Source organism: Mustela lutreola, chromosome 16 (assembly GCF_030435805.1).
Source record: "Mustela lutreola isolate mMusLut2 chromosome 16, mMusLut2.pri, whole genome shotgun sequence".
Classification (NCBI taxonomy): Eukaryota; Metazoa; Chordata; class Mammalia; order Carnivora; family Mustelidae; genus Mustela; species Mustela lutreola.
Window position 1 is genome coordinate 54,293,567 of NC_081305.1, and position 69,126 is coordinate 54,362,692.

General features: G+C 46.6%; 5 protein-coding genes and 1 non-coding gene across 10 annotated transcripts in view; 1 reads left to right on the forward strand and 5 right to left on the reverse strand.

The window, feature by feature from the left end:
• Positions 1 to 1,399: 1,399 nt before the first annotated feature.
• On the reverse strand, positions 1,400 to 1,502 carry LOC131819010 (U6 spliceosomal RNA). The gene has a single exon (XR_009349015.1). It is a non-coding gene; the product is annotated as a U6 spliceosomal RNA (small nuclear RNA).
• A 978-nt stretch (positions 1,503 to 2,480) lies between these two features.
• LOC131817555 (sialic acid-binding Ig-like lectin 13) lies at positions 2,481 to 10,624 on the reverse strand. Its single transcript, XM_059151056.1, has 9 exons — positions 10,502 to 10,624; positions 10,056 to 10,436; positions 9,594 to 9,872; positions 9,356 to 9,403; positions 5,845 to 6,066; positions 5,479 to 5,763; positions 5,069 to 5,168; positions 4,651 to 4,732; positions 2,481 to 3,096 (listed from the first exon to the last, which is right to left on the reverse strand). The coding sequence occupies exons 1-9, from the start codon at positions 10,551 to 10,553 to the stop codon at positions 2,914 to 2,916; spliced, it is 1,632 nt and encodes a 543-aa protein (XP_059007039.1). The 5' UTR covers positions 10,554 to 10,624; the 3' UTR covers positions 2,481 to 2,913.
• Positions 10,625 to 18,769: 8,145 nt separating this feature from the next.
• On the reverse strand, positions 18,770 to 28,719 carry LOC131817567 (myeloid cell surface antigen CD33-like). Of its 3 annotated transcripts, none has more exons than XM_059151096.1 (7): positions 27,785 to 28,719; positions 27,338 to 27,718; positions 26,858 to 27,136; positions 26,580 to 26,627; positions 26,331 to 26,409; positions 25,267 to 25,363; positions 18,770 to 19,729 (listed from the first exon to the last, which is right to left on the reverse strand). In XM_059151096.1, exons 1-7 carry the CDS (start codon positions 27,825 to 27,827, stop codon positions 19,565 to 19,567), a joined length of 1,092 nt encoding a protein of 363 aa, XP_059007079.1. In that variant the 5' UTR covers positions 27,828 to 28,719; the 3' UTR covers positions 18,770 to 19,564. The 3 variants fall into 3 exon arrangements, with proteins under 3 accessions (XP_059007079.1, XP_059007077.1, XP_059007076.1); XM_059151094.1 differs by lacking the exon at positions 26,331 to 26,409 and adding an exon at positions 24,952 to 25,033 and having other exon boundaries at positions 27,785 to 27,958; XM_059151093.1 differs by lacking the exon at positions 26,331 to 26,409 and having other exon boundaries at positions 27,785 to 27,958.
• A 6,521-nt stretch (positions 28,720 to 35,240) lies between these two features.
• LOC131817577 (myeloid cell surface antigen CD33-like) lies at positions 35,241 to 40,016 on the reverse strand. 2 transcript variants are annotated; one of them, XM_059151112.1, is made up of 7 exons: positions 39,882 to 40,016; positions 39,433 to 39,816; positions 38,953 to 39,231; positions 38,675 to 38,722; positions 36,474 to 36,567; positions 36,107 to 36,187; positions 35,241 to 35,695 (listed from the first exon to the last, which is right to left on the reverse strand). In XM_059151112.1, exons 1-6 carry the CDS (start codon positions 39,922 to 39,924, stop codon positions 36,115 to 36,117), a joined length of 921 nt encoding a protein of 306 aa, XP_059007095.1. In that variant the 5' UTR covers positions 39,925 to 40,016; the 3' UTR covers positions 35,241 to 35,695; positions 36,107 to 36,114. The 2 variants fall into 2 exon arrangements, with proteins under 2 accessions (XP_059007095.1, XP_059007096.1); XM_059151113.1 differs by lacking the exons at positions 35,241 to 35,695; positions 36,107 to 36,187; positions 36,474 to 36,567 and adding an exon at positions 36,574 to 36,818.
• A 16,235-nt stretch (positions 40,017 to 56,251) lies between these two features.
• On the forward strand, positions 56,252 to 65,643 carry CEACAM18 (CEA cell adhesion molecule 18). Of its 2 annotated transcripts, XM_059151091.1 has the most exons (7): positions 56,252 to 56,391; positions 57,825 to 58,181; positions 59,438 to 59,710; positions 61,018 to 61,293; positions 62,765 to 62,903; positions 65,120 to 65,180; positions 65,507 to 65,643. In XM_059151091.1, the coding sequence occupies exons 1-6, from the start codon at positions 56,340 to 56,342 to the stop codon at positions 65,154 to 65,156; spliced, it is 1,134 nt and encodes a 377-aa protein (XP_059007074.1). In that variant the 5' UTR covers positions 56,252 to 56,339; the 3' UTR covers positions 65,157 to 65,180; positions 65,507 to 65,643. The 2 variants fall into 2 exon arrangements, with proteins under 2 accessions (XP_059007074.1, XP_059007075.1); XM_059151092.1 differs by lacking the exon at positions 65,507 to 65,643 and having other exon boundaries at positions 65,120 to 65,181.
• Positions 65,644 to 65,968: 325 nt separating this feature from the next.
• LOC131817557 (sialic acid-binding Ig-like lectin 8) overlaps positions 65,969 to 69,126 on the reverse strand; it is a 13,517-nt gene continuing 10,359 nt past the window's right edge. The window contains exons 7-8 of the mRNA XM_059151060.1: positions 66,879 to 69,126; positions 65,969 to 66,668 (exon numbers count right to left, since the gene is read on the reverse strand). The exon at positions 66,879 to 69,126 is cut by the window's right edge and continues 765 nt beyond it. The gene's annotated coding sequence lies outside the window, so the exon portion shown is untranslated. The remainder of the gene's footprint in view (positions 66,669 to 66,878) is intronic.

Below are 69,126 nucleotides of genomic sequence, written 5' to 3' on the forward strand. Positions count from 1 at the left end.
GTCTGGGATGCATTGAAAGTGAGGAGCCTGTGGTCCTTCAGTGAGACATGTCCAAGAAAACATGCAGGTTTAGAGTCCAGGAGAGAGCTCTGGGGTAGAAATACAAGCTGGAGGCCCCAGCAGAGCCCAGGCATGTTGTCCCCTTGCACCTGAGTGGTAGGCATTTCAGAGGTTTCCTGAGCCCACTTCATGGGTTGTGTCCAAGGCTGAGTTCTAAAAGCACAGGGCCAGACATAGTCCCTGCCCTGGGGGAGCTTAGAGTTGGTGGAAATCAGAGTTAGATAATTACAAGGATAATATTTTTAAAATCTTTTTAAATTTTTGTTTATTTATTTGAGAGAGAACATGTATGAGTTGAGGTGGGCAGAAGGAGAAAGAAAGAAAGAGAAGCAGACTCCCCTGAGCCTGGTACTAGGCTTGGTCCAGACCATGAGTTCATGACCTGAGTGGAAACCCCATCTTTTAAAAAAAATCTTAATGTAAATTCTGTTAAAGAGTACTATTCAAACAGAAAAGGGCACAAACCACAAATGTTTTACTCAAAAATGTTTCAGAGAGTGACCACATCTGAGCAGTTAGGACCCAGATCAAGATACAAATCATTACTGGAAGACCTCAGGAGGGCCCCACTGGACCCTTCCTGTCACTACCCCCCAATGGCAACCAGTATCTACACTTCCAATGGCAAAGATTAGTTTTGTCTGTTTCTTTTTTAAAAATTATTTTTATTAACATATATTGTATTATTTGCCCCAGGGGTACAGGTCTGTGAATCATCAGGCTTACACACTTCACAGCACTCAGCATAGCACATACCCTCCCCAGTGTCCATAACCCCACCACCGTCTCCCTCCTCCACTCCCCCCAACAACTCTGTTTGTTTTGTGAGATTAAGTGTCTCTTATGGTTTCTCTCCCTCCTGATCCCATCTTGTTTTATTTTTTCCTTCCCTACCCCACAAACCCCCCACCCTACCTCTCAAACTCCTCGTATCAGAGAGATCATATGATAATCATCTTGGTTTTGTCCGTTTCGAAACCTCACATCAAAGATGTCACATAGTGAAGACTCTTGCGTCTGGATTATTTCACATTATGTCTCTAAGCTTCTCACGTGTTGTACAGAGCTGTTATTTTCTTTTTCCATTGTGTGAATACGCTGCAGTCTATCTACCTTACTGTTGATGGGCATTTGGGTGGGTTCAATTTTTTCCTGGCAGCCACAGCTGCCATGAACGTTCTCGTACACATTCGGTGAATGCTTCTTTGAACTTGTGCTGGACACACACCTTGGAATGAAATTGCTGGCTCCATTCTCAGTGTCAGTCGAGAGTGACCAGCATTCTCCCAAGGGTCTTGTACCAGTTCTCACTCCCCTCCCCCTTGACAATGTAGGAGAGTTCCAGTTGCTCCTCATCTTCACCAACACTGACATTTTTACACAAGGGCCATGCTAACCTTCTCGGGTTCTTTCCAATTTTAGGATAGGTGCTGCTGAAGCATACTTGATATTCTTTAAGAAAAAAATGTCATTGTGGCAATGTAGACACAACTTACAATCTACTGTTTCAAGTGCACATTTAGTGGCATGAACTGCATTTACATTGAGCAATTGTCGTTATCATCTGTCCCTAGAATGGGTAAAATTCTATACCCATTAACCATTAATTGTCCATCCACATCCCCAACCCCTTTTTAAATAATGGGTTTTTTTTTTAAAGATTTATTTATTTATTTGACAGAGAGAGAGATCACAAGTAGGCAGAGAGGCAGGCAGAGAGAGATGAAGGGAAGCAGGCTCCCTGCTGAGCAGAGAGCCCAATGTGGGACTCGATCCCAGGACCCTGAGATCATGACCTGAGCCGAAGGCAGCGGCTTAACCCACTGAGCCACCCAGGCGCCCAATAATGGGTTTTTAAAGTACTCCATTTTATTGTAGTTTAAAAAAACATAAATTTTATCATCTTAAATATTTCTAAGTGCGTGGTACAGTAGCATTAACTACATGTACATCATTAAGCTCTAGGAAGTGTTCATCTTGCAGAACTGAATCCCTACCTACTGAAAGCTGTTTCTTGTTTCCCCTCCCATAATCCCCCTTTACCTTCTGTTTCTAAGAATTTGGTTACTTTAGATACTTCGTATAACTCGTCTCATGCTGTGTTTGTCTTTTGGTGATGGCTTATTTCACTTGGTGTAGTGTCTTCAATACTTGATGTTCTTGATACCATTTTTACTATTTTAATCATAGTGGTGGCTGTGCAGTGACCTAGCACTGGGGTCTTTACTTGCATTTTCTTGAAAGCTACTGACATTAAACACCTTTCTATATGCCTATGGGCCCTTTGAATATCTCGCTTTTTTATTAGGTTGTGTGCCTTTTTCTTACTGATTTTTGGAAGATTCTTATATATTCTTTTTATACTGTGAATGAATCCTTCGTTAGACACTTGTATTGGGAAATATCTACTCCTGCCAGAGTTACATTCAGAAATATTTTTACTTTTAAAAATAATACAAAGAAAAACAAAACAAAAGACAAAATAATACATGTTCAAAAGCTGATCTCTCCCTCCATCCTGAGGTAAACTTAACACATAAGGATTTGCTTAACAATGCCAATGGTGCATTTTTTCCCCACTGAACAATGTACCTGATGAATATTATTCCCCATTTCACAGAGAAGGGAACACAGGGAGACATGGGGAGGTAAAGTGCCTCGCCTGATGTTTGAAATCAGGAATCTGTTATTTTCTGCCACTCTAAAAAGTGTCACATTCCAATTTATAAACTTTGGTTCTGAAGGCTGTCAACTCCTAAGGAATCAGTATCTGCTATATGTTTCTTCAGAGATGTCCTGTCCAGGCTCCAGTCAGAGCTGGCTCTCCTGGAGGCAGGGATCAGGTTGGGGTTATCATTTCTGGATCTTGATCTCTGCATACTCAGTGGTCTCCTGTTTCTGAAAGTTGTGCGAGTTCAGCCCGTGGAAGCTGAGGCTGGCGTAGTAGAGCTCCTGCTCCTTCTCTGAGGGGGAGGTGGCGGCAGCTGGGGGCAGGTGGTCTGAGGGGCTGGCTGAGCAGCGTTTGCTCAGGTGATCCTGAGTGGAATGAATGAAAGTCATTGGAGCTGCCCTTTGGGTCTGGAGAAGGGAAGAATGGGCTGGGGTGCACTTACTCATTTATCCACTTCCTGCCCATTTCCTGAGCATTCATCCATCCATTCATTCATTCACTCATTCATTCATTTGTATCTTTAACAAATTTTTATCATGATGACATTGAATCCTTACAACTCCCCCCACTCCCCTGTGGATGGTATAACTGTTGTCCTCATTTTATAGATATTAAAACAGAGTAAGCAAGGTCAAGAAACTCTTCAGCACACATAATCTCTGATCTCAAACAGCCTATCAGGACAAGGAGACAGTACCAAATTGTCACACGCACGCGCACACACACACACACACACACACTAAAATTGTAACTTATGATCTGGTACACAGGAGCAGCATCGACCCAGGGGCTCACACGATGCTGGGAACGTGCCTGTGATTATTACAGGGAGGCATGGTGACGGTCTGCCTGCATAGGGCAGAGGGATATTCAAACTGGAGCGTGAAAGGTGAATTAGGGATCTGGCTAGTGCAAATGAGGAAGGTCAAAGGAAATCATGTGTGCAAAGGCACAAAGTTACAGAAAACGAGCCCTGCCTGGGGTTAAGGAGCTACTTTTGTGGGCAGGGGAAGGAAGTGGGCTGGAGAGCTCAGCAGAGGACAGGTCATGGGACACCAGACCAAGGAAACTGTACTACATGTCCCATACGGTAGCTCCTAGCCACATGCGGTTACTGAACACATAAAACATGGAGATTCTGAGCGGAGGTGTGCCATGAGTGTGAAACATACCCTGGATTTCAAAGACTTAGTATGAAAAGAAGAAGAAGGAGTGGGGTAAGAGGAAGAGGAAGAAGGGGAAGAAGAAGGAGAAAAAGAAGAAGGAGAGGAAGAGAAGAAGGAGAAGGAGGGGAAGGAGGGGAAGGAATAATTCAGACTATCTCATTAATAATCTGTACATTGATTCTGATGATATGATGGTAAAATAATATTTTGAATGTATTGGGTTAAATAATATATTACATTAAAACTGATCTCATATTTCTTTCTATTTTTTAAATGTGGCCATTAGTAAATTTTAGCCATGTACATGGTTCATATTATCTTGTTGAACCATGCTGATTCAGACAGTGGGGTCACAGGTGTTTGGGTAATTTCTTGCCCAAAGCTTGGGAGGTAAGGTGGAGAGGTGGCGTCGTGGAGGTAAAGCACAGAAAGTGGCCTAGGAGGGAGACAGCGAGGGCTCAGCAGGGAAGGGGCTAAATGAAAAAAAAAAAACAAAAACAAACAAAAAAAAACTTTGCTAAAAGGGAAATGGGTGGAACTTACTGGGTCTTGCTGATGGACGGGAGGGGAGAAGAAAAGGGGGCTCTCGGGTCTCTGAGTTGAGCCCAGCCGGAAATCCCGAGGGAGGACCAAATTTGGAGGGTCCATGATGGACTCACCTTTTAGCATGCTGAGTGAGCCACGCCATGGTCCATCCCAGGAGAGGTGTGTCCAGGAGGGACACCAGATAGAAAGAGATGCCCAGCCACTCACCTGGGAGACCATTTTTGAGGCTGGATGGAGGCCATCCCTGCACACTGCTTTCCTGGTTGACTTCTGCCTGTAGGTCTTCACTCTGAGGGGAGAGATCAGAGCCTTTCAGCCTGGCTGCTCACAGCTGGGAGCCTGGAAGGATGACTGACTGAGGCAGGGCAGGAAGGCTGCCATCTGGCTACAGAAACTAGGAGGAGAATGCATGTTCTCTTCTCCCTGACAGTGGGAACCCCGTGTGGGAACAAATCACTCCCAGCCTCTATGTCAGGGGCTAGATTCCTGATGCACTTGGACAAATTGTGTCCCCTCTGGCTGCATCACTTCCCCAGGTTTCTTCAGCTCTGGGCTTCGAGTTTGGGAGATTCTTTGGGTCACCCAACCTCAGGAGGCCTTCACTCAAAGCAGAGCCCGCACTCACATGAAGAAGATGATGAGGTAGAGACAGAGAGCAAGCAGGGTTGTGACACCAGCTCCCCAGATGGCCCCCTGAATCACACCTGTCCTGGCCCCGGGTCTCCCTGCAGATAAGAGACCTGGGGTAAACTCCAGTCCTGCTAAGGCACTTGAGCACCCAGCCTTCTGGAATCCATGACCCAGGGGTGTGCCTATAGCTACCCAGGACTGGATCCTTTGTCCCCACCCCTCTATGTGACCCCAGCCCCCTGTTCCCCTAGCCCTTCCCTCAATCCCTCTCCTCTTCAACCTATGGATGACTCTGACCTCTAGTGCCCCTTTGCCCAAGTCAGAACCACTTGTCTCTTCAATGTCTTCATGCGCCCTGATTCATGCGCCCCCTTCCCCGGGCATTGCTCGTCATAACTCCCTGACCTGGCAGTAGCAGGATAGCCATGCTCTGTTTCCCGTGGGCATTCCAGGCCTCACAGCTGAGTCTGAGGCTGGAGCCCAGTGGCCCGCTGAGGCTCAGGGAGCTGTTGGCCCAGGATCCCACAGAGCTGGAGGTGAGGGTCCAGGAGGTATTGCTGTGGTTCCCCTCCAGCAGCTCCTCCCCCAGCCGCCAGTGCACAGAAGGGGGCAGCTGGGATTGAGCTGAGCAGTGGCAGTGCATGTCCTCGCCCTCCCAGGAGCAGGAGGGACCAAACAGCTTCAGGGGGGCTGTGGGCAGACAGCAGAGAGATCAGAGGAGGCCAACCTCCCCAGCGCCCAGGCATCCTTCCCAGATATGTCCCAACTCACTCTTCACAAGGAGGCTCACGGATGCTTCCAGGGAGCCCAACAGGTGCTGAGCTTGGCAGATGTATCTCCCATGGTTCACCAGTTCCACCCGGGGAAACTCCAAGATCCCAGGATTTGAGGGTTGTGAGGGCTGCAGAGTCAGGCTATCCCGGGTCCAGCTCACCCTGGCAGGAGGGTTGCTGTCATCGATGCAGACCAGGCGCAGGGGCTGGCCCTCCTGGACTGGGAGAGACGAGCCATTGCTCAGAGCCTCAGGTCCTGGCAAGACAGAGAGAAAGCTAAGCCCTGGTCCTCACTGGGGGTATTGCCTCTCTCTCAATCTCTCTCTCTCTCTCTGTCTCTTTTCCTCACATCATGTATATCTGTTTCTTCTCTTCCAGCACGTGATTGAACCATGATCATGAGGTCAGCTGAAGGGGACAGGACTGAGAGCAAGCACCCATGTACAGAGGCCCATGTACATTCTGTCTTTCTCTAAGTTCACTAAGATTTGTCTAATTTAGTTGTGTCTGAGAGTTCACAGTCTTGCGAGAGAGATACCCAGAATCAGGTGTCATAGAGCAGTGTGATGTGTTTTGTGATGGGGGTACATTGTGCTCAGGGGAACCCTGAAGATGGGAATTCAGTGAGACTGTCAGGGCATGGAGGGCTTCCTGGAGGAGAAGAGGCTAAAGTAAAGCATGAGAGGGGCCAGGAGCTAGCATGGAAGGACATTGCTGGAGGCTGGCACAGAAAGTGTAGCCGCAGCTAAGGTGTGAAATGGCTCTGCATGCTCAGGGAAAAGCGGGCAGTCTGTAAGGCTTGAATGAGTGTTGACATATGACATTGCTGAGGATTCAAAAATAATAATAGATTAGGGAAATAATAGATTAGGGAAATAATAATAGATTAGGGAAACCACAGTAACAGTGGTTTATTGGTATGTGTTTAACAACCAGCTCATTGGGGAGGAGGAGGGGAGAAAAAAAAAGTCTTGATTTGCCAATTTCCTTGGTGTAAATACTTCCCTGTTGGCTGATTTCAAGCACCCGACTAAATGTCACTGAACTCAGAATTGGGAAAACATGGACACAATTGGCTCTTGCCTGCCAGTGAGAACCAACTCCAGTATGTCACTGAAAGCAACGCCTCCCTCAAAAAACCATGTTTTTGTCTAACAAAGTCACCATATGCTAAGTCAAAGGGCCACTATTAGGCTGGAAATAAACCCTTTCAAGTAACACACAGCTGATCTCCTTCATGGAAAAAGAGCTTCTTCAGATCATTAAGAAAAAGTCCACAAAGAAATACAAATGACTCTTAAGCATAATGAAAGCTACACAACCTATTTACAAAATGATTATTCAACTTAAAATAACAGTGAATTCACTTAAGATATCAGCAAGGATGAAAATGTTCAGCAGGTTGAGATTATAAAAACAACGGCTTCTATGCAGTATGATTCAGCAGTAACTGTAGAAATTGCAAACATACCCATTGATTTGGGACTTTTCTAGGAAATTATCTTACAGACACATGTATACATATGGAAGATGTTTATACAAGTTATTTGTTTCTGTATTATTTGCCTTAACAAAAGTCTGGAAACACCATGGCTTTCCACCAGTGGGGACTCATTAAGTAGTTCGCAGTATAATATACTTCTAATTGGAAGACCATGGAATCCTCAGTAAGAATGAAGAAGCTTTCCTATGAATGCATAGAGAAAGTAATGTACCAATGTCACTTACTTAGTTGGGACAAATGCATCATGGTGGTGTTAATACTTTCAAAGACAAGGGAAGATAGATGAGGGCTTTATAGAAACTCTGTACAATGTAAACTTAAAATTACTCCACCATGAAAAGTTTATTAAAAAATAATAGCTAAGTGAGAGGCACCTGGGTGGCTTAGCCAGTTAAGCGACCAAATCTTGATTTAGCCTCAGGTCTTGATTTCAGGGTCCTGGCACTAAGCCCAGCCCTGAATGGTTGGGATCTGGGCTCAGTGGGGTTTCTGCCTGAAGATTCTCTCTCTCTCCCTCTTCCTCTGCCTCTCCCCCAGCTCAAATGCATGTGTGCATGTTCTCACTCTAAAATAAATAAATAACTCTTTAAAAAAATAATAGCTAAGTGAAATAAGTCAGCTGGAAGAAAGACAAACACCAGGTGATCTCACACATATGTGGAATTTAAGAAACAAAACAAAAGAGCAAAGGCAAAAAGAGAGAGAGAGAAATCAAGAAACAGACTCTTAACTATACAGAGCAAACTGATCATTTCCTGGAGACGAGGAAGAGGGGTGAGGGGGAAATAAGGAGATTGAGAAGGGCACTTGTGATGAGCCCCAGGTGAGGTATGGAAGTGATAAATCACTATATTATACACTTGAAACTAATGTTGCATTATATGTTGACTAAATGGAATTTGAATGAAAACTTAAAAAATAATAGAGATGCAAAGGAGTTATATAGCATGGTGTGTACGTATGTGTGTGTTTTTTTAAATGTAGATGTATAGATTGTATTTGGAAAAATAACCAAGAGGGGAGGTACACAGGTGCCAAAGACTATTTTATTCTTACTCCATTTTGCTGGGGACTGGATCATGTTCTCTTTAAGCTCATGTGTCTAAGCCCTACCATCCAATATGGTGGTATTTGGAGGTATTTGGATGAGTCTTTGAGGGTGATTAGGGTTAGGTGAGGTCATGAGAGTAGGGGCCTTGGAAGGTATCAGGGCTCTTTTTCTTTTTTAAAAAGATTTTATCTATTTATTTGTCAGAGAGAGAGAGAGCACAAGCAGAGGAAGCAGCAGAGGGAGAGGGAGAGGGAGAAGCAGGCCCATCGCTGAGCAAGGAGCCCAAGGCAGGACTTGATCTCAGGACCGTGGGATCACGACCTGAACCGAAGGCAGACACTTAACAAACTGAGCCACCCAGGTGCCCCTGGATTAGTGCTCTTATAAGAGGAGACACCAAAGAACTCACTTTCTTTTAGTTGTGTGAGAGAAAACAGTGCCAGAAAGCAGCTGTTTAAAAAGAAGTGAGCTCTCATTGGGAACCAAACTGGCTGGCACCTTGACCTTGGACCTGCCTCCGGAAATGTGAGGAATGAGTGTCTGAGGCTTAAGCCCCTCTGTCTGTGGTATTTCGTTATGGCAGCCCAAGCAGACCAAAACGCATTTTGTGTTTACTGTTTTAAACAATAATACTATGATGTGGAAGGGAATTGCAGGAGTAGGTGGGATCCAGATCCTAAGGGGAATGAAGGGAGATTTGCAGGAGAACGTAGCTGGGACACTGGGGATGGCCACCCCCATCAGGCACAGAGATCATGCAGTGCCCTTGAGAGCCGGGTCAGCGGTGGGGAGAAACCAGTTTCTACCTTGAGGAGCCAGTGGGCTGCTCCCCACCTCTGCTGCCCCCACACCTGAACCTTTCTCCCACCTGAGTTCTGAAACCCCAGCTCTGCTCTGAAGGATGGAGACAGATGCCATTTGCATCACAGCCCAAGATGAGAGATTGTACCCTACCTGTACCTTCTCTTCGGAACACACTGATGGTCAGGTTCTGGGGTGCATCTGAACAGATAGATAGACACAATTGTTTTCAGAGGCAGAAGGTCGGTGTTGGCCCTTTTCCCCCAGAAACTTCAGAAATGAGAAAGGGATGGAGTCTGGTGTTTTCTTTCCTTCCTCCCCAGGATTCAAGAACCTGCCCACCCAACACCCCCAGCCCTCAGGGACCCTGGCACCCTGGCCTGGCACTCACAGGACACGTTGAGCTGGACAGTCCTCTCTGTGCTCACACCAGCTCCAGGGAAGTTCACTCGACAGGTGAGGTTGGTGCCGTGGTCTTGGGGCCTCGGGGTGAGAGTGAGCTCGGGGGAGTGGGGAGCCTTGGAGCCCCAGGAGGGGAGGGCGACTCCGATCCAGGAGAAGGTGGGGGGTGTCCCCCTCTCACAGGCCCATGGCACGCTACAGGTAATGTTCTTGGGGTGGCCAGATTCTAGGGGCCCCTGGATGTGGATGTCAGGTGTCTGTGTCAGAGCTGAGGAGGAGAGAGAGATCCTGTGGTGGGACCCTGAGTGTGCCCTTAGAAGCAGCCTCCACCCCAGGCCAGCTGTCTCCTCCCCAGCCAGGATGGAGATCAGGGGGTCCTTCCCAGCCCTGCCCCAGGAGCCCTCGAGATCCATGCATGGGAATGTGTCCTCTCTTGAAGCCCATTCCTTACCCGTCACAAACACGGAGAGCTGATTCTGCAGGTAATTATATCTCACCGAAGACCCTCTCTCCACCCTAAAGAAGTATGTCCCCGAGTCCCTTCTCTGTGCATCTCTGATGTCCAGGGAGCACTCGCAGGCCTGGAGGTTTCCAAGGAGGCGGAATCGGCCCTGGGTCTCCTCCTGCACTTTACGACTTGGGTTGTTTGTGGCCACTGGAGCATCGTGGTGTGAATTGGCTCCTTTCCGGAACCAGTAGCCATAAGCTGGTTCATTATTAGTGTATTCATGGGGGTGGGAGCAGCGGCAGGGTACAGAGGTGCACAGGCCCTCCTGCACCATCAGGGATTCCTGCACCTGCATCTGGTATCTTGTATACTGATCCAGGGACCCTGTGGAGAATCGAGGGTGAGTGGCAGCTCCAGCCCACTGGGCCCCCTCCCCTCGGCCCACTCACCTGCCCATAGCAGAGACAGCAGCAGCGGCAGCATCTTTGGGGTGAGAGTCATGGAGCTGCCACAGGACAGAGAGGAAGCCCCAATACGAAGGCCAAGGCTAATGTCTGAAAAGTGACTGACCACAGAAGAGGAAGTTGGTGCTAGAACACTGGCGATGACAGCATGGACCTTGAAGACTAACAACTTCTACTTTCCAGATGGGGTCCCAGCCACCCACCCCCCAGTCCCTATCTGCGGCCTCAGGAAGTCCCAGGAAGGCAGGGACTACCTGGCCAATTACAGCTTCTAGAAACCCCAGATGGTCAGTCCTGCCAGTTGTGGGATGCAGGAAGGGTGAGCAGGAGAACCTTGAGGCATGAAAGGTGGGGCTACCTCCCCACTGTGGAAGAGGGAAGTGATTGATGTGTAATTAATGAGTGAGCACGACACCCACATCATGAACACCTCCTTTCAGGGCTGTGGAGTCCAAGTAGAGAAGGACAGACTCCATCTCTGTTCTTAAAAACTTCCCTAACACCCAAGGGGACAGAGAAACTCCAGGCTGTAGCAGCTCCTGTTGGTACAGTGTGAGCTGGCGGATGCATGGGCAGGTCCTTGTAGGAAACACCATTGCTCTGGGCAGCTAGGAGGTGAGTTCCCAGGCATGAATGGCCAGAGTGGACAAGGACCAGGACTCCCTGGTATTCCAGGGCTTGCTGGCCGGCTCACAGCCCTCTGCTCCAGGCACCCCAGGTGTCACCCACATCAGGCCACACTTGAGAGCTGGGCATTTGCAGCAAGATGATAGCACTGCATGACGTTGAGGGAGAATGCCCAGGCGTGCCTGTCCCTTCTCCCCTCCAAGGCTCATTTTCCCCAGCGGTCACAGGAGGGATCGCAGTGCCCAGCTCTTGTCTGTGGGAGAATATGAGGACAGTGGTGGGCATTTTCCAGGGACTTGGGTGTGGCCATCTTACACGTCAAATGTCTGGCCCTGCCCATTCCTCAGTGGTACTTCATATTCCTGCTTTTGGTAAGAAGGTCCTGCTGGCCAGCTGTGTCTTAGGGTTCCTTCGTCTGTGGCCTCCCATGAAGAGATCATGTGTACCAGATGCTCACTGTGCTGCCTTGGGAAGGGGTCTAATTCTGTGCATAGCTGGAGGTCTATATTCACAGGTTGTTATGGGCTGAGTTGTGTCACCCTAAATTTCATGTGTTCATCTCCAAACTTCAGTACCTCCAAATATGACTATCTTTGGACATAGGGTCTTAAAGAGATCATTAAGGTAAAATGAGGCCATTGGGGTGAGCTCCACTCCAGCAAGAATGGTGCCTTTATAAGAACAGGGGATTAGGAGGGGCCCCTATGTGGTTCAGTCAGTTAAATGTCCTGGAATCGAGCCCCACATTGGGCTCCCTGCTCAGTGGGAGTCTACTTCTCCCTCTGCCTGCTGCTCCCCCTGCATGTGCTCTCTCTCTCACTCTCAGAATAAATAAATAAAATCCCAGAAGAAGAAGAAGAAGAAGAAGAAGAAGGGGGGGGGCGGAATTAGGACAGAGACATGCACAAGCAGAAGACCACATGAGCACAAGGGGGAACCAGGGGAACCTACAAACCAAGGAGAGAGACTTGTGAAGGAGCCTGTTCCGCCCACAATGTCTAGCTTCTAGAGTTCTGAGAAATGAACTTCTGTTAACTAAGCCTCGGGGTTAGTGTACTTTGTTATGTTAACCCCAATAAACCAATGCATGGGATTTTCAAGAAGGCGGATGTGTTCACACAGGTCTAGTGCTCTGTGCAGGCTGGTCTGGCCCATGCTGGTCACAGTCCACACAGTGGCCAGTGGCCAGTCTGTAGGGTGGGGCCACTCCAAGGGTGGAGGAGAAAGGAAGGGGCAGGTTTGGTAATTGGAGGAAACACCTGCTGCTCTTCTGTGCTCTAATCTCTGCCTTGCTCTTACTTAGATGAACATACCTCCCCTTCTCTCCCCAGGTCAGGATAGCCTCCATGGGCCTCTGCTCAAGCTGGCCCCTCTGCTGGCTGAGCCCGTCCTCCTGCACCCTGAGCACCTGTCTCCCATCTGTTGAGTGGTGGGTCCTGGGAGCTGAAGTAAGACTAACCTTAGTCTATTCGTCTGTTTGGCCAGAGAACCAGGGACCCAGTCTTCCCAGGGCAAAGCTCCCAGTGTGAGGAGCCAATGGCTAACACCTCACCTTGTGTGGCTGTGGTGGAAGTTATATATGAGTGTGTCTGTTGTGTTTGTGTGTCTGTGGCCTGTGTGTCTGTGTAGGTGCATGTGTGTTCGTGTCTGCAGTCTCTCTGTGTGTCTGTGGTATGTGTGTTTTTCTTTGGTCTGGGTACATATGTGTGTGTGTTCTGGGTTTGTGGTCTGTTGTGTGCATGCCTGAGGTATGTCTGTGTATATGTGTGTGTGTGATTTCTCAGTGTGTATTTGGAGGTGTGTCTGTCTCTGTGTGTGTGTCTGTGTGTCTGTTTGAAGTTTACGTGTGTCTGTAGGTCTGTGTCCTCTGTGTGTGCATATCTGAGTTACTTGTGCATGTCTGCTTAAAGTGCCTGTGGCATGTGCGTGTGCATATGTGTGCACACTCAAATGTCATTTTCCCAATGACAACATCCGTGGACAACATACTGAAAACTATAATCCATTTCATATTCTCTCTGTATCTTTTTCTTTCATTTTTCTTCAAACTCCTTATCACAAATCAGCCTAAAATATAATCTGCTCAATTATTCTTTGTCTCTCCTGCTGAATCCACCCTGGCTAGAAAAATGCTTGGCATACACTAGGTGATCAATGAATATGTACTTTAAGAATTGTAAGGATAGGGGTGCCTGGGTGGCTCAGTTGGTTAAGCAGCTGCCTTCAGCTCAGGTCATGATCCCAGGGTCCTGGGATCGAGACCCACATCGGGCTCCCTGCTCAGCAGGGACTCTGTTTCTCCCTCTCCCTCTGCCTGTTGCTCCCCCTGTTTGTGCTCTCTCACTCTTTGTCAAATAAATAAATAAATAAAATCTTTTTAAAAAGAAGAGTTGTAAGGATATTGGGATGCCTGGCTGGCTTGGTCGCTGCAGCATGTGACTCTTAATCTTGGAGTGGGTGTTTGAGTGTCATGTTGGGTGCACATATTACTTAATAATGAAATCTTTATTTAAAAAAAGAATTATAAGGATATTTAGGATAATAAAAATAAGATTTCTGGTTGTCCACAGTGAAAAAGTATATATTCTTCAGAACATACCCATCTGGGATTATCTGAGTTTAGCATTTTATTACCTTTGAACCAATTTAAATGCTATAATTTATAGATAATTAGCAATGCAAATAATTCTTGTCCAAAGACATACACATACATTCTGTCTCCTTGGGGAGGGGACCTAAATCCCCCTACCAAGCCACTTTTACATGCATCCACAAATTCATTTCAATATTCCCTTATTCCACATAAATTTGGGCATCTTTAATTTCTGTCTCTTTCCCTTGTTTGTAATGAGTTAAATAAATAAAATGGGGAGTTGCTACTCAGTGGATATGAAGTTTCAGTCCTGCAGGTTGAAAAAGTTCTAGAGATCCTTTGTACAACACAGTACTTACAGTTAACACTGGTGTACACTTAAAAATTTGTTAAGAGGATAGATCTGATGGTATGTGTTTTTGCCACAATGAAAAATCTTTAACACATGTTTATTTTATATCTATAAGGGTCATGATATTGCCTTCAGAAAAAAATCTTCCTTTAACAGAATAAACAAACAAATTCATTTGCACCTCTGTGCATGTGTTGACTTTTTGTCTTGTGGTGTGTTCTAGGCATTAGGACCTGGTCCCTGCCCCCTTAGCCAAATAAGATGGTTCATGTTACAGCTTGAGTTCATGTTAAAGGATTTTGCTATTTCTGCTTGAACAACTGGGAACTACTGGAGGGTTAGAAGCTGAAAATGACTCTTGGGTTTTTAGAATTCCCTCTGGCTTCTCTATGGAAAACAGATTGGGGATGGGAAGAGAGAGGGTGAGAAGATGAATTTCCTTTACTGTGTATTTATGTTTCCAAGATAGAAAGTGAGTTCTTGGAGGCAAGAATATGCATTTCTTACAAACAGTGCAGACTTGCTTTGTACACAATAATGACAAATTTCAGAGTAGGTGATAAATACATGTCAAGTGGCAGTAAAGGTAAACACACAAATAGCAGAATCTTGCATAAAGTACTGTTTTAATTCTGGTAAAAAAAAAAAAAAGGTTACATATAGATGACTTTTCTCTCCTTGCATCTACTTACTTACAACCAGAAGAAATAGTTTGGAAGACCAGAAGTGACAGGTAAACAAAAATTTGTTTATCTATTTTTCTGTGTAGGGGCTGGGGGAAATCAGCAAAGTGCTTTCTTACTGTGTGGAGGTGGGTTAGGGATGGGGAGAGAATTTGGGAGACAATGGGCACAGTGCTCTCATGCCTGGCCCCTCCCTTTGAGCTCCCGTATCCAAGACTTTCCCTTATCCTAAGAGACAAAGCAGCTCAAAAAATTATTTATTTGAGAGAAAGAGAGCATGGGAGAGGTCTGAGGAAAAAGCAGACTCCCTGCTGAGCAGGAAGCCTGATGTGGGACTTGATTTGGGGATTCCAGGATCATGACCTGAGCCAAGGGCAGTTGCTTAACTAACTAAGCCACCCAGGTACCCCAAAGCAGCTCAAGTTTTTCTCATCCTTCCTTTTCTAGAGGTTTTCAACCTCATCAGGGAAAAGACAAATGAAGTCAGCGTCCTGCAGAATATTGGCTCTGGGGGTGATCAATGGTGAACCCTGTTTTTGTGCTGGGGGAACTCAGATAAAGGGTTCTCTGGGAGGAATCTGATCACTTGGTGTAGTAGATCCTGGAGGGACCATAGGGGAGGGGGCTGGTGGAAGTCAGCCCCCATGCAGGCGATCCTGAGCAGGGAAGGACCAGAAAAGGAGGAACAGAAATGGAGGGATGTTGGATGGCCATGAAGTTCCTGTTTCCAGTCCTATTAACAGGACCCAGTCTTCCTTCCACTTACCAGCTCTGGGGCTAAGGACAGCATGGGCTAGTAACTGCAAGAATCACCTGGGCAGAGGTGGGACCCTTGGAGTGGTTGAGACCACCTATCGGGGGACAGGAAGGGTCTAGACAGAAATGTGAGAAAACATGGAAAGAGGAAAAACCCATCCCAGACTGAAAAAGTGAAAATCAATTCAAATGCAGAAAGAAAAAAAAATCTTGAAGTTATTCAGGCTTGGTAGGAAGACAGTTACAAAGTGGAATGGAAACGTTATTTCTCCCAAGGTCTTACAAAAGCTCTAAATGCCATAAGGACCCCCTCTTTGAGTGATCACTACTTTCTTGCCAACAATGTCCCAAGACTGGCCTTGTTATTCCATCTAATTACTGGGGCCACCTATGCCTAAACCTCACCTCAGGACAACACCCAATCCCTGGTTAACAATCCCTCCTTTGTTCAGGGAACAAAGAGCCCAAGTCTGAGGAGGGAAGCACATCCTATGAGGTCCCAGACACCCCTGACCAGCATCACTGACTTAGGATATCACCAGACCCTTTTGTAGGCTCCTCTCACTCTGCACTGGCGGCTGATAAATTGTTGGCATTCTGGGGGCTCTCCATCCACTGACTCTCCAGGAGACATTGACCCCTGGAGAGTCTCAGGGGGGAGGGGGGGTGGTCCCGAGAGGGGATTGGTGCTGTCCGTGGTGCTGAAACAGGGTCATGCTTTGAGCTCAGGTACCTCCCAGCTCAGCAGCAGGGAGGACCCAGATGCTTATGACTGGATTTGGGGCCAGGAGGGGAAAAGGGTGGGGATGGATGGAGCCAGAGAAACAATCAGGAGTGGGCAGTGCTGGCCTCCTCTCTCTTCACCTGCCACCCTTCCTGTTCATTCTCAGGCATTGTTCCTCCTGTGGATGAAGGGACTGCCTGTCCCTTCTGTGTGAGCCTTCTTGCTAAGGTCCTCGGCTTACTGGCCTCTTGTACTGCTCCTTTCTTTTTTTTAAAGATTTTATTTATTTTTTTGAAGGACAGAGATCACAAGTGGGCAGAGAGGCAGGCAGAGAGAGAGGGGGAAGAAGGCTCCCTTCTCAACAGAGACCCTGATGCAGGGCTCAATCCCAGGACCCTGGGACCATGACCTGAAAGGGAGGCAGAGGCTTTAACCCACTGAGCCTTCCAGGCGCCCCTGTACTCCTCCTTTAAATAGCTTACTTCATCACACACACACACACACACACACACTTCTGAAAGTGAGGAGGCTAGTCTTCACATTTGACAAAAGAGAAAATTTAAGATCAGGGTCAGGAATATTAGACAGTATGCCTGGATCCCGTTCTCCCGCTCCAGTGCCTCTGGGCAGGAGAAGATATCTCAAGTCTGATGGAGAAGGTGTTTCTTGGACATGCATTTCTGGCTGCAATTGATCCCCCTTGCTGGGGGCACTGGGCCTGCCTGATTGTTAAAAGGGCTCCCTTCCAACCAGGAGAAAAATGGCCCTACCTAGCTGTCTTCTGTCTCTCAGGATTTGGGAAATGATGGGTCTGAGTGTCTTTCCTCTGTTGGATGGGAGGACTGAGATGCTCTCCTTCTGTGTTAGTACTCTAGCTCTAGGGGCCTAAACCAACTCACTTTCTTCTTACTGCATTCCAGAGTTCTCCTTTGTTTCTTGCACCATTTACAGGGTTTCTAGTTGCAAGTAGAGGGAGGAGCAGGGAACAATGTGTTGATGACAACTTGTTTCGATTCAAAGTCTAACCATCAAATTTTTTTCCTTTAAAAAAGAGTTTTATTTATTTACTTATTTTTTAAAGTTTATTATTTTTTATTTTTTATTTTTTAAATTTTATTTTATTTTTTCGGTGTTCCAAGATTCATTGTTTATGCACCACACCCAGTGCTCCAAGCAATACATGCCCTCCTTAATACCCACTATAGGCTGACCTAACCCCCAATCCCCTCCCCTCCAAAATCCTCAGTTTGTTTCTCAGAGCCCACAGTCTCTCATGGTCCATCTAACAATCAACTTTTTATGTTTTCAACAGATGGTTGGCTCATGTTACCCAGCCTGACATTATCATAAACAGAAGTCTGACAGCTGTCCCTCTTGGATGTAGGGAAGGGAGAGTTAGGTCCCAAACATTTTTTTACACCACACCAGCATCTCCCATTTGTTTTTAGGAGTCATTTTATGACTTTATGGCCTTATACTTTATCCCTGTCATGCTTTTGGTGCTACTGGTGGAGGTAGGGCTGTTTTTATTTAAGTTGATTTTTAAATAAAATATTGGGCTTTTGAGGAGGACGATTAAAACTTCCTGCATGCCTCCACCAACCATCTCAAACCTGACATCTATTTTCAAGTTTATTTTGAAGGATAAGAGGGTGCCAGACAGATGAAGATCTGGTGATGGGTCTTCCTGGAAAAAGGATGTGGATGCACAAAGATGGTGAGGAATTCACAAGCAGGGGAGCACTTAGAGAATGGCATGAGGGACTGATGGGTCAGGATATGGAGATGCAGAAGTAGACTGGGTAAAGTTGAAAACAGCCTGGAATAGAGGTTAGACAACCGTGGGTTGTCTGCTTTTGCAAATAAAATTTTGTTGGAACACAGCCACATTAGTTCATTTGTGGAATGGCTATGGCTACATTTGCACTACAAACACAGAGTTGAATAGTTACTAGGGTCCTTACAAACCCTAAAATACTTGCTATCTGGCTCTCTAAAAAAAAAAAAAAAATTCTGACCCTTGACCTGGAATGTCAAATTAGAAGCTTGTAAATTAGTCTTTGGGGCTGAGGAGATGGAGAGGTTTTTTTTTTTTTTTTTGACAGAGAGAGAGAGAGAGAGAGAGAGCGATCACAAGTAGGCAGAGAGGCAGGCAGAGAGAGAGGGGGAAGCAGGCTCCCTTCTGGGCAGAGAGCCCGATGTGGGGCTCGATCCCAGGACTCTGGGATCATGACCTGAGCCGAAGGCAGAGGCTTAACCCACTGAGCCACCCAGGCGCCCCGATGGAGAGGTATTTTGACTGGTCAGCCCTGAGTTTTAGGAAATTCTTTAAATGTTAATATGTGATTTTGCTTCTAACAAGACTAGTAGGAGGCAGGCAGGATGGAAAGGGAAGATTCAGGAAGGGAGAGGGGTGATGCTGGAGGCAAAGTCAGGAAAGAGACCCATGGGGAGGGTTTTGTTTTTCTGATAAATATTCAATAATATTTATCATTAAATAATACATCTGGATCTATAGTTTATTTTTTCCAGCTTTATTGAGATATAGTTGACACATAACATTGTATGGGTTAAATTATACAATGTAATGATTTGATATATGTATACATTACAAAATGATTACAACATGGGAGGGTTTTGAAAGTGAGACTGACACATTGCTGGTGTCCCAACAGAACACACCCAGCCTAGGTGAGATGCCACCAACACCTTTCTGTTCAAGGGGGAAGGAACTAGTGTGCACTAAACTCTCACAGTGCATCAGGGCCTCTGCTGGGTCTTTTCTTTTCTTTTCTTTTAAGATTTTATTTATTTATTTGACAGAGAGAGGTCACAAGTAGGCAGAGAGGCAGGCAGAGAGAGAGAGAGAGGAGGAAGCAGGCTCCCCGTCGAGCAGAGAGCCCGATGCGGGACTCAATCCCAGGACCCTGAGATCATGACCTGAGCCGAAGGCAAGGGCCCAACCCACTGAGCCACCCAGGCGTCCTGCTGGGTTTTTTCTATATGCACTTTTATTTACTCCTTGTGGCAGCCCTGTGAGGTGGGACATCTTATACCCATTTTGCAAAGCAGGAAATCAAGTCATGAAGCGGTAAAATGGTTTGCCTGATGTCATACTGTTGATAAATGAGAGCATGGATTCCACCCCAGGCCTCTCTGGTTGTAAAGCCTTAGTTTTATAGCAGGAAACTCACATTCAGGAGTTTGTAAACCCATTGCCTATGGGGTTGTTAACTCTCCAAGAATCAGCCTTTGGTTCCCCTTCCTGGAGGGTATGGATGCTCTCTCCAAGACTGATGCACCAGATGGTTCCTCATTGGGTCCTGATCTCTGAGTATTCTGCATAGGTGCCCTTCTCCATTCTGTGAAAGCTAATGGAGGCATAATGCAGGTCTTGCTCCATTTCTGAGGTGGGGGGCACTCCTGCAGAGATTGTGGGGTCAGCAGGGAGGTCTGACTTGGACTCCTGCTGGTAATCCTGTTTAGAGAACAAAGAAGGGGTCAGAGGAAGGTGGGGGTGGGGGGGGGTCTGAGGTAGGGTGAGGAGAAGGCAGAGAGGGTCCATGAAGTGAATTTGATTCTGACTGGACATTGTTCTTTGTTCCAATCTTTTATCGAACATTTTTTATATGACAAATCTAACACTATTGGTTGTTTTCAAATTTTACTAAACAGTCACTCAGACCTGTGTGGAAAAGACTATTATTTTACAGAAAGAGAAACCAGTTCTCAGAGAGGTTACACATCTGTGATCATGAACTCAACCCCAGTCTCTCCAGCACAGGATACATGGGAGGGTGTTTACGAAAAGCTCACTTTTCTTCTGGGTGTGTCTTCTTCATTCTCACACTGCTACCACATTCACAACACCTCTGACACCAGATGTGTGGGGTTTTCACCACAAAAAACAATTCTCCAACACTAGCTGGGTGGCCTACAGTTCAACTCAATTCTGATGCTCTCTACCCAAAGATAACACCAAATCCAGAGATTAAAGGCTCAGATTTACAAGGAGCCCCACCCCCACTTCACCTGCTTAGAGGTCCAGGTTGTCACCTGTGTTTGTTACCTGACAGCTCTGACCAACTGGTTATAAATTAGCAATTGTCATGAGCCCCACCTCAGGTTCCATTAATTTTCTAGAGTGGCTCACAGAACTCAGGAAAGCAGTTTACTTACTGTTTATCAGCTTATTATAAAAGAATGTGATAAAAGACACAACACAGATGAACAACCAAATGAAAACGTGCCCAGGGTGAGGTGTGGGGAGAGAGTGGAGGCTTCCACACCCTCTCCAAATACATTCCCGTCATCTCCATGTGTTCACCAACTTGGGAGTTCCTTGAACCCCATACTTTGGGATTTGTATGGAGACTTCATCATGTAGACATGATCAATCACTAATTCCATTTCCAGCCTCTCTCCCCTCTTTGGAGAATGGGGGAGGGGCAGGGATGAAAATTACAAGCCTCTAACCATGGGGTGGTCTTTCTGGTGACCAGTCCAAACAGGAGCCCACCCAGAGTCACCTTGTTAGTACAAAAGACGCTCCTATCAGGGCGCCTGGGTGGCTCAGTGGGTTAAAGCCTCTGCCTTCGTCATGATCCCAGGGTTCTGGGATGGAACCCGGCATCGGGCTCTCTGCTCAGCAGGGAGTCTGCTTCCTCCTCTCTCTCTCTGCCTGCTTCTCAGCCTACTTGTAATCTCTATCAAATAAATAAATAAAATCTTAAAAAAAAAAGATGCTCCTATCACACAGAAAGTTCCAGGGGATTTTAAAGTATGACCATTTTCTGCTACAGACTAGTTTCTCTCTAGATTTATGGTAATATTTTTCAAAAGTATTTCCATTTTCCATCTTCCCATTTTCTCTTGAACTCAAACCAGTCAAGTAAAATTCCTCTCCCAGGAATCCAGATCTGCTTTTGACAAGAAACAGCTGTGACACACACCATTTGCTAAATTTAAGGTTCATTTCTGAGAACCTATCTTGCTGGACTTATTAGCATTTGAAACAAATAAGCATTCTCTTCTCTCTGAAGCTTCATCTCCCTTTGGCTATCAAAACCCAACCCTACACTCTCCTGGTCATTTCTTTTTTCTCAGTGGTTTTCTTGTAATCTCCACCCTGTATCTCTGTCTCTCGCACTTACTTATACTACTCAGGGTAATCACACTGGAGTCCTCTTTGGGATTTATGAACGTGTATGGACATCCATAACATCTATGACATCTGTAGAGTTATCACTGGCATCTATCACACCCATTAAGTAGAGGCAGTGAACTATCTTTGCTCATATCCCACATACACTCTCTCAATCCATTAGCAAATCCTGATTCATCATTGTTACACACAACTAAGTCCATCTTATGGACTGAACTGTGTCCATATATTGAATTTGTAAGTTGAAGCTCTAACACCTCATGTGACTATTTGGAGATGAGGTCTTTAAAGAGGTAATTAAGTTTTAACAAGGACATTAGGGTAGGACTCAAAATGACTCATGTCCTTATAAGAAGAACAGACAGTGGAGATGTGTGTACACAGAGAAGAGGTCAGGTGAGGATATAGAGAGGAAGCAGACCATCTGCAAGCCAAGGGGAGAGTTTTAGAAGACACCCTGCAGGTACCTTCATCTCAGACCTCCAGCCTTCACAACTGCTTCTGAAAATGTTTCTGTAGTTTAATCCACTCCATCTATAGTATCTTGTTATGGGAACCCTAGCAAACTGACGCAGTCTGCTTTCTCTCTCACCTGGATTATTGGAGTGTCTTCCTTATCTGGTCTCCTCTTTTCTGCCCTAGCCTGCTATAGGCACTCTCAGCAAAGCAGCCAGAGTGATTCCATTAAAATGAACATCAGTTTGGGGAACCCAGCTGACTCAGTTGATAGAACACACAACTCTTGATCCCGGGGTTGTGAGTTCAAGCCCCACATTAGGCATGGAGCTTATTTAAATTAAAAAAAAATAGCATCAGTTCATGTCTGTGAAATAACAGAAATATAGATAGATAGATAGATAGATAGATATAGATATAAATATAAATATAAATATAGATATAGATTCCTGCACAGATTTCCTAAAACCATTATAATTTACTAAGTGAGAAGAGTGCTAGGAGCATCTTCTGTTCTAATGTTCAGAAACAGAGCTCCTAAATCCTTTGGAATTTCTTGGATGACAGCGGCATCTTTTGTCTGAATGACATAAATCTGGGTGGGCTCCTGGATGGGGGCTGGTCACAGAAAGGCCAAGCTGTGGTTAGAAGCTTGGAAGTTTCAGCCCCATGTCCTCATCTTCCAGGAAGGGGAGAAAAGCTGAAAATGGAGGTAATGATCTATCATGTCTATGTGAGGAAGCCTCCATAAAAATCCCCATAGTACAGGGTAGGGGGTGAAGGTTGGGGAGCTTCTGGGTTGGTGAACACATGATGGGGCTAGGAGGGTGGACACACCTGCAAAGGGGATGGAAGCTCCATGCATCTCTTCCATTTGGGTGTTGATCTCTAGCCTTCATCACATCCTTTTATAATAGACCGGCACCCAGTAAGTAAACTACACTCCTGGGTTCTATGGACGGCTGTGACTAATTAAAACTGAGGAAGGGGCTTGTGGGAATTGCTGATTTACAGTCGGTCAGAAGCACAGGTGACAGCCTGGGCTTGGGACTGGCATCTGAAAGGGGGTGGGGCAGCCTTGTGGGGCTGAGCCCGTGAGCTGTGGGATCCAACCTGGCTCCAGATAGATAGTGTCAGAATTGAGTTGAATTGTAGGACACCCAGCTGGTGTCAAAGAGCATTATTTGGTGTGGGGATAACCCACACACATTTAGTGACAGTAAGTGTTGGAAATAGTTCTCTGTGGTTTTCCTTTATATAGTCACCCTTCTCAAAATACATAGGAAATTGTGGAGCATTGCAGCCTCCATGCCTCTCCATCTTCATTTCCTCCTACCCACCATTACCTCTGCCCACCCCCACACAGCTCTCCTTAACACACACTGTCCAACTTGCAGTTTCTCCCACACATCAGGCATGCTCCAACCTCAGAACCCTCCAAACCTTGCTTAGATAGAGCCTTGGTGATGGTCTCGGAGCTCACACTACACTCCTTCACTTTGGCTGTGGTGGGTGTTTTCTCAAAGATTCCCTCATTCTGCCATCCCTCATTCTGCCATCAAACTCCCCTCCAAAGCATCATGTCCTATCAATTGCTTGCATATTTTTTTGCTCATCTGTTCACTGTTTTCATCACCCCACCCACCCAGTAAATATAAGTCCTTGGCCGCAGGGACATTTTCTATTTGTAACATATACATTTATAAAAATATAGATATTACCCAAGCACCAGAACAATCGGCAAGTGGAAGATATATGCGAAAGGAATGAATGCGTGTATGGTTACTGCAGATCATGTGTTCAGAAGCTTCAGTGGTATCCACCTTAATCAGAGATTCATTGACTGATTGATTGATTACTTTTTAAAGGAGGCTCCACACCCAGCATGGAGCCCAGCATGGGGCTTGAACTCATGACCCTGAGATCAAGGCCTGAGCCAAGATCAAGAGTCTGATGTATAACTGACTGAGCCACCAGGCTCCCCCTTAGTCAGAGTTTTAAATAAATAAATGTCCGTCAGAGCTCGGAGATGAGCAGAACCAGGGCAGGATGACACAGACACATGAGAAGGAGCGCACAGCCCAGCAATGATTCTGAGATGCATAGAGATCACTCCGCTTGAAGAGAGTGAGCAGGCCAGTGTCAGGGGTTGAAGCATTGACGGTGACTCTGGTGACTGGGTTTCCTGCCCCAAATGCCAGACCTGTTGTGGAGGAGCTGTGCTTTTCAGACCTGGGCCTGTGGGACAAGGATCTTCACAGAGGAAAGGTGGGAGGGCTGCAGCAGGGTAAGGACTAAGAGGGGAGCCCAGCCCGAAGGGAATGGTTGCATTACTCTGTAATGAGAAGAGCACGGACGTGCTCTGCTGCATTCTTGGTGCATGGAGAGCAAGGCTGGGGCAGCACAGGGTTGGGTCTCTGGCGGGGTGTCAGGGACACAAGTGCCATCAGGGAGGCAGACAGCCAGCAGGAAGAACATGTTTAGGAGTGCATTCACGACGTGTTTCTGAGGCTTTAGCATCTGGGACCTTGTTGACCTTGGGAGAACTGTCCTTGCCAGAACCAGCCAGCCTCTAGAGATGGAGAAGGACTGCTGGCAAGCCTGCCTTTCATGTGCAAACCAATCCGTCCAAAGCTGACATTCTGGGCCCCTCTTCCTTAGCCTAATCACCCCCGGCCAGGCACCAAACAACTCATAACCTGCTGAAATGATTCAAACTAACCAATCCTGAATCTGCTTACCCTGTCTCACCATGCCTTTCCTTTGCAAACCACAATAAAGGCCCTACCCCTGACTCCCTTTGCCCCCTCTGCCTCCTGACCCACCCTAGCCCTGCCCCATGTGGTCCTGTGTGGAGGGGTGTGCCTCTCTTCCTGAGAACTGTGGGTAACAGAGTGCCTTTTCAGTGGCAGTCAGCTCCTGATCTGTTGGCCTCAGATGCCTGAAGGATAAAACCTACATTTTCAAACAAGCAGGAAGGTGATGAGCTCATTTCTGGGCACGCTAAATGGAGCATGGCTGTGGGCCACCCCGGGAGATGGGGAAGAGAGTCTGCACGCTAGGATGTCCACATCACTCACCAGGGGAGCTGGCTCTACAACCGGGGGGCTGCCATCCATGCCCACTGCTCTCTGGGATGCTGTCTTCCTGCAGCTCTTCACTCTGATGGAGACACCAGTGTCTCTGACATGGGGTCCCTCTTCTGAGGCAGGTGGAGGGTAGGGCAAGCCTAGGAGCCTTCATATCAAGGCTTTGTAACAAGGTCCCCATGTTCCTAGACTGCTGGGACCGAGCTGGGAACACACTCGTACCTGGCACTCTTTGCCTTTGTTCCAGGACCTCACAACCCCTGCAAGTCCCACTTCTCCCCCCTCCCCCATACCCACCCAGCTCACCCAAAGAAGATAAGGCAGAGGCAGAGAGCAAGCAGCATGGTGATACCAGCTCCCGAAACAGCACCTAGAATCACTCCTGACCAGATCCCCAGTTTCCCTGTAGACAGAGACACCTGGGGTGAAATCCAGTCTTGAGCATGGGCACTCCAGAGAGAGGGAGATAGACGTATGCACAGAGCTCCATGGGATGGAGAAAGTCCCTCCTTCCTTCCAGGGAGGGTGTCTCCACTGGCCCTATCACTCAGGGTCAAAGGTGGTCTTCCGTGCTTCCAGAAGCAGGGGGAGGCAGAGGAGTTCTCAGACCTTCGGGTCTCCTCGTCCTTCCTGGCTGTGCCTCCTGGGAGCCCGACACCCAGAGTGAGGGATGTGTCTCTGGGCATCACCTATCAGCCATTTGGTGGGCACCAAAAGAGTCCTAATGAGGCTCACTGTCCTGGTGAGGGCCAGATGTCATTACCATACCAGTGGGGATAAGGCTGGGCTCAGAGGGCTGAGGAATGACAGTCAGGCAGTAAAACTATTCTGCATGACACTAGATGGATATTATAGTGACTAGATGTCATTATAAATTATCCAATCCATAGAAGGTACAACACCAGGAATGAACCCTGATGTCAACTATGGATTGTTAGTGATAAACGCATGCTCATGTAGGTTTTATTGTAACAAAAATACCCTCTGGTGGGAGTTGACAGTGAAGACGCTATGCATTGGCTTTGGGGAAAAACTCTCTATCTTCAGCTCAATTTCTCCAAGAACCTAAAACTTCCCTTCTAAAAATAAAGCTTACTGATACTTGTGATTTATCTCTGTCAAATAAATAAATAAAATTTAAAAAAAAAAAAAAAAGGGCGCCTGGGTGGCTCAGTGGGTTGAGCCGCTGCCTTTGGCTCAGGTCATGATCTCAGAGTCCTGGGATCGAGTCCCACATCGGGCTCTCTGCTCAGCGGAGAGCCTGCTTCCCTCTCTCTCTCTCTGCCTGCCTCTCCATCTACTTGTGTTTTCTCTCTGTCAAATAAATAAATAAAATCTTAAAAAAAAATAAAAATAAAAATAAAGCTTACTGAAAATGCTTCAGTCCTTCAAAGACCAGAGGAAGATAAAGACCATATTCAGGGTGGTAGGGAGAAAACTGCAGGTCACCTAGCAAGACCAGAGTGAGAGGGTATGAAAGAGAGTGCTGAGGGGGTTTCTCATGTCTAACTACAGCCCCCCCTCACCCCCCCACCTGTTGAGTCTCAAGTCCCACTCTGACTTAACCAGACAGAGACCCTGGACAGTCAATGCCTCATGGATGGGAGGCTCCTTCCTACCTGGGCTGTGTCCCAGGAAGACACCAGTTGTTGGGTTCTGTGTGGCACCTGGGATGGGAAGAACGGATTTCCTCCTTCAGTGAGGTGGGGGCATGTGAGATACGTGTAGGTATCTTCTCCTCACCCACAGAAACCACAGAAACACAGGAGGGACAGGGCTTGAATCCTTCTAGGTCTCACACTCAGACAGACCTCCCAGTAAAACTCTGAGACTCCCCAAACTGATCTTCCTGCCTCTCACCCCTTCAGGGAATCGGGCATTCTTGCCCCACACTCACAGGTGACATTGAGCTGGATGGTCCTTTCCACCATCACACCAGCTGCAGGAAAGTACACTTGGCAGGTGAGGTTGGTACCGTGGTCCTGGGGCCGTGGGGTGAGAGTGAGCACGGAGGAGAGGTGAGTCCTGGGACCCAGGGAGGTGAGGGCAGCTGACGTCCAGGAGAAGATGGGCGGCGTGCTCCTCTCACAGGCCCAGGGCACAGAGCAGGTCAGGTTCCTGGGGTGTCCAGACTCCAGGGTCCCCAGGATGAGGATGTCAGGTGTGTGGCTCAGAGCTGTGAGGAGATGGGGAGACATGGGAATCAGGAGGGTCCGAGTGAGACCCTGAGAGAAGCCTCAGGCTTTGGTCCAGCTCCTGCTTCTGAACCTTGACATGTGTTACCTCTAACCCCTCCCAGGAAGGGGGTGTCCCATCCCAGCTCTGACCCAGGACCCCCATCCTTCCTCTGCAGCCTCTCCTGGAGTCTCCTCCTTACCTGTCACTTGCACGGAAAGCAGGTTCTCTCTATAACTGTAGCTCGGAGAAGACTGTCTCTCCACCCTGAAGAAGTATGTCCCCGAGTCCCTTCTCTGTGCATCTCTGATGTCCAGGGAGCAATTGTTGGCTCGGGGGTCCCCAAGGAGGCGGAATCGGCCCTGGGTCTCCTCCTGCACTTTACGATCTGGGTTGTTTGTGGCCACTGGAGCACCGTGGTGTGCACTGGGCCCTTCCCGGAACCAGTAGCCATGAATAGGGGAAGACTGGGGCCAGTAGTGCCTGGGGTAGAAGCGGCAGAGCACGAAGAGACACAGGCCCTCCTGCACCGTCAGGGATTCCTGCACCTGCAGCTGGTATCTTGAGTACTGAGCCAGGGACCCTGTGGAGAATCGAGGGTCAGCAGCAGCCGCCACCCACCTGGCCCCCTCCCCTCGGCCCACTTTACCTGTCCAGAGCAGGGGTAGAAGCAACAGCAGCGGCAGCAGCATCTTTGAGATGGAGGGTGTGTGGGCCTCCTGTGGGTGAGGGAGAAGAGAAAGACAGCGGGAGGGAGGCTGAGGGGGACCCACGGGAAGCTGGGGAGGAGCACAGGGCCTCGTGGTTCACAGAAGAGGAACTACAGCTCAGAGCTCTCTCTGCTTTCTACCCAGAGCCGGCCACACCCTTGGCTGGACACAAGGGAGACCCACGCGGGGAGGAGAGAGCAGGAGCAGGCCCATGTCCTGCCCCTCATCTCAGCACTTTCTTCTGGCACCAGAACCTGGCCAGGACCTCTGAGGACACATGAAGCCTGGGACACAGTGAGTCTCCTAAGGTCTCTTCCACCTGAGGGGCTTGTCTGAGAAGCACCGTGTACACCGGGGAGCTAGTCAATTCCTGGCTAGACCTGGAGGGTCACAGTCTCATCTTGATCCTTGGGTGTTCTGTCTGCAAGGTGGAGGATTCTATAGGTCTGTGTGAGCCATTGGGGCAGAAGAGAAGAGATCCTGGGTGAAGAGAAGACAGCGGCCACTCATACATTCATTCATTCATTCTCCATGAGCTTAGTGAACATCTGTGTTGGGGAACTGGAGACGAGACTGCTGGACCTGGCCTGGTCCATCCTGTAATGCAGTCCCTACCCAGGGAGCCACTTCCTCCGTAGACACACTGGACTTTGTCTTTGTCCCTGTGAGGTTCACAGCTGGTCGTTTTTTAAATGTGTCTGCTAATGAACCATGGAACACTACCTCAAAAATTAATGAAGTCCTGTATGGTGACTAACATCACATAATATAAATAAAAAAACAAACAAATAAATAAATATGTCTGCTGATCCACTGGATATTTTCTAAATATACAGTATTGGGTCCTTTTTTCTTTCCCTTCTACTATGCTGATTCATGAAGTTTCAATGGCACCTCCAAAATGAGAACTATGTGGGATCTTCATGTAAATGAGAAGGGAGAACAGTGTTCATGAGTCATGGGAAAAATCTTTTCTATGAATGCTGTCTATACAGTGGTGCGTGGACTGAAGCAGGTTTTTTAGTTCCTCATCATCTCCTGTGATGTAAAAAATCAGCTTCTCAAGGTGAAATGTGGCTCAAAGCACATATTACAGCAGAAAACATAAGTGGAACAAATATACAACTGCAATTAAAATCATAGGTGCTGGGGCGCCTGGGTGGCTCAGTGGGTTGAGCCTCTGCCTTCAGCTCAGGTCATGATCTCAGGGTGCTGGGATCGAGCCCCACATCGGGCTCTCTGCTCAGCAGGGAGCTTGCTTCCTCCCCCTTCTCTCCCTCTGCCTGCTTCTCTGCCTACTTGCGATCTCTGTGTGTCAAATAAATAAGTAAAATTTAAAAAAAAAATCACAGGTGCTACCTATGTTATTTTCTATCTCTGTGGAGTACGCATTGGGCATATCATTGATGTCTATCTACACAATATAACATGATATATAATTCATTTGTATCATAGAGTTGTAAAATGTTGCAAACGCAGTGGTATGTAAAGTATGTTCTTTAAACATTACTCACATGGAGCTATTTTGCACCTCATCTGATAAATGAGGAATTGAGTCTCCAATAAGTGAAATCACACCTTATTCTAGGTTATCAAAATGTACAGTTGTGGCACATAACAGAAAACCCAAAGTGATTGCTTTACAGTTAACAGAGGTATACCATTTTCATGGACTGGAAGGTTCTGTGAGTTCTCATGGTGTTTCCTCAATGTACTTTGTACTTTTTACAAGATAAAATGTACCCTCCTAAAATGTGCATCTCTAGGACTTATGAAAAATGTATACCTCCACAATGGAGAATTAGAACAAAAATACCATTCCCCATGGGATTCCTGGAACCTCAGCCCCAGGTAAACACGGATATAGTCTCTGTCATGGTGAATTAATTTGACCTATTTGAGAATTTCCTAGAAATGTACGCATTTGCGTGTTCTGTATTCTCTCACTTAGCATACTGCTTTTGAAATGGACCCAAGTTGTGTTTGTAGTTCATTATATATGATTACTAAGTATTATGCCATGATATGAGTGTACTATAGCCTCTTATTTATTCACCAAATTATAGAGAGTTGGGATTTTCAAGTTTTGGCTATATGAAAGTGAAACTTCTTATGGACATATTTCCATTCTCTTGAGTATATACAAGTAGCATAATTGTGAAACTCACATAAGATCATGTCAACCATGCTTAGCTTAAAAAACAGACATACAAAACGCTAAAGAAGAAAGAAGACCCCTCGCCAAAATGTAATTGTTGGGTCCAAGAGTAACTGCATGCTCCACACTAAGATAAATTGCTAAACTACTCTCCAAAACAGATTGAACCTTTACCAATCCTATCCACCATGTTCCAGAATTCCAGTGGCTCAACACTCTTCTTAACACTTGATGTTGACAGCCTTTTAAATTTTAGTAATTTTAGCAGAAAGGTAGCGTTTTCTCAATGCACTTTGAAGTTATTAATTTATTCTAATTTAGGCATAGTGATATTCACTTGTTACCTCCTTCAATTCTGTGAAGTTTGATGGATGTATGGAATTATGTTACCAAAACCATGGTGAAGACACTGCAGAGTGCCATTCCCCAAAACGTTCTTTCCTCCTGTCCCTTGGTGGAAAGATCCTCCCTCCAACCTTAATCTTTGCAGAAATGCTGGTCTCTTCTCCATCCCTGAAGTTCTGTTGTTTACTGAATGTCATAGAAACAGAATCATACCAAAAGTAGCCTTCAAAGTCTGGCTTCATTCACTTGGCATGCTGCATTAGAGGGTTCTGCATTTTGCTGGATGTGTATGCCCATAATTTGTTCCTGTACTTGATACTGGTATGTCACTGTTTCTGTGTGCCCTCATGTTGCATACACTACCCTGAGGAAGCCACTGGGGTTGTTTCTAGGCTTGGGATGACTATGAATAATGGAACTGTCCATATTCACTTGCAGGTTTCTGTGGGAACGTGTTTTTATTTCTCTTGGACAAATGCCTAGGCATCAGGTTGCTCGGTCCCTAAGACATGTAGGTTGAACTGGGACAAAACCGCCAAACTGTCCTCCACAGTGGCTGTACTGTTTGGTAATCCCACCAGCAGAGTGTGGTGAATTCTGGTTGCCCCACAGTGTCTTCGGTGTTTGACATTACCAGGATTTTTCTTGTATTTGTGTTTGGATTTTTTTTTTCTTAGCCATTCGAAGAGGTGTGGGGTGTCCCATCCTGGTTTTATTCTGGGATTTCCTAAGGACAAGTGGGGATGGGCACGTTTTCATGTACTCGTTTGCCATCCATTGTCCTTATTTGGTGATGAGGTGGCTGGCTGGTTCAATGTTTAGCTGCTCTGTTTTGACTGGAGTAAAACATGCAGAACAAAAGCTTTACCCTCTAACTGTTTTAACTGTCCAGGTCAGTGGCCTTAAGCCCATTCCTGTGGCTGTTCCACCATCACCAGTAACCATCTCCACAACTATTTTTTATCATACCAATCTGACATTTTGTGCATATCAAATTAATAACCCTTGATTCTCCCTCGTCCCCCAGCATCCTCTGACCCTGGCAACCATCATTCTCTCTTCTGTGTATGAACTTGCCTACTCTACATACATGATGTAAGTGGAATCCTCCAGGATTTGTCCTTTTGTGACTGGCTTATTGCACTTAGAATAATGTGCTCAATCCATGCTGTAGAATGTGTTGAACTTTCCTTCTTCCCCAGACTGCATAATATGGCACTGTATGGACATACCAGCCTTTGTCTATCTGTTCCTCTCTTGGTAGACCCTTGGGTTGCTTCCACCTTTTAGCGCTTATGAATGATGTCGCCATGAACACAGATGTAGAAACAGCTATTCAAGTGCCTGCCTTGGATCCTTTGGGTATGTACCCAGATGGGAAATTTCTGGATCCTATGCTAATCCCATGTTTAATTTTTTGAGGAACTGCCGCGCTGATGGCACAGCAAATGCACCATTTACAACCTCAAGAGCAAAACCAGGAGTTCCACTTTCTCTGCATCCAGGCCAACACGTGTGATTTCCTGCTTTTTGTTTCTTTTGTTTTTTTCATAAGAGCCATCAGAATGAGTATGAAGAGGTTTCTCATTGTGTGCCTGTTGTCTGCATTTTGCTGATATTAGATGTTGAGCATCTTCTCATGTGCTTAGTGGTCTTTTGGATCCTTCTGGAGAAATATCTGTTCAAATCTTTGCAATTTGTAGTTACAGTGGTTTGTTTTTTCATTGTTGAGATACCATCTTTTATACAATTATGTTTTGTTTGTTGACTTATTGTTTTGTCTTGAGAATCTTTGAAATACGTAGATACAACTTTCTCAACAGATATGTATTTGTAGGTATTTTCTCTCTGTCATTTTTCTTTTAGCTCTGACAATGATGGCTTTTACAAAACAGCAGGTCCCTCTTCCCCAAGTCCTGTGTTATGTCTGAGGTGACCCACTAGTGCCTCAGGACATGGAAGAACGGAGTAAAGAAGGTCAGGGGGCCGGATGGGGACATTTGGGGGTGGGAAAATCCTTTGAGCCATGCAGTGGGCTGAATAGTGACCCCAAACATACCCAGGTCTTAATCTGTGGGAAATTAGATGTTACCTTACAGGAAACAAGGTCTTTGCAGATGGGACAAAGTTGGGGATCTGGCCTGTGGAGATCATTGTAGATTATCTGGTTTGGGTCCTAAATCTATCAGAGTGTCCTTCTAAAGGGGAAGCAGAGAGTGACTTTCTGCACACAGAGCAGCATGAGGAAACATGACCACAGAGACCCAGAGTGGAGCAGTGACACCCCAGGTTAAGGCATGCTGGCAGCCACCAGCACCCCCAAGAAGCAGGAAAAGGATTCTCTCCTTGAGTCTCTGGAGGGCATGGAGCTCAACCACTCTTGATTTCTGGGCAGCAAACCTGATTTAGGACTCTGGGGTTCAGGACATGGCTCCCAAAATGTGTGATTTTGGCATTCTGACCCTTTTAGGCTGAAGGAATTGGAGAACTGGCAGGTGGAGGAAGGACTTTGTGACTTTTCCCTCCCTCTACCCAGAGGAAAGGAACATCACAAGTCTGATGACAGATGGCAGAGGGATGGATCTGACAGGCAGGTCTCTTCAAGCCACTCCAGTTACCATCCATGGCTCGAACCTTTTGTTCTCGGGACACCTGGGTGGCTCAGTGGGTTAAAGCCTCTGCCTTCAGCTCAGGTCATGATCTCAGGGTCCTGGGATCGAGCCCTGCATCAGGCTCTCTGCTCAGCAGGGAACCTGCTTCCCCCCACCCATCTGCCTGCTTCTCTGCCTACTTGTGATCTCTGTTAAATAAACAAATAAAATCTTAAAACAAACAAACAAACAAAAAAACCAAACTTTTGTTCTCCCAACTTTCTACTCTTCAGCAAATCTAGCAACAATGCCTCAGGTTTAACCATTTATTGGGGTCTTCATTTCTTTATGAAGGCTCCTGTGCCACATAAATCTCATATGAAATACATTTGGACACTTTCCTCTGGTTCACCTGTCCTGTGTTACAGAGTCCCAGGGAGATCTCAGCCGGACAGAGGAAAACAGTCTATTTTCTTCATATCACAGCTTTCTGACCTCCCTGTGAGAGCTTACGTTTCTTCTGTTTTAAGACCCCAAGAGTGTGGCATTTCTTATGAGGACCTCAGGAAGTTAATGCAGGCAGGTAATCAGAGATTCTCCCTCCAGGGGGAAGGCAGAAAAGGCAGAAGCTCTCCTTCTCTGGAGCCTTGCTCTGCTCCTCTTTGCAGCAAAGTCCTCACAGGGTGGTCTGTACCCCTTCTGTCATCTCCTCTCCTCTGACTCCCTTGAACTTGCTCCAACCACATCTTCACGCCTTTCCTGCCCCTTCTGTCAAATCTGCCATTATTGGGTCCCCAGTGACAAACGTGTCTCCAAGTACCTCATTTTCTCTATGTGCAATCAGTCCCTTTACTCCCTATTGATTATGCCCTTCCAGGAGCTGTGGGATTTGTCATCTCTGCCTGGACCTCTCTGCTGATTCCGGACAGTCACAGCCTGCTCCATCCCCAACATTCTCAGAATGAACGCCTGTAAAGTCCTTGACTCCAGCCTGCCAGATGCTCAGAGAAGACACTGGGCATCATACTTGCTCCTCTCTTTACCCCTACCTTCCTCACATCATTTAGAAAATCCCGGGGGGGGTTTGTTTTGTTGTTTTGTTGTAATTTATTTTTTTTTTATTTTCAGCATAACAGTATTCATTATTTTTGCACCACACCCAGTGCTCCATGCAATCCGTGCCCTCTCTAATAACCACCACCTGGTTCCCCCAACCTCCCACCCCACCGCCACCTCCAACCCCTCAGATTGTTTTTCAGAGTCCATAGTCTCTCATGGTTCACCTCCCCTTCCAGTTTCCCCCAACTCCCTTTCTCCTCTCCAACTCCCCATATCCTCCATGTTATTTCTTATGCCCCACAAATAAGTGAAACCATATGATTTTGTTGTATTTTTTAAGATTTTTGTTTATTTATTTGACAGAGAGAGATCACAACTAGGCAGAGACGCAGGCAGAAAGAGAGAGAGGGAGAAGCAGGTTGCCTGCTAAGCAGAGAGCCTGATGCGGGGCTTGATTCCAGGACCCTAAGATCATGACCTGAGCAGAAGGCAGAGGCTTAACCCACTGAGCCACCCAGGTGCCCCCAAAATCCTGTTTGTTTTATCATCATTATATATTCAAAAATAAATCCCCCACTCTCCGTAGTTGGAGACAGCATCATATCCCACCTGGGGAAGCCAGCAGTGCCCTCTGAATCTCTGTTTTTCTGTCGTGGACCCACTCTGGCTGGTCCTGAGCAGAACAGACATGGGGATCGTACTGAAAGGAAAGTTCAGTCATATCTCTGCTCTCCTCAAAGGCTTCCAGATTCTTGCATTTTCTGAAAGGCTTGCATGATTTGCACCAGGAGGATGTCTGCACCTCTGTGGGATCTGCACTCCTACCCCTGGGTCTCTACCCCCTTGAAGTTTCCTCTTCCTTCTTCCTCTTCCTTCCTCTGCATCCCACCACACCCATGCATCCCATGGGATCTGCACCCCCATTCCCACAGGGCCTGCACCCCCACCAGGTCAGAACCATCGTCCCAGCATCCCCACCTTGCACTCCTGTGATCTCAAGCCAATCCTTTTGTTTCCACACCAGTCCTCCTCCTGACTCAGAGCGACTTCACTCACCTTTCCCCATTGTCCATTTCTTGGGATAATTTTCTCTCAGGCAAATACAGAACCTGCTCTGTCACCTGACTTCCAGTCTTTGCTCAAATGTCACCTCCTCAGCTCTTAGTTCCAGAACATGGTCCCCAATATGCCATGTGTGCTCAGTCTGCATGACTTTCCTACAAACACATATTCTACCCAAAGTGCTCTAATATTATTTCTTATTTATTTCTTTTGATTTCTTGTCTCCAGAATGACAGTTCTTGATGACAGAGATTTTGTTGTGTTCACTAATGCACCTGAAACCAAAACAAGGTGGCACATAGTAGGTGTTCAGTAGTACTTGCTGAAGGAGTCTATTCTTAACTGAATACTACTTGATTCAAAATCATGTGAGTCACACACCCACACAGGGCTAGTTGGCTTTTAAGACTGAGCCTGAAGATGATTAGGACTTGGAGATGCAGGCTTGGGGAGGAAAGGGCACTTCAGGAGAAGAAAGAGTACATGCAAAACCTTGGCCGAGCTGGTTGTGGAGATGTTGCAAGATGCAGGGAGAAGCAGAGATCCCGGTGGAGGGTCCGGTGGGGAGCAGACCATGCCAGGCCTTCAAACCCAGCCTTGGTCTTGGCCCTGGAGAGGATCCATAGCTCTTCATGCTGTGGAGAAGGTGGATGTTAATGGTCTCCCAAGACTCAGTGTGCTGAGGAGAGAGAGGGAGGCTGGAGGCAGGTGGGTTAGAAGTCTGGGGAAGAAAGGAGGCCACAGGTGCAAGTAAGGTCAGGATGGGGAGGAGACTGGCATCAGGATGAGCCTAGGAGGAAGGATGGCAAAACTGAGTGATGTAGTGGGTCAGGCAGGAGGGAGGGAGGTCACAGTGGAGAGCCACACCTCAGTTCTGGCCTTAGAGAGGAGAGCCCTGTCAACCAGGTGAGGGAGACCCCGTAGAGAAGTGGCTTTGGGAGGAATGTGGCAGCTCAATTCTGGCCATGCTGAGTGGAGCAATGCTGGGGCCATCCCGGAGCAGGTGTTGGTGGGATGTTGGGTGGTGAGCTGCCCACGTCACTCACCTGAGGGATTAACTGGGGGTGGGCTTTGCCTCTTCCAGGCCCCCTGCAGGCCTGGCTGTCTCCTTCCTGAGGAACCTCACTCTGAGAGAAGAGACCAGGGTCTTTCAGTCTAATCATGGGGGTGCAGGGTGAACTGACCCACCCATGTTGCCGGTTAAGGGTTTGGAGGGGGGACTGAGGTAAGAGAGAGCAGGTCTGGTCACACAGATTACCTTGAGCTGAGCAGGGACATCCCCCCATGGACACTTAGTGGAATCCTCCTTCCTGCCCCAACCTCAGCCTGTTCAGTCCCTCCTGCACCCACCTGGGACTCAGCCACATGCCCCCGCCCTCCCTACCTCTCCCCTGCCCCTGGGGCAGTGCTCACATGAGGATGACGAGACAGAGCAGGAGAAACAGGGTCTTGACAGCTGCTTCTGCAATGGCCACCAGAACCACCTCTGCCATGGGCTCTGATTTTACTGTAGTGACATGGGATGAGGAAAGATTCATGGGCTTGAACACAGTCCTGCGTCCTTCACTCTAGCACGACTCTGGCCATTGGTTCTCCGGGCGTTCTGGCATCACTGGATGTGGGACCCCGTTTCTGGGGCTCACCCCACCACATACACTGTCCTTCCAGCAGGAGGACTGGACAAATATGCAAAAGCTGGACTTCATCAAAGTGAATCATCTTGTTCACTTGATCCTATTCAGAATGTAAGAAGGCAACCTACGTATTGGGAGGAAATATTTGCCAGTCACAGATCTGATAAAGGTGTAGTGTTCAGTACATATAATGAACACTTACTCAACTACAAAAAGGCAATCAACCCACTTTAAAAATGGACAAAGGACTTCAAAAGTTTCTCCAGAGAAGATATGCCAATGATAAAAAATGTCCTTGTGAAAACGAATGACATTAGTCATTACAAAATGCAAATCAGACCGCACTGCTACAGTCCCTCATACCCACAAATAGGCTATAATTATTTTGAAATAGGAAACAACAATGTTGGGGAAAGTGCGTAGAAAAGGGAACCCTCACACACTTGTGGTGGGGTGAAAAATGGTGCTGCCACTGTGGGAAACAGTCTGGCATTATCCTCAAAATTGAAAACACAGAAACTACCCTTGGACCCTGCATTTCCCCTCCTGGACATATGCTCGAGAAAGCTTAAAAGAATGTTCAAACAAAAACGTGTCCTCCAGAGTTCTTAGCATTATCATAGCCCAAAACAGAAACCACCCACATGTCCAACGCCTGATCAGTGGATGGATAGAACGTGGTACATCCATGCAATAAAATAGTATCCAGGCAAAAAAGAATTGGTACTCATACAAGCTCTATGGATAATCCTTGAAAATGTTTTGGTAAAATGAAAGCCAGACACAAAAGTCCATAGTTTGTGGGATTTCATTTAGTTGACATGTTCCCAGTGGGCAAATCTACAGACACAGAAGGCAGGTTCCTGGTTGCAGGGGGTCAGGAGGAGGGGGAATAGGGAATGACTGTCTAAGAGGCAGGGGGTTTCCCATTAGGGATGATGACAACGCAGTGGGGGGGGATGGAATCAGGTAGTAGTGATGGCCCTACAACACTGTGAATGTCTGAGAACCACCTATTTTACACTTTGAAATAGCCAAAATGGCAATTTTTCTTATAGGTGAATTTTTCCTCAAGGACATAATACTGCATATATATAAAAAATACTGTATAACAGTTTCCACCTGGTACTGGCAAAGATCAGAATTTTTACCCCATGGAGGGTTAGTGAAAACATAGGCTTTGACCCTGGATGTTGGGGAAATAAACCCATCCACCCTCTGTGGAGAAAACTTTGCCTTTCTCTCAAGATTACAAAGAACCTATGATTGAGCTACCCCATAGACACACACACACACACAGACACACGGGCACACATAAATGAAATGAGATGCCAGAGTATGGATTATAGTGTTGCAGTGTTTCTGTTGGTAGAATAAAACGAATGGCATGATTTTCCATTAAGAAAAGACACACACTGAATCAGAATCCATCCATGGGAAGGGTACCGCACAGTATCGGAGGAGATCGAGGACAGTCTGTACTACTGATAGCAGAGGACCCCTTAGATCTTCTAGGCAAACACACTAAGGCTCAGAGCAGCCCATGAACACTGGCTACTTCCCAGGAGGAAATTGTACGTCTAAGGACAGAATCTCCTGTATATTTTGGATGTTTGTCCATGTGAATATATTACATGTTCAGAAGTACTTTAAAAAGCAGCTGTTTGGGAGAATAAAAGATGGGACAGGAGGAGTCATGAGGAGATGCATGATAAGGAGCAGATCTGCTGGGTTCATGTTGCCCTATTCTCCCTTCTCCTGATGACGGGGTGGGGAAGGAAGGGTGCGGAAGAGGGGAGGGGAGCCGATGGGGACAGCTCTCACAGGGACATGGGGGCTGGGGAGGGAGAGCAAACACTGGCTTCACCCAGAGGGGATCTCTGTCATCTCCGTGAGTGCAGAAAGTGGCAGGGACATGACTCTGTGCTGAGGTTTGGAAAAACCCCACTCTCTATACCCAGGGAGGAGGCTCCTTCCTACCTGGGCTGTGTCCCAGGCAGACACCAGTTGTTGGGTTCTGTGTGGCACCTGCAATGGGAAGAACGGATTTCCTCCTTCAGTGAGGTGGGGGCATGTGAGATACGTGTAGGTATCTTCTCCTCACCCACAGAAACCACAGAAACACAGGAGGGACAGGGCTTGAGTCCTTCTAGGTCCCACACTCAGGCAGACCTCCCAGTAAAACTCTGAGACTCCCCAAACTGATCTTCCTGCCTCTCACCCCTTCAGGGAATCGGGCATTCTTGCCCCACACTCACAGGTGACATTGAGCTGGATGGTCCTTTCCACCATCACACCAGCTGCAGGGAGGTACACGTGGCAGGTGAGGTTGGTACCGTGGTCCTGGGGCCGTGGGGTGAGGGTGAGCACCGAAGAGAGGTGAGTCCTGGGACCCAGGGAGGTGAGGGCAGCTGATGTCCAGTAGAAAAAGGGCGGCGTGCTCCTCTCACAGGCCCAGGGCACAGAGCAGGTCAGGTTCCTGGGGTGTCCAGACTCCAGGGTCCCCGGGATGAGGATGTCAGGTGTGTGGCTCAGAGCTGTGAGGAGATGGGGAGACATGGGAATCAGGAGGGTCCGAGTGAGACCCTGAGAGAAGCCTCAGGCTTTGGTCCAGCTCCTGCTTCTGAACCTTGACATGTGTTACCTCTAACCCCTCCCAGGAAGGGGGTGTCCCATCCCAGCTCTGACCCAGGACCCCCGTCCTTCCTCTGCAGCCTCTCCTGGAGTCTCCTCCTTACCTGTCACTTGCACGGAAAGCAGGTTCTCTCTATAACTGTAGCTCGGAGAAGACTGTCTCTCCATCCTGAAGAAGTATGTGCCCGAGTCCCTTCTCTGTGCTTCTCTGATGTCCAGGGAGCAGTCATAGGCCTGGGGGTCCCCAAGGAGGAGGAATCGGCCCTGGGTGTCCTCCTGCACCTTACGATATGGGTTGTTTGTGGCTACTGGAGCACCATGGTGTGCACTGGGCCCTTCCCGGAACCAGTAGCCATGAACAGGGGAAGGCAGGGCCCGGTATTCAGTGGGGTAAGAGAAGTGGCAGGGCACGGAGATGCATAGGCCCTCCTGCACCATCAGGGACTTCTGCACCTGCAGCTGGTATCTTGAGTACTGAGCCAGGGACCCTGTGGAGAATCGAGGGTCAGCAGCAGCCCCTGCCCACCTGGCCCCCTCCCCTCGGCCCACTCACCCGTCCAGAGCAGGGGTAGAAGCAGCAGCAGCAGCAGCAGCATCTTTGAGATGGAGAGTGTGTGGGCCTCCTGTGGGTGAGTGAGAAGAGGAAGACAGCAGGAGGGAGTTTGAGGGGGACCCACGGGAAGCTGGGGAGGAGCACAGGCCCTTGTGGTTCACAGAAGAGGAACGGCAGCTCCAGAGCTCTCTCCGCTCTCTACCCATAGCTGGCCACACCCTTGGCTGGACACCAGGGAGACCCACCCAGCAGGAGAGAGCAGGAGCAGATCCATGTCCTGCCCCTCATCTTGGCACTTCCCTCTGGCACCAGGACATCTGAGGACACATGAGGCCTGGGACACAGTGAGTCTCCTAAGGTCTCTTCCACCTGAGGATCTTGTCTGAGCAGAACTGTCTACACTGGGGAGCTAGTCAACTCCTGGCTAGACCTGGAGGATCACAGCCTCATTTAGACCCACAGGGTGTTCTGTCCTTCAAGGTGGAGGATTCTATAGGTCTGTGTGAGCCTCTGAGGCAGAAGAGAAGGGATCCTGGGTGAAGAAGAGGTAGTGGCCATTCATACATTCATTCATTCATTTTCCATGAGCTTAGTGAACATCTGTGTTGGAAAACTGGAGACGAGACAGCTGGATCTGGCCTGGTCCATCCCGTGATACGGTCCCCACCCAGGGAGCCATTTCCTCTGTAGACACACCTGACTTTCTCTTTGTCCCTGTGAGGTTCACAGCAGGTCTTTTTAAATGTGTCTGCTAATGAACCATGGAACACTACCTCAAAAACTAATGATGTCCTGTATGGTGACTAACATCACATAATATAAACAAACAAACAAATGTGTCTGCTGGCTTACTGGACATTTTCTAAATATACAGGGATGGGTCCTTTTTCTTTCCCTTCTACTATGCTAATTCATGAAGTTTCAATGGCACCTCCAAAATGAGAACTATGTGGGATCTTCATGTAAATGAGCCATGGGAAAAATATTTTCCCTGAATGCTGTCTATACAGTGGTGCGTGGACTAAAGCAGGTTTTTTAGTTCCTCATCATTTCCTGGGAAGGAAAAAATCAGCTTCTCAAGGTGAAATGTGGCTCAAAACACATATAATATTACTGCAGAAAACATAAGTGGAACAAATATACAGCTGCAATTAAAATGTCATTTTCCATCTCTGTGGAGTACATGTCTGGCAAATCATTGATGCCTATCTACATAATATAATATGATATATAATTCATTTGCATCATACAGTTGTAAAATGTTGCAAACGCAGTATTATCTAAAGTATGTTCCTTAAAAATTACTAACATAGAGCTATTTTGTGCCTCATCTGATAAATGAGGAATTGAGTCTCCAATAAGTGAAATAAACTTATTCTAGGTTGTCAAAATGTACAGTTGTGGCGCATAACAGAAAACCCAAAGTGATTGCTTTGCAGTTAACAGAGGTATACCATTTTCATGGACTGGAAGGTTCTGTGAGTTCTTATGATGTTTCTTCAATGTAGTTTGTACTTTTTATAAGATAAAATGTACGCTCTTCAAGTGTGCATCTCTAGGACTTATGAAAAATGTATACCTCCACAATGGAGACAGAGAACAAAAATACCACCCCACATGGGTTTCTGGAACCTCAGCCCGAGGTATACATTGATCTTGTCTCTGTCATGGTGAATTAATTTGACCTATTTGAGAATTTCCTAGAAATGTACGCATTTGTGTGTTCTGTATTCTCTCACTTAGCATACTGCTTTTGAAATGGACCCAAGTTGTGTTTGTAGTTCATTATATATGATTACTAAGTATTATGCCATGATATGAGTGTACTATAACCTCTTATTTATTCACCAAATTATAGAGAGTTGGGATTTTCAAGTTTTGGCTATATGAAAGTGAAACTTCTTATGGACATATTTCCATTCTCTTGAGTATATACAAGTAGCATAATTGTGAAACTCACATAAGATCATGTCAACCATGCTTAGCTTAAAAAACAGACATACAAAACGCTAAAGAAGAAAGAAGACCCCTCGCCAAAATGTAATTGTTGGGTCCAAGAGTAACTGCATGCTCCACACTAAGATAAATTGCTAAACTACTCTCCAAAACAGATTGAACCTTTACCAATCCTATCCACCATGTTCCAGAATTCCAGTGGCTCAACACTCTTCTTAACACTTGATGTTGACAGCCTTTTAAATTTTAGTAATTTTAGCAGAAAGGTAGCGTTTTCTCAATGCACTTTGAAGTTATTAATTTATTCTAATTTAGGCATAGTGATATTCACTTGTTACCTCCTTCAATTCTGTGAAGTTTGATGGATGTATGGAATTATGTTACCAAAACCATGGTGAAGACACTGCAGAGTGCCATTCCCCAAAACGTTCTTTCCTCCTGTCCCTTGGTGGAAAGATCCTCCCTCCAACCTTAATCTTTGCAGAAATGCTGGTCTCTTCTCATCCCTGAATTTCTGTTGTTTACTGAATGTCATAGAAACAGAATCATACCAAAAGTAGCCTTCAAAGTCTGGCTTCATTCACTTGGCATGCTGCATTAGAGGGTTCTGCATTTTGCTGGATGTGTATGCCCATAATTTGTTCCTGTACTTGATACTGGTATGTCACTGTTTCTGTGTGCCCTCATGTTGCATACACTACCCTGAGGAAGCCACTGGGGTTGTTTCTAGGTTTGGGATGACTATGAATAATGGAACTGTCCATATTCACTTGCAGGTTTCTGTGGGAACGTGTTTTTATTTCTCTTGGACAAATGCCTAGGCATCAGGTTGCTCGGTCCCTAAGACATGTAGGTTGAACTGGGACAAAACCGCCAAACTGTCCTCCACAGTGGCTGTACTGTTTGGTAATCCCACCAGCAGAGTGTGGTGAATTCTGGTTGCCCCACAGTGTCTTCGGTGTTTGACATTACCAGGATTTTTCTTGTATTTGTGTTTGGATTTTTTTTTTTTCTTAGCCATTCTAAGAGGTGTGCACTGGTATCCCATCCTGGTTTTATTCTGGGATTTCCTAAGGACAAGTGGGGATGGGCACGTTTTCATGTACTCATTTGCCATCCATTGTCCTTATTTGGTGATGAGGTGGCTGGCTGGTTCAATGTTTAGCTGCTCTGTTTTGACTGGAGTAAAACATGCAGAACAAAAGCTTTACCCTCTAACTGTTTTAACTGTCCAGGTCAGTGGCCTTAAGCCCATTCCTGTGGCTGTTCCACCATCACCAGTAACCATCTCCACAACTATTTTTTATCATACCAATCTGACATTTTGTGCATATCAAATTAATAACCCTTGATTCTCCCTCGTCCCCCAGCATCCTCTGACCCTGGCAACCATCATTCTCTCTTCTGTGTATGAACTTGCCTACTCTACATACATGATGTAAGTGGAATCCTCCAGGATTTGTCCTTTTGTGACTGGCTTATTGCACTTAGAATAATGTGCTCAATCCATGCTGTAGAATGTGTTGAACTTTCCTTCTTCCCCAGACTGCATAATATGGCACTGTATGGACATACCAGCCTTTGTCTATCTGTTCCTCTCTTGGTAGACCCTTGGGTTGCTTCCACCTTTTAGCGCTTATGAATGATGTCGCCATGAACACAGATGTAGAAACAGCTATTCAAGTGCCTGCCTTGGATCCTTTGGGTATGTACCCAGATGGGAAATTTCTGGATCCTATGCTAATCCCATGTTTAATTTTTTGAGGAACTGCCGCGCTGATGGCACAGCAAATGCACCATTTACAACCTCAAGAGCAAAACCAGGAGTTCCACTTTCTCTGCATCCAGGCCAACACGTGTGATTTCCTGCTTTTTGTTTCTTTTGTTTTTTTCATAAGAGCCATCAGAATGAGTATGAAGAGGTTTCTCATTGTGTGCCTGTTGTCTGCATTTTGCTGATATTAGATGTTGAGCATCTTCTCATGTGCTTAGTGGTCTTTTGGATCCTTCTGGAGAAATATCTGTTCAAATCTTTGCAATTTGTAGTTACAGTGGTTTGTTTTTTCATTGTTGAGATACCATCTTTTATACAATTATGTTTTGTTTGTTGACTTATTGTTTTGTCTTGAGAATCTTTGAAATACGTAGATACAACTTTCTCAACAGATATGTATTTGTAGGTATTTTCTCTCTGTCATTTTTCTTTTAGCTCTGACAATGATGGCTTTTACAAAACAGCAGGTCCCTCTTCCCCAAGTCCTGTGTTATGTCTGAGGTGACCCACTAGTGCCTCAGGACATGGAAGAACGGAGTAAAGAAGGTCAGGGGGCCGGATGGGGACATTTGGGGGTGGGAAAATCCTTTGAGCCATGCAGTGGGCTGAATAGTGACCCCAAACATACCCAGGTCTTAATCTGTGGGAAATTAGATGTTACCTTACAGGAAACAAGGTCTTTGCAGATGGGACAAAGTTGGGGATCTGGCCTGTGGAGATCATTGTGGATTATCTGGTTTGGGTCCTAAATCTATCAGAGTGTCCTTCTAAAGGGGAAGCAGAGAGTGACTTTCTGCACACAGAGCAGCATGAGGAAACATGACCACAGAGACCCAGAGTGGAGCAGTGACACCCCAGGTTAAGGCATGCTGGCAGCCACCAGCACCCCCAAGAAGCAGGAAAAGGATTCTCTCCTTGAGCCTCTGGAGCGCATGGAGCTCAACCACTCTTGATTTCTGGGCAGCAAACTTGATTTAGGACTCTGGGGTTCAGGACATGGCTCCCAAAATGTGTGATTTTGGCATCCTGACCCTTTCAGGCTGAAGAAATTTGAGAACTGGCAGGTGGAGGAAGGACTTTGTGACTTTTCCCTCCCTCTACCCAGAGGAAAGGAACATCACAAGTCTGATGACAGATGGACAGAGAGACGGATCCGGCAAGCAGGTCCCTTCAAGCCACTCCTGTGCTAATTACCCCCCATAGCTCAAGCCTTTTGTTCTCCCAGGTGTGACCCCAACTTTCTACTCTTCAGCAAATCTAGCAACAATGCCTCAGGTTTAACCATTTATTGGGGTCTTCATTTCTTTATGAAGGTTCCTGTGCCACATAAATCTCATATGAAATATGTTTGGACACTTTCCTCTGGTTCACCTGTCCTGTGTTACAGAGTCCCAGGGAGATCTTAGCAAAACAGAGGGAAACAATGAATTTCCTTCATATCACAGCTTTCTGACCTCCCTGTGAGAGCTTACACATTTCTTTTGTCTTAAGACCCCAAGAGTGTGGCATTTCTTATGAGGACCTCAGGAAGTTAATGCAGGCAGGTAATCAGAGATGCTCCCTCCAGGGGAAAGGCAGAAAAGGCAGAAGCTCTCCTTCTTTGGAGCCTTGCTCTGCTCCTCTTTGCAGCAAGGTCCTCACAGGGTGGTCTATACCCCTTCTGCCATCTCCTCTCCTCTGGCTCTCCTGAACCTGCTCCAATCACATCATCATACCTTTCCTGCCCCTTCTGCCATTATTGGGTCCCCAGTGACAAACCTGTCTCCAAGTGCCTTATTTTCTCTATGTGCAACCAGTCCCTTTCCTCCCTATTGATTATGCCCTTCCAGGAACTGTGGGATTTGACATCCCTGCCTGGACCCCTCTGCAGATTCCAGACAGTCACAGCCTGTTCCATCCCCAACATTCTTAGAAGGACCATCTCTAAATCCCTTGACTCCATTCTGCCAGATGCTCAGAGAAGACACTGAGCATCATTCTTGCTCCTCTCTTCCTCCTACCTCCCTCATCCTTTAGGAAATCCTGTTTGTTTTATTATCATTATATATCCAAAAAAAAGTCCCCACTCTCCGTGGTTGGAGACAGCATCATGTCCCACCTGGGGCAGCCATCAGTGCCCTCCGAATCTCTGTCTTGCCGCTGTGGACCCACTCTGGCTGCTCCTGAGCAGAACAGCCATGGGGATCCTACTGAAAGGAAAGTTTAGTCATATCTCTGCTCTCTTCAAAGGCTTCCAGATTCTTGCATTTTCTGCTAGGCTTGCATGATTTGCACCAGGACGATGTCTGCACCTCTGTGGGATCTGCTCTCCTACCTCAGGGTCTCCACTCCCATGGGGTTTCTTCTTCCTCAAGGTCTCCACACCCTCAGAGTCTTCATCCCATGGGATCTGCAACCCCATTCCCACAGGGTCTGCACCCCCACCAGATCAGCACCATCGTCCCAGCATCCCCACCTTGCACTCCTGTGCTCTCAACCCCATCCTCTTGTTTCCACACCAGCTCTCCTCCTGTCTCAGAGCGACTTCACTCACCTTTCCCCATTGTTTATTTCTTGGGATAATCTTCTCTCAGGTAAATACAGAACCTGCTCTGTCACCTGACTTCAAGTCTTTGTTCAAATGTCACCTCCTCAGCTCTTAGTTCTAGAACATGGTCCCCAATATGTCACATGCTGCTCAGTCTTCATGGTTTTTCTGTAAACACATATTAGAGCACAAAGTGCTCTAATATTATTTCTTATGGACCAGTGACATGCATCTTTCCCATCAGGCCTCACATTTGCTGGAGGCCTGTCCTGGTGAGGAGCTGAACAGTATATGTGTCTGAGAACTCCGTAGCATGAGAGAGAGTCCTGCATGTGTTGTAGCATGTGCTGGAGTCCTGCTGTCCAGGCTGTGGTGCCATTGGCGCCCTCCCTTTGCTAAGGGGAAGTACTCACTTCCTGGCCTGGGCTGAGTTAACCACTGTGGTGCCTGGACCTACGGTTCATAAACAAGGGTGTTTGCCTGCCTTTCCCCAAAGGGGAAATTATCAGTGTCTGGACACATTTTATCATCACAGCTTAGGAGGAAGGTGTGTCTGGCATCTAGTGGGTTGAGACTAGGGGTGTTTCTAAACATCCTCCAAAGCACAGGACAGCCCTCACTGCAAAAAATCGTGCAGCTCTAGGGTTCAACAGTGCTGAGGTTGAGAGAACCCAGTCTAGAGCTGATGTGGGATCTTGGAGGTTCTGTGTGGGTGTCCAGTCCATGAACAATGGGTAAGGATCTTGGGTGCAGAGTGGATGTCGGCTAGACACAAAGAGGAGACATAGCAGAACCAGTTCATGCCCTTGAGATGCTCCCCATCCAAGGGAGAGACATACAGTGTATAGGCACTTGTCTGGTAGAGGTCATGAGGGTGGAAACAGGCTGGGGCCATGGGACTGGAAGCTGTGTTGAGTGCTTTAGGGCACAAGTGAGCAGAGTGGACCTGGCCTATACTTTCAGTGGACAGGAAGGAAGATTCCCAGCTATAGGACCGTGCCATAGGCTCAAGGTCAATGCAGAGGCAAAAATGGGCTGGGCAGTAGGAAGAGCTGTTTGCACCTCCCCACTGTGGTCCCCCACAGGCTCACATAACAGGTGGCAGTTCACCATGCCCTCAGGGACCTCCAGGTCTTATCTTCTGCCCTGCCACATGGTCATCCTGCCAGCCCTGCTGGAGGCCATGCCTACATCCACCAGAGGTGTTAGCCTCAGGCAGTGCAGATGCTTAACTGCCTTGCAGGTGCTAATCTCTGACTTCCCTCATGGGGAGACTGGCTTGTCCATTTGACCACATTCATGGGACACCATCTGTTTACCTGGTACTGTGCTGGGTCTGGGGCTGGAGGTATACAGACAGACTCTGACCTCAAGGAGCCTTCAGTCCTGCCTGGCAGGGAGTGTTCAAATCCTCCCCAAGGATGGTTCAGGGGAACTGCATGGAGGAAGGGATCTTCAGCTGCTGCCACTCCCCCCATCCTTCTCATATCCTTTTTTTAAAAGATTTTTTAAAAAATTTATTTGACAGAGAGAAATCACAAGTAGGCAGAGAGGCAGGCAGAGAAAGGTGGGGAGGGAGAAGCATGCTCCCCGCTGAGCAGAGAGCACAATGCAGGCCTCGATCCTAGGACCCTGAAATTATGACCTGAGCTGAAGGCAGAGGTTTTAACCCACTGAGCCACCCAGGTGCCTTTCTCATATCCTTTTTTCCCACGTCTCTCATCCCCAGGACCTCTGTGCCCCAACCACATGCTAGACAGGTCACAGACCCTTCCCTTGAGGTCCCAGGATCCTAGGTCCTAGGATCCAGAATGCCAAGCACAGGTGCACACAGACCCCTGTCCTGGCAAGAGCAACACAGAAGACAGAGTTGGTCTATGTCCCTGGGAATACCTGAAGCTGAACTTGAGAATAAAGTTGAGACTGAGGTCTCTCCTGTCCCTTCTACCGTCCTCTCTCATACCTGCTGGGAGGAGCATCCCAGAGACCAGTTTCTTAAAGTTCACTCTGCACGGAGAAGCAGGAAGACCCTGGGGTCCCACAGGTGCCCTGAGCAACATGTGGGTTTCCCTCCGTCTCCAGCCCCTATCCATGACATTTCCAGGACCCTGGACAGCAAGGGCAAGGAGCAGCTCAGGTGTGGCCCTCCAGGATAATTCAATGGCCTCCTTTTAACCCCTAAGTGAAGCTACCTCACTCTGTCCTGTGCACCCGCATGGCCTGTCCTCTTCCATACCTAGAGCTGAGGGAGGCAAGGGCTGGAGAGAGAGGGATCACTCTCTTTCTCTTCCCCTTCTTCTAAGGCCATCCATCTTGGGACTCCACCATTATGACCTCACTTAATCTTAGTTATCTCTGAAAATACAATCACATTTGGGGTTGGGGCTCCAGGAGATGAATTTGGGGGGCACAACTCCGTCTACAACATTCAGGTTCCCTGGGCTCTCCCATGTTCCATCTTTGTCCTCTTTGTAGGCAACTTCATATCCCTCACATGCAAAGAAACAAGTCATATAAATAATTATATTCTGCATTTCCTCTTTCCACTCTAAAGAAATATGTCCCAGCCTCTATCCTCCTGGTGTCAGTGATGTTCAAAGCACAGTTGTATTTCTCAGAGTCTCCAGGGAGGTGGAAACATCCCTGAGTCACAACCTGTAGTATGTGGTCCAGGTGGGTCATGGCCACTGAAGAATCCTTACCAGGTTTGTCCCTGTTCTGGAACCAGTAGCCACAAGCAGGCATGGATTTGTTCCAGGCATCCTGAGGATAGGAGACGGTATAGGGAGTGGGAATGAAAAGTTTTCTCATGTCATCACAAACTGGCTTGTTTGCTTCCAGCATGAAATCCAGATGCTCAATCTGGGACCCTGGGGGTGAGAGTCTCTGCCTCAGCCCTCCTGCCCTACCTGCTCACCCCCCAGACAGCAGGATTAGCTGCATCTCTGGGAAGAGATGGGCCAAGCCCTCTGCTGGGATTTTCTCTTTCAAGGACTCATGAGCTATAGGACCAAGAGGAAGTTCTGACAGGAAGGTGAGTGACACTGAGGTGTATGCACAGAACAAGAACCTTAGACTTGTCCTGAATCAGAGCTAGTCTGCCTTGAGAGACTGTGCTCACTTCCCATTTTTCAGAGGAGGTTACTAAAGTTCAGAAAGGGCAACAGACATGCCCTAAGACACCAGGGAAGGCAAGACCTGCTCCCTGTCTCCACACCACCTGCCCATGTCCTGACCTTTAGTACCTGCTTCCACATTAGAGACTAAGGTGCTCCTGGGCAGGTATCAGGAAGTCGTGCTACTCCTGCTGGGGATTAGTTCTGGAGTGGCCCAGGAGGCGTTAAAGGCAGAAGAATATGGAAGAACTCCAAGGGAGCTGAAGAGAGAAGTTTTCCATTCATGCATTTATTTAACAAAACAGAGTGAACACACTCACTGTGTTGGAGACTGGAACTGAGACCTGACCTCTTTTCTCCCCGCTTAGTGGGGTGGTCCCTAGGCAATTCCAGGATTTCATGACAGGAGCCAGAACTAAGAATAACAGGCTACATGGGGGCTTATTCCAGCTTTTTCACATGGTTCACCAGGCACTTTATTCCCCACATCTCTGTTTTGAGAGGACAGGATCCACCCATCTCCTTGGCCATGTCTCTTGCCCTCCTCCATCACCACATAAGGGCAGGGCCAGTACAGTGTGTTATACAGGCTTTGTGAGCAAATACTTGAATACATGGTTGGAGGCTGTCCCAGTTCACAGTGCAAAACACCTCCTGATCCAGTATCCCACAGTGGACTTTTTCTTAAGAATGTTTTCACTTTGGGCCTCCCCTCCTCTTGCCAAGCTTCACGTGTGCGGCTGTTTCTCTTGCTTTTCAGCAGCCTGTATGTGTGCGTCCAGAGCCGCCTGACATCCTGCAGAGTCCTGTCTGTTCTGTGGTTGGAGGAGCAATTTGTGTTTAGGGTAAATAGAGTGAATTGTCCCAGAGGATGGAGGCTGAGAGATATTTTTTTTTTTTTTTTAGTGGAAAGAGGAAATGCAGAATATCATTGTTTAGGGTGTATCCATGTGCAATTAGGTTTTTTTACAAAATATCCCTTGTAACCTGTGATCAGAAGCCATCGTCTCTCTTTGCAGAGGTTCCTGGATTTAAACCACCTCCCATTCAGGGCTGAGCAAACCAAAACAGAGCCCACCTTGAAACCTCAACACAACAGAGGACAAAGGGCTGTGCTCTTGACTGTTGAGACTATCTTCTTTGTGGGAATCCGCAGAAGCGGAAATGCAGGCTGTGGCCACCAGATGGCAGTAATGATTCCTCAAATTCCGGCGGTTAAACTAAAAGGCTTTAAGGAATTAAGTGAAAGGTCATCTGAGTTTTTTTTTTTTTTAAAGATTTTTATTTATTTATTTGACAGAGAGAGAGAGCACAAATAGGCAGAGAGGCAGGCAGAGAGAGGCGGGGAAAGAGGCTCCCTGCTGAGCAGAGAACCCGATGAGGATGTGGGGCTGGATCCCAAGACCCTGAGACCATGACCTGAGCAGAAGGCAGAGGCTCAGCCCACTGAGCTAGCCAGGCGCCCCCATCTGAGATTTTTATGATCCCCAGGAAGTGGCCCAGTTAACTGAGGGAAGCCTGTTAGTGTGAGCACTGGTGTCAATTAACTACTGTGCCAAACATTTTATCTGTAATGCATCCTTTGAGCCTCATGTAGACACGTTGAGGTCTATAGTAATGATCCCTTTCCTTTTCACCAGAGATGATGAGGTTGATACATGTGATATTTTTTCCTTTTTCTTTTTAGATGGCTCTATTGAGATACAACTGCTGTATGAAAAATGGGACGTATTTAATGTATGCAATTTGATGAGTTTGCACTTATGCATTGCACCTCTGAAATTGTAACCACGATCCTGGTTACAAACACGCCCATCCCCTCTCAAAGTTTCCTGGTGACTCTCTGCTGTTTGTTGGGTTTTGTTTTGTCTGGTTGTTGTTGTTGTTGTAAGAAAACTTAAGAGATCTACCCTCTTAACAAATTTGTTAAGTGCCCAAAACTTAAGAGATCTACCCTCTTAACAAATTTGTTAAGTGCCCAAAACAGTATTGCTAACTACAGGCATTACACAATACAGCAGATCTCACAACTGATGCATCTGGCATCCCTGAAACTTTATATCTTCTGACCAAAAGCTCCCCTTTTCCCTTCCCTCCAGCCCCTGGCAACCACCACAATACTCTCTGCTTCGGTGAACTTGACTATTTTAGATATTTCATTTAAGTCCATTTGTGGAGCATTTGCCCTTCTTCGATTGGCTTATCCTATTTAGCATAAGGTCTTAACAAAATGCGTAACGCAGTGCTTCAGGTCGAAATGGAAGGTTGTGAGACCATCTGCATGAGTATATGGAAGTATAAAACTCACTGGGAATGGCAGGTACACAGACAAATATGGAACACGGTACCCCTGGAATGGAGGTGTATGAATCACTTAATTTTAGTATAAAAGTGAAAAGACAAAAGTGTTAAGAATAACTATGACTAAGACTATTTGTTAATGGATACTCGATATGAAAAGGTGTAAATTGTGACATCAAAAATACAAGTGTTGAGGGGTTGGATTGTAGAGTTTTGTACGGGATTAAGTCGCAATCAGGTTATGACAGACTGTCCCAAAATTGAGATATTTCACGATGTCGCTTTCTGCAGAGCAGATCAAGCTCCTGCTGGAGACAGTTTTGAATCTCTTCTTTTTATCTCTAAAGCGTCTGTTTTTAACTGTACAGTCCCAATCCCCAAACCTACAAATGGAAAATACATAGTGAGAACACAATGTGGATTATTTAATGTGGAGTACTTATTGACCTGACCACGAGGTCTGGGGCTCCTGTCTTATGCGTCTCTGTCTCTGAGTCCCCCCATTTTCCCCCCAAAGATTTAATTAATTAATTAATTTCAAGTGCGAACTGGGGGAGGGGTGGGTTCCTGCCGGAGAGAGAGAAAATCTCAAACAGACTCCCTGCCCAGTGCAGAGCCCAACTCTGGGCACCATCTGACGACCTTGAGATCATGACCTGAGAGGAAATCAGGAGACAGACGTTTAACCGACTGAGCCACCCAGGCGCCCCTCTGAGTCCCCTTTTTTATTCAGGACATAATTTGACCCGGCTTTAGGTGTGGGTGGCTCCAGGGTTCATATGACAGAGGCCCTATCACTCCCCTTGCTTTTTTTTTTTTTTTTTTTTTTTTTTTTTTTTTTTTTTTGGTGGTGTGGTTGCTGATTTTACTGTCTGCCTTTTGTTCTCAAATTCATAAAGGTAGGAGGTGCGATACCCACTCTGAGGCCTACAGAGTGGACGGTGAGGTCACTGAAACCTACAGAGATCAGGTAATTTGGGGGCAGAAACGGGTCTGTGCCCTTCTCCACCAGCCCCACGATGCCCTCCTGGCAGCGGCGCTTCTCTCTCGACGTTCCCTGCCCGGTTAGGGCGCCCTCTGCTGCTCACCCAGAGAGTTACCCAGATGGCGGTACCACCTGTGTCCTCCTTCCATTACTCTACTTCAACCCGTTCGCTTCCACACCAGCTGCGCCCTGACACCTGGTTCCCACCCTGCTACTCAGAAGCCAGTCTCTCCGACAGTCTCGCTACACAGGGATGATAAAAGGCAAAGAATTATTACTATTATCCCTGTTGTTCTTACCCATGTTATTGTTAATGTTATTTTCCCATTCCACTTCATTCTTCCCTGGGAGCTGGGGCGGGGGAGGGTCCTGCCTCCTATCCTCTCTATCCAGTTCACATGGCACCCGCATGAAAATGTAGACCATCTCAGGGTTGCTCCAATTGACAACTTCATGGCTCTCCCTGAGGGTCTGATGCACCTGGGGTGATAGGTTTGCCCACATGGGACCACAGGGACCAGGCTGAGGCGTCAGGGTTCCACCTGGTTTACAGGTGTGGAACCCTGATCTCCACAAGGATCCCAGGTTGGCATTCCCTGTGGTCTCTGGGCCTGGTAAACATCTTCCAGTGTTCACTCTGGCTGTCCCGGGCAGAACCTTGCCCTGGGAGGGCCTGTGACATTTTGCTGTCTTGATAAAAAGGTACAAAGCTGGGCTCTAGAAGAAGATTGAGGGCTCCTTGGGAGGCCTCCTCAGGCTGCCACCCACACCCAGCTGAGCTCGGGTGTTGGCTTATGGGAATGAGAGTGAGCCTATGAGCCCAAAGTATGTTCCAAGCCTGCTGCTTTCTCCTGAGCGTAGGGCCCTCCTGAGGATGTCACTTCCTTAAATGCTCAGATTCTTGCTGTGAACTCTGGATGAAACCAGTTTTTCCATATCGGTCCTGATTGCTTGGACCAAGCATTACTGTCCATGTACAGTCTGGACACAAGGGAAGGACATTCTTCTGCAGTGGCTTGGCATAAAGCTCTGTTGGATAGGGATGCTTTGTGTCAAGTGATGTCAAATAGATTCAATCAGATGGCCTCTGTGCCAGAGCTTGCTGGCTTCCTCCCATTAACCAACCCCCTTTTACCTTAATAAGGAAAAAGAAAGGTAATAAGGATACAAGATCTTAATTAATGAGATTTATAGGATAATTGTTATTAGGTCATACAACCGAAGTGTTTTTTAAATATCTATAAACTCAGTTTAAAATGTTTATTTTTTCCCAAAGAGTTTAGTGAAACATTATAAAAGGATTTTCAATTATGCCATTAGGAATTAACATGTCCTGTAATGGTCAGTGTGGGAGACATTGTTGGCAGTCATTTATACATGTGACCTTATTGAAAGCTCACAGCAGTCCTATGGAGAGAAAAGGCTTCATATCCTCACATTACAAGTGGAGACAGTGAGGCATAGTTAGGGGGCATCCATACGTATGACCACCTTCACTTGTGACCCTATTGCAAGTTTAGGATACCAAGACCACTTCCTTCCAGTGGAAGGACTCACGTAACACACTAAAAGCTATTATCTTTGTGGTTAGGGATGGTTACAGCTTGAGGATACAGATCAGTGTCAGTGAAAGGGAGGAAAGGGCATGGTCAGGGTCCAGGGGCTTCCACATGTCTCTCCAGTGGAGTTATGAGTCATGGACAGCATTACCTCCTCCCAGCACTGGTGTATGACAGTCTGCTGACCAGGGAAGCTCACCTGATACTGGTCTTCAGGGTTTTTATTGAGGCTCTTTCACACAGTTATGATTCACTACTCACATAGCTGACCTCAATCTCCTGCCTCTCCAGGGGCAGAGCAGATTTCATGTGACCCAAAGCCTTCATCATAATTTCTACTGTGGAATATCCAGTGTGTTCCAAGGCCCCGCAAGGCAAATAGAGACACTCTTATCAGGCAGGGCATTATAAGGATTTAGGCATTTCTTCCAGGAGTTGAGGACAAAGTCAGATATGTCTTTGGCTAAGGTAAATTCTTTACTCAAAAGTCCATCTCTGGGACCCATCAAGCTCCAAAAATGGGACTGGGCAAAAGCCGTTATGCTGCTGTTGGTATAAAAAAGAGGAAACATTGAAAGCATCTGAATGCTCCCAAATAGGGGATGGGTTGAACGAATGGATCCATGGCCAGTGCAGTGGAATAGTATGCAGCCATGAACAAAGACCAACGGCGATATAAGAAGTAGGGCTTCTGATAAGCTACAGGCAGAAAAACAATTCTCTGTGTTTTCTAGGGGTACCAATTACACTCAAATACTGAGGAGGACCAATTTAGAAATTTCAGTGGCACATAATATAGTATTTTCCTATTATACCAAGTACAGATGTGTTTTGCAGTAGGCTACAAATATTAATATGGGTTGTCAGAATACAGTAGGAGACTTCAGAGATGTTGAATGAACCATAAGAACTCTGAGGTGTATATTCACCTACCTTTGTCTAAACTTGGGCTTAACATTAGAGAAGCCCAAATAAAGAAGGATATTGAATGGTATGATACCACTTTGGTAAAAATATGTATCTGTGCCTGAGTATGTATGACATATCAGAACTGAAAAGTTTCAAAGAAAAACACTGGCTGTATCTCCAGGCGATCTGGCTGTTACAGGTGACTTTCCAATAGTATTAATCAAATTCTGATAAATAAGTCTGTACTTTACTTAAAAGGATTGTATTTACTTACATACTTATAAATGTAAAGCTGTATGAATGTATAAATATTCGTCTGCATATTTAAATAATCTATTATAAATAGTAACAGATTTACACATTTATTTAGATGAGTATTCATAACAACTTAAAACTATTTAAATTAATTACTAACACAGTATTAATTCTATTTTTCCTTCTTAAGAATTTTCCAAAATTTCTACAGCCAATGCATTACTTTTTCAATTAAAGTCATATTTGCTGTCATAAAAATAAAAGATGAATATACTTCTGAGTCCAGCTTGAAAGATTTGTGACCCTTTCTGGGGTGAGCCGACTCCCCTGCCTTCTCAGTCCCTCATCCAGCCCACCTGGGTCTCTGTATCTCCATGTTTCCCTTTCTCTCTGTGGGGTCCCCAGATGCAGACACATCACATGTGCTCAGCGCTGTGCCCTCCATGAGCACACTCTGCTCTGCCCTGGCAACACTTCTGTTACTGAACCTAAAGATCCAACACCAAAAGAATGGGATTTATACATTTTGGCTCAGGCACGCAACAGCAGGCCCCACAGCCACTCCAAATGTCCAGGTGGAGGAAGATCTGCTGACCCTTTAAGAGAGAGACTTAAGCTGTTGGTGTCCAGGGAGTGAAAAGCAGCCCCTCATCAAATAAGACAATGCAATTTAAAATGTGAGATCTACAGGGAATAGGAAAAACAAAAATGAACAATTGCCCCACATTTTAAAAAGGCTGCTGTCCTGTATTTATTGTGCTTTTCAGTATTTTCCAGTTTTCCTAAAAGTGAGCCTAAGATTTTTTTGTAACCAGAGCAGAATAGGAGACTAATCTAAAAAAAAAGAAATGAGCTGAATACACGATAAGCTAAGTGCACCTCAGAGTCATAAAGATAACAACAACTCCCCAAGCGTCTCCTCCCCAGCCCAGGGTGGCTGGGGCTCAGAGTCCACTGGAGCGCAGGAGGTGGGTGGGGACCAGCAGCTCAGAGCCAGAAACGCAGGTCTGTGAAGAGGCAGAGGAGACTGCCAGGTCCCTGGACAAACACCTAGCCCAGGAGGACCTGCGTAACCCATGGACCTTTCCAGACCCAGATGCAGACTCTGGAGGGAGCTGGTTCTCCTAGGTAAGAGAGCTGAACCCACAGGACAGGGAAGCGTTAGAGGAGAGGGGGACAGAGCTGGCACCAGGACTTTTGTGAGCTCACATACCTGGGCCTACCTCACCCATAGACACACACACTCTCTTTACTCACATATGCATACACACAGAATGTTCATCCCCATTCACCCCCAGGAGTGATGAACTTGGACCCCCTCCTGTGATTGCTGGAAATCACCTCCCTGGGTTCCTAATCTGCCCTGATCCCCTCCCCTACCTCTCCAGCTAGACTCCTTCCCAACCTCTCACTTCCTTCTAGGACCCTCTGAATCCCTATGACAGGGACAACTGTCATGTCTCACTGGCCACCCTGTGTCCTGTCCTCAAACACCACCAGTATCTACACCTGGAGGCCTGGAGCAGGGGATCTCAGGGGTATTTGCCTCCTCCATGGAGTCAAGGCTTAGGGTACACAGACAGGAGATCTCCATGTCTTAGGACGACAGATCTTCATCCACATTCATGTGCACTCCACAGAATTTAGATGCTAAGTCAAAAGCACGTGTAGACAGTCTTGGAGGACTTCAGCCACCCACCTATCAACCGAGCTCTCCCACTGGGTTCTGCCCCATGATCAGGAACCCTGTGATGTGGTGTCCAGTGTGATGAAGATCTATCTCCAGACTCTGGTGACCCAGATCCCCAGACTCTGGGGATGGGGATGAGGGGGCCCAGGAGGCTGGGGGAGCTCCAGGGGGGCATCTGACCCAGACTGGGGAGCAGGGGGCATCAAAGCTAAGAAGTGAAGGCTGAATAGAAGTGAGTTGATGGGGGCCTGGGAAGGAGGGAATGGAGATCTGTGTGTCAGAAACAGGGAACAGCATGTGTGAAAGCCCAAAGTCAGGACAGAGTGTGGTGTAAAAAGAGAGCTGTTTATGTCTGGGGAACATAGTACAGATACTGTGTCTTCTGATAAATGAATGCAGAAATGCATGCATGAATGAGTTACTGAATAAGGGGGTTCATGGGGTAATGGGGTGGGGTAGGTATGATCCAAAAGGAGGCTAGATGAGTCATAAAGACCAGCTCTTTCTAAGAGTGGCTCATAAGCCATGTTGAGTTTTAACTTTATTCATGGAGTGCTGGGGAACTACAGAAGTTACCTAAGAGAGCAGGGTCACACCTGGGTCTTTGTAAGGATCCACATAACTGTCATATGAGGAGGGGTTGAAGACTGAGTGTCCAAGGAGGAAACCAGGCTGGAAGAGGGTGAGGAAGGAATGGACCAGAACAGGGCCTGAGGGGGTGGAGAGGGGAGGACAGGCTGGGGAGCTAGAAACCCATGGCACGTTCACCAGTGTCCCTGGAGATCATTTCCTGGGAAGTGTAAATCAATCTCTCTTCTCTCTCTCTCTCTCTCTCACACACATGTACGTGGGTTCTATTTGTCTTCTCCAGCCAGTCTACTGGCCTGGGGGACCCGCCAAGCCTCTAGCCAAATCTACATCAGCCCAGAGTCACTCTTAGGGTTCAAGGGACTTCGGACCATCATAGTCCTTGAGAATGCCACCGAAGATGCTCTGGAATTCAGCTGGCATCGTGGTGCAAATGACGCTGAGGACAATATGATCGTCAGCTACAAACCTCCCTCCAATTTCTGGCAGACTGGGCCCATGTACAGAGGCCGGGAGAATGTGACCACATTAGGTGACCTGATGATCAGGCGATCTGCATTAAGTGACACAGGGAACTACACTGTGAGGGTGGACACTGGCAATGGGACCCAGACAGCAACCGGCTGGCTTGAAATACAAGGTGAGTTGGCAGGTTGCCCATTTCCAGACCTGGGAGCTTTGGGAGTGAGGTCCCTGGGAGATCACACTGTCCAAGTCTCCTCCACCTGCAGGTGACAGGGGGAGACTTGGCAGATATAGTCCAGCTTCTCCTGCTGAGATGGGTCACTGGTTTCCTTCAAGGTTCCAGTTTCACTCTCAGGGTATCAGTTAGTTCTGCTGCATAACAAAGAGCCACAAGTGGCAGTCTTAGACAATACCCATTTATTAGCACACATCCCTGTCTGGCAAGTCTGGCAAGTGCTGTGCTCTGAGACTCGCAAGGTGGGGCTGTGGTCTCATGTGTGGCTCTGTCCATGGGCATGTCACATCATGACTCTTTGATTCTTCAAGGTCAACTGAATTCTGCCTCTCTGGGAAAGGGAGACTCTGTTAAGAAGTTTTAACTCTGTTAAGAAGGAGTCTTATATGACATAAGGGTAACGATTGGAATGACATTCCATCACTTTTGCCATATTGTTTAGGTTAGAAGGAAGTCATAGGCTCTACCCACATTTGAGGGGCAGGGACTATACAGACTGAAGTCATGAGGCTGTCTTGGAATTCTGTCTACTATAGACAGCTCTTGGGGGCTCCACAGGGCTGGGTGGGTAGAGTGGGGATTTGGAGATAAGAAGTCCTGTGTTTACTTCTGACTAAGAATATGTCCCATGGCCTTGAGCCTTCATCTTCCCTCTGTGGTGTTCTGTTTCCTCATCTGTAGAATGGGGATAGTATCTCCTCTGTCTTTTGTAAGGTTGGAGGGAGTATCTGTATGTGTAAGTAACTGTAAGTAATCTGTAAGTAACTGTAAAGTGAATGGGACTCAGATAAAGGGAGCAATTATTATACGGAGTTCAAATGTCACCTGTCACATTGAATTCTACCGATGGCTCCTCAGTTGGGGGTGTTCTCGTTTTAGGTCCTGGGTTCAGAAACAACCATTAGGCCACACATCTATCCCAAGAACTCACCATTACTGCAGTGGATGCACAGTGATGACTCCACACCTAGGATGGGAGACTCAGACTTGTGTCCACACCTCAACTACTTGTGCCCACTCCCTACTTCTCTGTCCCTCCCTGCTCTAGGGCTGCTCCCCTGCCAAGACCTCAGACCCCACCTTACAACTCTTGACTTCTCACCAACCTACCCCGGAAGCCCCTTCGGGGTTTCTCTCCCAAGCAGAGCTTGGGGAGGCAGACCCCACCCCTAATGTCTTCTTCCTGCTTCCCCCAGATGTGGAAGGCAAGCCAGACATCTGGGCCAACGCCACCTCTCTTGTAGAAGACGTGGATTCTGTGGCCGCCATTTGCTACACCAATGCCACCACTGTCAAGTGGTATGTGGATTTTACACTGGTGTCCAGCAGTGACCGGATGACAATCTCCCCGGACCTCAAGACCCTTGTCATTCACAGAGTCAGCCGCTATGACAGAACACTTTATTGCGAGATAGACAGCATCCTGGAGATTCCTCAGAATAGTAAAATTATCTCTCTGACTGTGGCCTGTGAGTGGTCTGGGGCCCTGGAGTAATGCTGGGGGTGGGCTTAGGGCCACCCAGGGATGTAGCAATAATACAGGCAGAACCGGGGAGAGGAAACGCCATGAGTCAGCCCCCAGCCAGCTGTATCTGGGTTTGAATCTCAGCTCTCTGGACTTAGAATCACCCTCAGGGCACAGAATGATCTGCTATTTAAAATGGGGACCCAACTTGCTACTCCTTAGATTAGCAAGAGTGCAAATTTGTTCAGATATGGCTTTTGTAAAGACAGGACTTCTTACAACTAATAGTTTCTTTAAAATGTCATTCAACTTGTTAAATATTCAAATCCCATGTTCCCTTGAGCCTTCAGATACATTGGTCTTTTTTTTCTAAATTTAGTAAAATCACCTTCACTTTTCCTTTTACTCAGATTGAACTGGCTATCCTCCTTTGAACAGTTTGATTTTAAAGCTAAATGACAGATTTCATGCATTCTCTTTTCTCCATGATCCTTCAACCACCCACCAACCCAAGTACACAATCCAGCCAGACCTCCTCCAAAATATCAAACGGGTCTTGTAAATCGAAGACATCATCTTATAAATATAATGAACTTTGGATCTTTACAATGTTTGGGGACTTTTTCACATTTACCAAACTCTTTCACATCTTCGGACTGTGAAAAAGCACAAGTCTTGAACGGTTTTCACATCTAAATCTAGAACCACATGAAGTCCATCAGATTTCCTAACAAGCATGCTCTGGCAATCATGGAGATAAAGTGGTCACAGAGCAGAGTTTCTGACCTCCACACACAGCTTGCTGACTGCAGGTTTGCAGTCAAGAGCCAGGACCTAGGATCTGCTTCTGCAGGGAGATTCCTCCCAGGCCATAGGGGAATTTGTTTAGTTCATTTGTGGGTCAGTAGGATGCTATGAAATCCCTAATCCTCTCTTTGGGAACCCCATTTGCCTCATCTATAAAATTAACCCATGGGTTGTTATGGGGATTAAGCAAATGTATGAACCTATAAAGTGTTTAGAACAGAGCCCAACGTTCAGGGGACCTGATATATTACTTCTACTCCTATTTTATCATGATGTGAAGGTCTGTCATGGGACTGACTCATAATAGATGCTTGAAATGGAAGATGTTATAGTTATAGTAATGTTGTTGGCACAGCTGCCTTGCATGTGTTGGATCTAGGGGATACTTGGGGTGCAATGTGGGAGCACCTTCTGGTCGGGGAGGACTGTGTGTGGATTGAGGGAAGGAGACAGGATCCCAAGGGGTCAGAAAACATAGCTCCAGGTCTCCTGCCATCTCTGCAGATGGGCCAGACAATGTGCGGCTGAGTACCAGTCCCATTACCTCCAAAGGCATCCTGTCTGCTAAGATCGGCTCCCAGGTGATGATGAAGTGTGATGCCATTTCCAAACCCAGTTCCACGTACCAGTGGATCCACAATGGCTCTCTCCTGAGCTTCTCAGAGGCAAGCGTCACTCTCCAAAGTCTGGCCTGGGACCAGATGGGCAAATACAGATGCATCGTGGAGAACCCTGTGACCCAGCTGACCTTGTATAGGGAATTCCAGATCCAGCTGTCCCGTAAGTACAGTAGCCCACCTCGGACGCTCATGTTCCCCAAATCTTCCCATCTCTGTGCTTTTGCCTAGGCAGTGCCCATCATCATGTATGCCGTCCCCACCCTGCAAAGCCATGCTCACAATGGTTGGGTAAAATCCACCCCCCACCCTGTCCTGTCCTCTGAGGTCCAAGTCCAAAGCTGCCCCCCTCCATAAAGCCCTGGGGGACCTCAGATCAGAGCAAGAGTGAGTCCCAGGGGGAGTTGGTCAGCTAACATCAAATGAGCACTTACTATGTGCCAGCCCCTCTTCTAATCTGTGCGGCCCTCATAGTCTCACTGCAGAGGAAGTGACTGTTGTGAACGCCACCTCCATTTACAGAGAAGAGAACTGAGCTGTGGGAAGTTTGAGTGCTTTTTTCCACGTTCCAGTTCCAATCAACAGAGGAGGCAGCGCTCAAATTCTGGTAGTCCGGCTTCACAACCTATGTCCTCAGCTGTTTTACTCGGTTGCTCAGAAGAGAAAGTGGAAAGGCTAGAGCGGGTGGTGGTGCAGAGGAAGCAGGGATCCGTTGTGGATGTGGTATTTGGAATATGGCTTGAGAATGAATCTGTAAATGGGAAGAGCCTCCTGAGCCTCAGTTTCCTTATCTGTAGTGTAGAGATAAAAAGGGTCCCTAGGGCACCTGGGTGGCTCAGTGGGTTAAAGCCTCTGCCTTCTGCTTGGGTCGTGGTCTCAGGCTGCTGGGATCGAGCCCCACATCGGGCCCTCTGCTTGGCAGGGAGCCTGCTTCCCCACCCCCCTCTGCCTATCTCTCTGCCTACTTGTGATTTCTGTCTGTCAAATAAATAAATAAAATAGTTTATTTTAAAAAAGGGTCCCTATATGACAGGACTTCTGGCAGAATTAAATCAGATAGTGCATGAGAAGCCATCAGCCTGGCTTGTCCCAGAGAGAGCCACAAACACTGAATGTGGGCTGGAGACATTTATTCTGGTCACTCCATACTATTTACTAAGCACCTGCTATGCACCAGACATGACAGACTGACAGTGAATGATTATGCACTGACTGATCCACACCTTTCTAACTCCACTGGACTGTGAGCTCCAGAAGGACAGAGGCTGGGAGCACTGTTTGCTCACCACTTGTCCCCAGTGCTTATTTAATGCTGTGCCTGGCACGTAGTTGGTGCTCAGCAAATACCTGTGCAATGAGTTAGTTAAAGACCCTGTGTAATCAACACCCCCGACCCTGTCACTCTCTACCCTCTTGAGTGGGTTTATTCTTTTTTGGAGAGCTTCCTGCTGCTTGCAATGATATTAGACATTTCTTTGCCTAATTGTCAATTGTCCACTTTCCAGCTGGAATGTCGCTACTGAATTCTTAACATTTGGAACATAGCAGATGCTGATAAATCTCTGAAATAGATGTGTGGGTGAGCAAAGTGTTGAATGATGTTGTCCCTGACTCCCTTGTATCCTCTCCTCCAGGGGACACAACTCCTGTTGTGAACAGAGGTTTCTACATCTCAGGAGCCAAAGTGGTGTGGCTCATTGTGTTCACAGTCCTGGGCAGTGTCTACATCTGTGGAATCCTGATCTACGCCTTGATCAGCTATTTCTCCACCAGGTGCCTCTTGCCCTGGGTCAAGGGTGGGGTGCTGTCTGGGGAATGGGTCTCAAGAACACTTCCTTAAGAAGGGAAGGCAAAGCCAGGAGGGGAAGGGACAAGCTAGGAACGTGTTGTCAGGAATCATCGGAGGCAGATAGATAGGTCATGGACTAGAAGCCACTGACAGAGACGGAGAACGTAAAGGCAGTCATGCCTCCATATAGCAATGGGGTTTCACTTAGCGACTTCCTTTCATCCCAGTTTCTTTGTGTTTATGATGTTGATATGGAGGTCCACCTAGAGAGGCAACCATGAGAATGAGCAGGGTGGGTGCCAAGCATCGAGCATGGTCTGGAACATGGTAGTCGCTAGTTACCAAGTGAAGTTAGGGAAACAGGTAGTAGAGTCAACTGCAGGGGAGGAGACTGGTCAGAGGGAAGATTCTAATCTGGGTTTCAATCTCAGCTCTGACTTTAGCTGTCTAGCTGGCCCTCAGTAGATCATAATCCATTCAGGTCCTCTTCACCCATCTGGAGGATGTGAAGGGTAACATCTTCCCTGAAGGGAGATATGGGGACTAGACACAATTCTTGGAAGATAAAACAATTAGCAGCATTCTTGGTACAAAGTAGATCAGAATTTCTCGAGCTTAGCACTATCAATATTTGGGGTCAGATAATTATTTCAGGGGTGGGTTAAGGCTACATTGTAGCATGCTTAGCAGCATCCCTGGCCTCTACCCACTTGATACCAGCAGCAATAACCTCCATCAGTCTAAGTTTAGACAACCAAAAATGGCTCTAAGTGTTAGAAAGGTCTTGAGGACAACATTGCCTTGACTAGGAACCATTGCAGTAGATGTTAAAGAAAGCAGTGATGATGGAGATGATGGTGATGCTGGTGCTGATGATGTTGGTGATGCTAAAGTAGTAGTGGTTGTGGTGGTGATGGTGGTGGTGATGGTGATGGTGGTGATGGTGATGCTGGTGCTGATGATGTTGGTGATGCTAAAGTAGTAGTGGTTGTGGTGGTGATGGTGGTGGTGATGGTGGTGATGGTGGTAATGGTGATGATGGGGGTGGTGGTGATGGTGGTGATGATGTTAATGGTGATGGTGGTGGTAGTGATTGTGGTGGCAGTGGTATTGATTGTGGTGATGACAGTGAAGATTTTAGAAGATACATTCTTTTTTCAAATCATTTTAGTATTTTGATATGGAACCTATATGTGATCATTGCATGGTCCAACAAGAAGCTTAAAGTATTGACTGTCAGTGTGACATTTAGCCCATTTGTGCTTCAGTTTGCCATGTGTAAAATGGAAGTAATACTGGTATTGACCTCACAGGGATATCTGCTATGGGGATAAAGTCAGTGTCACTGACAAATAGCTTGGAACAAAGCGTGGCACATAGTAAGCACTGAATAAAATCTTAAGTATTATTACTGATAGCATCATCATTCAATGTGTTTATGTACTTTTCCAAACTAGTCATGATAAACTCTGGAAGTTTAAGAGTTGTTCCAGGATATCTAGGTTACTTTTTCTTCTACAACCTGAAAGATGCAATCTAGCCAGGCATAACCCCCTCCTCGTAGCCAGGAGTGAACTGAACATCTCCACTGCCCCATTCTCCTTAGAGGTGCCACATTCTCCTTGGTCTCAGCTCTCCAGTCTGGAATGCATGAGAGCAGGGAGCTGGGAATCAGAAAGGCCAGGTTCAGAACAAGCTTCTGTCATTTTCTAGCTGTGTGACTTTAGGCAAGCTTCTTCACCTCTCTGAAGTCCTGTTTCTTCATTCACAAAACAGGGATAAAGTTTCTACTTCATGTGACTGTTGAGAGGATTCAACATAATTTCTATAAATCATCTACTCTAGTGTCTGGCATATAACAGGTGTGAAATAACTTAATATTATTATCACTAGGAATTAGCCCAGGTAGTGCCAGCTTCTTCCCCAGGTACACATAGTCTCTTTTCCCTCCCCACATCTGCTGCCCCATGGCATCTCCCTCCAGTGACCTTAAGACATCAAAAATGCTAAAACGTATGGGGGAATGTGGAGGACTCTCAATGCAGAGGTTAAACTCCCAGATTCATCCCCTGCTACTCCTGAGGTCCTTCACAAGGAGGGCTTGGAAAGAAGAAGCTGACCCTTCATCTCCCCAGGATTCTCCGGAATTCTGTTTCCTAAGGATCTGAAACATGACATCTTCTCTGATTTCTCCCCGCAGGCAGCCCCGGTTACCCAGTGTCTGCCTTAGAGCATGAGGACAAAACCAAATGGGCAAAAAGGTGAGGTGGAAGCGAGGGGGAAGCACTGAGGGATGGGCCAGGCTGGAGAGGGAACAGGGTCTAACTGGAGGAAAGAGTCAAGAGAAGGAACCAGCCCAGTCACACTGAAGCTGGGAGATGGAGACTCTAGGAGCAAGTCTGGAGTCCCCACCTAGGACAGGGTGGGGGAGACGTCAAGGGAAGAGCGGCCATTGGCTGCTCCATCTGCCAATCAGAGCCAATCAATGGAAAGTAGCCTGGGGCGGGTCATAAGTGGAGCCCTGTGCTCTAATTCTGAGGCCTCTTCTCCACAAGCAAACCCGCTTCTGACTTCTCCCTTCTCTTAGCTTGATGCCATGGCACCACCAGAGAAGATGCAAAGATGAACATTGCCAGTGATGGGGAAACTGAACAACCTATAATTGCCCAGCAACCAGGAATTTATTAAATGGACACTGCGCAGTTTGCGCTAATCTGTCATGGTTAGAAACCACGCTGGAGAAAGGTGTTCACTGATGCAGGAAATGCTTACAACTCATTGTTAGGAATGTATAATGTAAAACTGCACCTGGTAGGACCATCGTTATGAAGAGGGGAGATTAGCTGACTACAGTTGTATGTATACACACACAGATACTTATATATGTGCATACATACACATGTATGTGTGCGTATACACATATATACACCCCTGTACAAAAACATGGAAAATGTTAACTATTAACAGTCTTATCTCTTAATTTTCTTCTTTGCACTTTACTGTATGTTCCAAAGTGGTTTTTTCTCCCCCTCACAAAATGTATGAACTGTTTTTATAATCAGGAAAAAAAAAAAAAAACAATAAAGTTATGGACCCAGCAGTCTTCACTGTGCCACTCTGCTCTACTAAAACCCAATAAAGTTAAAACATTGCGGGCAGGAAGAGCCAGCTCCAGTTTTCAGCACCTCCCGCCCCTCTTCCCCCGCTAACAGCTCGTCCTCAGATGGGCTGACCAGCACTGTCTTCTGAATCAACTTCGAGGTGTGCCGGCAGATTGAAAATAGGTATGTGCATGCTTTTATGCATCTCGGTGCCATTTCTTTATATTCTGCCCATGAATTTCTTTTTTGCATTGTCTCCGTGGTCACTTACTTAACCACTAGATCTATGGGTCAAAAAATGCATAGATTCACAGATATTTCCAAAACCACCTTATCTGAATGAAAGAAAACCAAATACATCCTGAGTTAACCACTGCATGTACCCATCAGCAGAGGTGGGCATTTTACTATTTCTATATCTGAACCTGTATTTCCCCACCTTACAGTCTTTTTTTAAATTAAGATTTTATTTATTTATTTGGCAGAGAGAGAGAGAGACAGTTAGAGAGGGAACACAGACAGGAAGAGTGGGAGAGGGAGAAACAGGCTTCCCGCTGAGCAAGGAGCCCAACGCAGCAGCTCCTAGGGTCATGATCTGAGTGGAAGGCAGATGCTTAAGGACTCAGCCCCCCAGCCACCCCTCCCCACCTTACAGTCTTTTTTTTTTTTTTAAAGATTTTATTTATTTATTTGACAGACAGAGATCACAAGCAGGCAGAGAGGCAGGCAGAGAGAGAGGAGGAAGCAGGCTCCCTGCCGAGCAGAGAGCCCGATGTGGGACTTGATCCCAGGACCCTGAGATCATGACCTGAGCCGAAGGAAGTGGCTTAACCCACTGAGCCACCCAGGCGCCCCCACCTTACAGTCTTAAGTAAGACTGTTTAATTTAACCTAAAGACTTTTCATTATTGTTAAAAATTTTTATTATTTTTTGTCAAAGGTATATCTATATACAGTAAAATGCAGAAATCTTACATGAATAAGTCAATGAGTTTTGGTAAATACATACACTCATATAACTACTATCCCAATAAGATATGGGATGTTTTCTGCATCCCAGAAAGTGTCCTTGTGCACTATTTAAGTTATCCCCCAGCCACACACCCCCAAACAGAGGCAGCTCCTTTTGTTGAATTTCTGTCCCAATAGATTAGTTTCATCTGTACTTGAACTTCATCTAAGTGGAATTATAAGATTTTATTCATTTATTTGACAAATCACAAGTAGGCAGAGAGAGAGAGAGGAGGAAGCAGGTTCTCCGCTGAGCAGAGAGCCCGATGTGGGACTTGATCCCAGGACCCTGAGATCATGACCTGAGCTGAAGGCAGAGGCTTAACCACTGAGTCACCCAGGCGCCCCATCTAAATGGAATTATAGAGTATATTCTTTTGTTTCTGGCTTCTTTCACTCACCATGTTTTTGAGATTCATTCATGTTTTTACATGGGCCAACTGTTCATTCTTTTATTTTGAGGAATAGTATTCTGTTGTTTGTATGCTGTAACACTTTGGTTATCCATTTACTTGTTGATGGGCATCTAGGTTTGTAGTTGTTGTTGATGATGGGCATTTGAGTTGTTTCTACCTTTGTTTATTATGAATAATGCTGCTATAAATGTTTATGTACAAAAGTTTGTGTGGGACCTTTGTTTTCATTCTTCTCGAGTAAAAATTACAGGTGGAATTTCTGGGTCATAGAGTGGGTATTTTGTTTAACTATACAAAACCGCCACACTGTTGTACAGAACCCACAGTTGTACAATTTATATCCCACCAGAAATATACAAGAGTTTCAATTCCTCTACACCCTCTCCAACATTTGGTGTGCTCAGGCTTTTTGATTTCAGCCATTCTGACAGATGTGATAGGGCATCTCATTGTGGTGAATTTCATTTCCTTGATGTCCAGCAGTGTTGACCACCTTTCATTTACCTACTGGCCATTTGAATCTCTTCTTTTGTGAAATATATGATTAAGTCATTTTCCTCATTTAAAAAATTAGGTTATTGTGTTATTAACTGGTAATAATTCTTTTTATAGTCTAAGTTCAAGCCCCGTTTCAGGGATATATATATTTATATATATTTCTTCCAGTTTATGGCTTGCCTGTTTATTTTCTTAATCATGTCTTTTGATGAACAAGAGTTTTTAATGAAAAAAAAAAAACATATGATGCTTACTGTTGTGGATGTTCTGTGAGAAATCTTTGTATACCCACAGATATTCTCCTAAATTCTCTCCTAGAGCAATTTGCCTGATAGAAAAATAATGCAAGCCAAATATGTAATTTCAAAAATCTAGGAGCTATAATAAAAAAAGTAAAAAGAAACTGGTGAAATTACTTTTAATAACAGTATAGTTAAACTAGTATATCTAAAATATTATCATTCCAGCAGGTAATCCATATTAAAAATTATTAATGACATCTTTTATCCCTTTTTTGTACTGTAAATGTAGCACATATTTTTTTTAAAAAGAATTACTTATCTATTTGAGAGAGAGAGTGCAAGCAGGAGAGTGGGAAGGAATAGAGGAAAAGGAGCAAGCAGACTCCCCATGGAGCAAGCCAGATGCAGGGCTCTATCCTGGACCCTGAGATCACAGCACTAGCTGAAATCAAGAGTCAGATGTTCTAAATGACTGAGCCACCCAGGCGCCCCTAGTATAGCATGTCTTAAATGCCATGCGTGGCCAGTGGCTACCACTGGGCAGCACAATTATAAAACCTCTATAGTTTTCACTTCTACGTTTATGATTCACCTCAGACTAATGTTTTGCATGTGACATGAGAAAGGGGTCAAGGTTCATTGTTCCCAAACCTTGATCCACTTGTTCTATGGCCATTTGTTAAAAAGTTCCTCCTTCCCCAACTGAATAGACTTGGACCTGTTCGATTAGCTATATATAAACACTCTAATTAGACTGTGTTCTCTTCCACACCACAGTGTCTTGGTTTCTCTAGCTCTGTAGTAGTCTTATTTCTCCAACTGTGTTCTTCTTTCACCAGACTGTTTTTGCTATTCTAGATCCTTCACATTTCTATGTAAATTTTGGAACCAATTTGCCAATTTATGCATGTATACATATGTATGTACTGACTCGTTTGG

Coding starts and splice junctions, on each gene's coding strand:
- LOC131817555 (XM_059151056.1), bottom strand. CDS start 10,553: ATGACTCTCACCCCAAAGATGCTGCCGCTGCTGCTGTCTCTGCTATGG. Junction 10,437..10,501: donor GCTGTCTCTGCTATGGGCAG/GTGAGTGGGCCG, acceptor GATTCTCCACAG/GGTCCCTGGATCAGTATACA. Junction 9,404..9,593: donor TGTCCAGCTCAACGTGTCCT/GTGAGTGCCAGG, acceptor CTATCTGTTCAG/ATGCACCCCAGAACCTGACC.
- LOC131817567 (XM_059151093.1), bottom strand. CDS start 27,827: ATGCTGCTGCCGCTGCTGTTGCTTCTACCCCTGCTCTGGACAG. Junction 27,719..27,784: donor TCTACCCCTGCTCTGGACAG/GTAAAGTGGGCC, acceptor GATTCTCCACAG/GGTCCCTGGCTCAGTACTCA. Junction 19,730..25,266: donor CTCTGCCTTATCTTCTTTGG/GTGAGCTGGGTG, acceptor TTCTCTAAACAG/GATTACCAGCAGGAGTCCAA.
- LOC131817577 (XM_059151112.1), bottom strand. CDS start 39,924: ATGCTGCTGCTGCTGCTGCTGCTTCTACCCCTGCTCTGGACGG. Junction 39,232..39,432: donor GCTTTCCGTGCAAGTGACAG/GTAAGGAGGAGA, acceptor ATCTCCTCACAG/CTCTGAGCCACACACCTGAC. Junction 36,568..38,674: donor CTGCCTGGGACACAGCCCAG/GTAGGAAGGAGC, acceptor ATGTCACTACAG/TAAAATCAGAGCCCATGGCA.
- CEACAM18 (XM_059151091.1), top strand. CDS start 56,340: ATGGACCTTTCCAGACCCAGATGCAGACTCTGGAGGGAGCTGGTTCTC. Junction 61,294..62,764: donor ATTCCAGATCCAGCTGTCCC/GTAAGTACAGTA, acceptor CCTCTCCTCCAG/GGGACACAACTCCTGTTGTG. Junction 62,904..65,119: donor ATCAGCTATTTCTCCACCAG/GTGCCTCTTGCC, acceptor TTCTCCCCGCAG/GCAGCCCCGGTTACCCAGTG.